Source organism: Aulonocara sp. 'chitande type north' Nkhata Bay, linkage group LG8 (assembly GCF_057382095.1).
Source record: "Aulonocara sp. 'chitande type north' Nkhata Bay isolate Kocher_YH1m ecotype deep benthic linkage group LG8, A_spYH_male_GT1.1, whole genome shotgun sequence".
NCBI lineage: Eukaryota > Metazoa > Chordata > Actinopteri > Cichliformes > Cichlidae > Aulonocara > Aulonocara sp. 'chitande type north' Nkhata Bay.
The window spans coordinates 8,139,356-8,194,748 of record NC_141351.1 but is presented as its reverse complement, the minus strand read 5'-3'; the positions used below and the strand labels follow the sequence as shown (position 1 = coordinate 8,194,748).

Genomic DNA, 55,393 nt, shown 5'->3' with positions numbered 1-55,393 from the left:
GTTGAAACCATTGCCTGGATGTGGTTCATGTTGCACTCAAGGATTTTTTTTTGTGCAACATTGCTCCGATTAATGCCCTGCTTTGATACTTCTATGAATCTTAATGAAAGGTTATTTTGGCTGGGCCCTTGTTTCCCATGGGGCTGCAGCAGTAGATAGACAACCATGTCTGATTTTTATAACAGATGCTCTTCATGACGCAGCGCTCCTATTTATCTCTGCTTGGGACTGGTACTAGGAGTAAACTAGCCTGAAATCCCCCTGATGCTTTTTTTTGAGTCATGAACTGGAGATCTCCCATTATTCACTTCTTCTGCTTCACTCTCCATGTGTTTATACACTACTTTGCATTTAATCATTAGTTATTAATAATCCCTGGCTCTCTTCCACAGTGTGTTTTCTGTCCTATCTCCCTCCCCTCTTCCCTTCACCAATCATTGCAGATGGCTTCAGCAGAAACTCGAGCCTGATTATGCTGAAGGCTTCTTCCTGTTAAAAGGGAGTTTTACCTCCCCGCTGTTGCCAAGTGCTCGCTGATAGTGAGTTGTTTGATAGTTGGGGTTCTCTCTGTATTATTGTGGGGTCTTTACCTTACAATAAAACATAATTACTGTTGATTACTGTTGTTTTGATTTGGTGCTATAGAAATAAAATGTAATTGAATGCGTTAACCACTACATCACTGTGAAAATTTGCTGACCATTAAAAAAAAAAAGAGAGTTCCTTTTAATGCCAGGATTACACCTACCAAGTTTGGATCAACTGTCTTTGAGACAGATGAAAGAATAACAGACGTATAGAGATTCCTTTATTTATCAATAAGAATAAGTCAGACAAATGTTGATTCATCTGGAATAATAATAATAATACAGATGCCTAAATATAGTTTAGGTTGTTGTAATTGTAAGTGAAGAAACTCCATCCTTGTTTGGCTTAATGTCATCCTATACGCTGCCATACCTGCCTGCATACACTGATACACACATACAGCCCAGCAGCTGACATTTCCAACATATAGCTGCAGGGCCGGCCCGTGGCATAGGCCGTATAGGCAAATGCTAAGGGCGCCGTCCATCAGGGGGCGCCACGCCAGTGCCATAAATGTTGAAAAAAAAAAAGTTGGTACTATTATTTCTAAATACAAAAAATAATCCCACGTTAATTAAAATGCAAAGTAAAGCTTATTTAATAGAAACATTATTTGTTACAACATTACGCTAGAAACATTATTTGTTACAACATTATGCCCCCCCTCCCCGCACGGTGCGCCCCCTCCCTTCCCGTATCATGGTTCCTTTTGGACGTCACCACATCAAAAAATCAACACAAGATGTCAAAAAGGCCAAAACTGTCAGGTGCCCAGGGAAGAAAAAAGAGAGAAGAAGAGGAGGAGGAGAAACGAGAAAAAGACAGAGGTAGGTAACGTTAGCCTACATGAAATTCTTTGTCTGAATGTGATAGTAACCTAAATTTTTAGGGTTAAGCTAATGTTACATGATTCGCTAATTGCTAATCAATAAATAGCTAGTTAACTGTTTTAACGTCAGTTAATATTGTGGAGGGGGCTAAATTGTTATGGAAAATAATAATGTAACGTTAGGTAATTACAGTATTCCCACCTTTCCCACCATTCCTCATTTGTATTCATCTTTTAAGCAGGTGTTTTTTGTTTACATTGTTATTGCCTTCTGGTTAGCTAACGTTTACCCTGCAGGTAATAGTCACTTTTCCACCCCTGTATATATTATAGTTGTAAGCCTAGTTGTTAAAGTGCACATCATTAATGTTAATTAAGCAATATCACATGAGAGGGAATGCTGTTTTTTAATATGAGCACTGCTGTGATTCGGTCAAAGATAATCATAACATAACATTCTCATATGATTTTATACTTTTACTTTGCATTCTGCTATTCAGCATTTCACTGTAATGATGACAATAAATTGAATCTAATCTAATTTGCATAAGAGTTAACATCATACATATATCTCTTTGGTTTTTCATTTATATTATATCATTTCATTTTATTCCTGGAATCATATGTTTTTATTATTAGACTTTAATACTCAGTGGTGTCACATACTCCTCTCTTCAGATGCACTGTTGAAGTTTCTAAATCCCACCCCTGGGCCATCTACCACATCTACCGCTGCTGCCTCCACTTCAGCAGCACAACCCACCAGTGATGCAGCATCAGCAGCACAACCCAGCCATGATGCAGCAGCATCAAGCGGTCTTCCTGTTGCCTTATTTATATTGTATTTTTAATTTATTTTATCCAACTTGTTGACACGTTTTATTGTGTTTATGTATGTAAAATTTATTGTATTTCATATATTCATTTTTTATTTTTTGTATTCATTTATTTATTCATATCTTTTTTTATCTTGTTAATTATTCTGATTGTGAATTTGCTTTCTTTAAGTAAAAAAAAAAAGGTCAAAGACAAAGCTATTCGGTTTCTTGTGAGTACATACACTACACTGCCGATGTAGGGGGGCGCCACCTAAAATCTTGCCTAGGGCGCCAGATTGGTTAGGGCCGGGCCTGTATAGCTGTATGTGAAGATTGGATATTCTGGGCTATCACAGTTTCTCCACACTTCACAGACTTCCATTAAACGAAAAGCCAAATTTAATTATAGTTCTAGGGAGTGCAGGAAGATTGCATTAAAGGGACACATATCACACAGAGACACACACAAAAAAGGCAGCAGCTAACACTCTTTCATTGTCTCTCTGGGTACGCGCAACTGACAACTCAATTCCAGTTAGTCTTCAGGCACCTGCTGCCCTAGTCTTAAACAGTTTTTAGCCTATGAGCCACTGGCTTACAAAAACTCACAACTTTGCGTTTGATGAATTTCTTTTCTTATCACAGCTGTGTCATTATTTCAGGATACAATAGCTTTCTTTACACTTTATATAGATTGTGGTTTTCTTAAGTACAGTCAGTGTCACAACAAGATGCTATCAGAAACACGTGTGAGGACATGAAAAGTCTCTCACCGTCATACCTGATTAGATTTCCATCAGCTCAGCTAGGAAGTGTTCAGTAAATAAGTGTTCAGGGTCGTTGCACGTGCTCAGCATATGGCGCACGTTTTCAAAGAGGTCAGCAAGTCCAAGCACAGGAACATTAAAAGCTCTTTCAAGATATCAGCTATGTGGTGTGGTAGATATCTATGACTTCTAGTTGCCTTAGTGAGATCGATGGAGATTCACATGCAGGACAGTACAACCTAAACTGCTGTCACACAGTTGCCCACTTAGCTCCAAAGACAGAATGGCTCTGATTTAACAGTCGGTTCGGCTTTAATTTTCTGTTACAGGGATCATCACTGCGGTTGTCATTTCAATGTTAATTACCTTCACTGGCTAAAGTGACCCGATCATAATAAGCTAGCCAACGTGTTATAGCTCACACAAAGTGCTCAAGAGTTCATTTACCTCGTAAATAAAATGTCAGCATCAACTCAATTACAGCTGTTATCTGCTTCAGAGGGAAGATGTTATCAGCAGGAGTGCAATAATTTCCACCAGCAAAGCCATCTGGCGAGACATTAATTTTATATCCCCCCCCCAATCCTCCAACCCCCTTAACATAAAAGGATTAGACATTTTAAAACCCTAATCTATTAATTTACTGTAGTCATGTTAAAATCAAGGTTAATGACTTTGCTAACTGTCTTTAACAGCTGTTATAAATCAAAGTACATGATGCCGTAGGTTAGTATGAAGAAGTATAAGCTGCAAGCATAAATGACTCTTAAACAAGCAACTGATGCCTTGACCTATAGAAAAATATGATTGATCGAGGTGCCTTATTTAAAACAAAACAGTAAACTAGTGTCTTAAGAAAATGTTGTTCTTCACTCGATCCCTTCCATCTGCAATACAAGATCAGGCGGTTTAGATCAGATGTTTCATGGCCCCATTTAGTCACTGCACTCACTACCTGTGCTACCCAAGTGGCTTAAAGACATAATCCCTCATTTTGTCACAGGACTCTAGAGTGCATATGATAAAACAAGAACATCAACAATAACAAATCAAAAACAAAACAAGCAAACAAAAAAAAAAAAATCTGATTTCCTTCCTTAAATGTCAGGTTTTCAAACTTAACGCACATTCACATGTGGGCTCAACATCAGCAGCAGCGATGCTTACATCTTAGCTTAAGAAACGCTTTGAAAAGACATCAGATCTTATTGGATATCTATATTGATATGAACTGGATCTCTTCCCAGCTCCTGGACAGTCTGAGGTGCAACCTGGTGGCCATCATTTACCCAGAACGATAATGTTAAAGGCAGCATGTTCTCCACAGCTTCTCCAGAGCCTTTTACATCTGTCATATGTCCTCAAGGTGAACCCGCTCTCATCTGTGAAAATCACAGGGTGACAGTGGTGGACCTGCCAGTTCTGTTTCCTATGACAAATGCCAATAGCGGTGAGCACAGGTCCCTCAGACCACGTTAAAATCTGTTTCTGATTGTTTGGTCAGAGACACTCACATCAGTGGCCTGCTGGAAGCTATTTTTAAGGGCTCTGTCTGTGTCATACAAAATCCCTGTTATTTATGTTCCTCTTTGCACAAAGAAGCAGATACGCATCCTGCTGATGAGTTGAGGACCTTCTTCAGGCCTGTCCAGCTATCCTAGAATCTCCTCCATGCTCTTGAGGCAGTGCTGGGAGACGTAACAAACCTTTTAGCAATGGAACATACTGATGTGCCATCCTGGAGGGGCTGGACTACCTGTGCAACCTCTGTGGGTTCCAGGTATCACCTCATGCTACCAGTAGTAATGCTGACCCATTGCTGTTTTGGGGTTTTTCTCATAGTTATCACTCTGTTGTTAATTTTTATTTACACCAAAGCAACTGAAACAGTTTAAAACCCCCTTGCTGCTTAACTGACCAGATCAATAACCCACAAGTTGAACTGACTTGATACTATACTCTGATTAAAACCGTCCCATTCATTTTTCCCCCCCGTAGCCAACACATATGATAGAAAAGTAAGAAGCAGCAACATGCCCTTTTTAACACTATGATTAATTTTTTTCCAAGATCTCATTTAAAGTGTAACTAAAGTCCGGTGAATGATCTGCTGCTTGGTAGCAATAAAGCCAGCTGACATATTTCAGTACTGTCTCAATGTAGCTTCATGTCACATAAAAGTGTGAATATAACAGCAACATAATTGACCTTTTAAGGGGACTGTTTTGTTTGTGCATACCTGGTGACACAATGAATGCACCTGCTGGTGCAATACGGTGAGTCACATAGCTACAAGCCTGTAACTCTGCGCAGTATAGGAGGGTGACTGCAGTATGCTTGAAACCATGTTGGAGAGCAGTGAATGCAAACATTTATACAAAGCTAAAATGATTCAGTTAGAACAGTTTATTACTTTTGTTTGTTTAAAATTTGAGGTCAGTTTAAAGCTAAAACTGGTGACAATAAATGAAACCGCAAACCAGTGCTTGGAGAAAGTTAAAGAATATGGTGAACAAAGTGGAACATTGGACTCCTGAAGAGACAGCTATCCAAAGCTCTATGAGGTTTTAATCATGAGGTGATGGAAAACATGACTGTTAATGAGTGTCGGCTTATGTTCGTGCAGCTGTTAACTGTTAACATACCTGATTCATACCCCCATCCTCTCCACACCCTCTCACCCAGCATTACCTCTTTGGCTTCTTCAGCCTTGTGTCATGATCCTGTGTTTTGTCATTGTAGTTTTCAGTTTGGATTTTACATTTGCTTAAATTATGTTTTCATTTTGATCTTGTTAGTTATTAAGTTTTTCCTGCCCATCTGTTTCCCCCCCATGCCTAATCTGCATTTCTATGTTATCTCCCGTGTTTAGTCAGTTTTGTCTTTGTAGTTGCTTTTTTCTGTCAAGTTCATGTGTCTTTGTTTCAGTCTCAGTGTGCTGGTCACTTCCTGTTTTATTTTGATAGTCACGTGTGTGCAGTTAGATTATGTTCAGCTGTGTTCCCCAGGTGTTTCCTCTTTGCCGCGATTCCCTTTTGTATATAGATAGTCTGTATCAATCTCTTTCTAGTGTCATAATCTCCTTCATCCCTCTACTGTGTGTTCTGTCAGTTTGTATTCCTGAGTTCCTGTTTTTGTCAGTCTCCTGCATGTTGGATCCTACCCCGTCTTCTTCACACAGCATTAAATGACACTTTGAAGGTCTAATAAAGGCAGTGAAAATACATGTATGTATGTATTGGGCTGTAAACAGGGTTAAGAATGCCAAACATAGTTTTTGTCTTGTTTCTTAGGTATTTATAAGCTGTAGATGATTTCACATTACTCTGCTCATTGAATGCTGTGTGTACTGTAATTTTATTCAAATGGCTTTGTCAGGGAATTACTGGGAAGTGAAATACTGTAGCAGCTTGGCTTGGGATGAAGAAAAACTCAGTGAATTTGGTTTGTCTACTCAATTATGGCAGGAACACGTGCACATGGTTCTTATTTTAGAGAAAAGAAATGTCTCAGAATATTTCCCCTTTACTGAATAAGCTTCCACTATTATGGTTTTGCACAAATTGCTCTGACAGTTGCTGTGCAACAGCCAGTGAAATAAGGCTTGTTACATGCTACATTATAGTGGGACTGTACACTTAACTGCAGTTGTGTCGCATAGCCTGAGTGGTGTAAACATCCTCATTCTAGGTAATCTAAACAGTGGCGTTATGAATGTGTGGGAACCAAGAACATAATGATCATGATGCACACTGACCACAATATTCAACTGAAGTTGCTCACCATTTATTTGTTACTTGCTTCCTTTTTCTGCTGATCTCTCAGTCCTTTTCTCCAGAGTCCTGCCATCCCCCCACCCCCCAGCTTCATTCCCTTATCCCCTCTTTCATTTGCCCTGTCTTTATAACTCTCCCTCCTGACTGAGCTAAAGGAGGAAACTGAGAGCAAAGTATGTGGAGTCCCTCCCAGACACTCCACTGCTGGTTAGTGAGGAGCCACTGCCAAGCAGGCAGGCACACTGCACCAGTGTGTCATAGTCTGTATCTCATCTTGCTCTGTTACCGAAACTTCTGATCAGCCAGCCATCCAAATCCTCTCAGGCTGGTGAACAGAAACGGAAACAAGGGAAGGGAGAAAATTACAGAGGAAGGGGGTGTATGGGGTACTTTGTTCAGTGGTGTAAAGTAGTAAGAGGGAAGGCTGCAGGGAAATGTGGGCTGGGTTACACTGGCACTTAAAAAGAAGCTTGCGTTGACTCCTGTGCATTTCACCAGCAGCCAGGCTGGGAGGCAAAGAAGGGACGAGTGAAGGAGTGGATGAGACAACAGCTTCAGGGGGAAGGTGTACTCTCACTTCATTGAAGCAAGTGTATTTTTAGCCCTTCCACTCAACTACTTCACTTCTCAGCTTTTTCTTCCACTGTGTCTTGGTGGTGGCTAGCCATGGGTACTGGTTTGGACAGGTTTCTGTGGTCAGTACTGCTGCTGCTGCCAGTCTTTGGGCAATCTGAGGCTCTGCCAGAAAGCTGGCTGCCTGGGGAATATTCAGACACCATCAGTGATGCACAAAGGTTCCTCAGTGACTACAACAGCACCGCCGAGGAGGTGTTTTTCCACAGTGTCTCTGCCAGCTGGAACTACAACACCAACATAACAGACCACAACTCAAAGCTTCAGGTAAGACATCTGCAGTCTCGAGCTCACAAGACAACTCGGTGGCCAACTCTTGCTCTCATGCTGATGTTTCATTGTCCACTGTACATCACTCTTGTCAGTACTAGCATCTTGTCACCAGAAATGCAGAGTTTTCTGGGGAACTCAGCTCTGCTTGACTTGGAGATTACTACTATTCATCTCTCTCCAGCATTGCATGCTCAGTTTCCTCCCAACGCAGCCAACTCTGCTTGCGCTTTACTGGAAAATAAATGAGATCTGAATGCCTGTGGTGTGAATGTCTTTAAAATATAATTCTAATGGGTCTCGCCTGCTCTTATGTTGGCCTTTTTTCTCGAGTAACTGTTTGCTTTATGATTCTTCTGCTTGAAGTATTTTGTCCTTATGGTAGCACTCTCTACTAAATGTAGTTTTGCACACACCAGTAGTCTTTATAGCCCGTTGTGGCAATATTTGCAGCCAGTAAAATGCCTTTTTAAAGCAATTTCAAAATGTGTTTCTTAGAAGGGAGCTGCGACACGTTAATATCAGATTGCAATTGTTCTAAAACTGCATGTTACCACAGGTTTGAGAGACAGTTGCATTAAAAGCTTAGGGACACGATAAAGCCAGTAAGGCAGCAGAAAAGTACAGTGAGACTGGAGTCAGAAACCAACAAAGCTGCTGCGGTGTGGAAAAATCACACCCATGAAATAGTCAAACATCCAAGTCCTGTTGGACAGCTGTTGAAACAGGAATTTGGTAAACTATCTAGGCTTTGAACACTACTTCCCTGACAAACACACACACAACAGGTGTCCCACACTGAACTCCTTGAACAGGGTCAATCTACAGAATGTGTTTTGTTCCGCAGCCTGCTTTTGTGATGGAAGGTGAAAGACAAGCAGCCTCGCACATGCTGCGCGTGAGCATATTTTCCTCCTCTGAGTTTTTTTTAAAGAAGGATCAAAGTGAATCTGAGCATAGAACTCCGTCTAATCTGGTAACCAGTCAGCTTGACAGAGACATTTTGCGATATGGGCTGCTCAGCGAATCTTGTGCAGTTAAATATTTTGAAAAGTTATATTTGCACACTGCTCGTTCACAAAAAGCAAATATGTGCATAAACACACTTTACTTGTTGCTTCAATGGATGCAAAGGTGATTGTCATTGCAAGTTAAACTTTTGTACGTGGAGAGGATCAAATAGGAAAAAAAGTTAGATATCAGCAGATGTCAAAATCAGAGGCTTTGGCATCCATTTCATTACAAACATACAGAGCTTCTTTTTTTCAATGCTACTTGTATGTGTTCATATTATAGAAAATGTTGCATAACTTAGTGCACATTTTTCTTTGACATTAGTGTTTTTTGAGATGCAGATGTTTTAAAAATATCTTTAAAAAATTGAAATGTAAAGTCTGTATTTCTGTAATCAGTTTAAATGCTAATAATAGGTGAGACAGCTCATTCCAAAAGGTAAAATTGAATTTAAATTTGTAAACTAATTTATTACTAGTAGAAAATATATAAATGTAGCAGAAATTGAGTGCAAGCTTACAGACAGAAAATGATTGCGAAAAATAGAGATTGAGAGGTAGAGCACAAAGATCAGAGTTAATGCTTCTCAGCCACACCATTTCTTTGTTTTTTTTCCTTCTCCTGCAGCCTGTTATTTTAGGGAAGGCTGCTAAAGAAGCAGATAAGAAAGGCTTACAGTGGAAACATTACTTGTGAGAAGCTACTGTTCTGTCAGCATGTGTGAGGCGCAAATAATGGTTGCATCAATATGCGTGTGCAATTATTTTGTAATCTTTTTCATACTTATAGAAGCTAGTCTGATTTTCTCTACACCTACTACAAATAATAAAAAGCTGCAACACCATTAAAGGAATTCTTTACCAAAAAAATCAGAGGTGCATATAAGATGCACAGTTTATAGAGGAGCAAATGAGTGTTGAATGGCACAGCGGCCTTGAGTGCATCCATTCTTCTGAGGCTTATTGTTCATGACCTATGTCTCCATGATTGCTATAAAAAGAAGCTCTTGACACTTACTGGAGCAGCAGATAAGCATGTGGACTTGAGTAGCTATAGCATTTTTTTCTTTTTAGAGATGTTATCCTTGAACAAGGGTTATTTCACTTAGCACTTGCTCAGTAGATAGGTAGAGCTCTTTATTGCCACCACGGGGAAGATGTATTGTTACAGCTATCAATAAACCAGCAACTTGAAGACATATTCTAGTTACACAGTTACGGGACAAAGACAGAAGGCTGGTAAAACAAATGGTTAAAGAACTGGAAAAATGATGACATTAGATGAAAAAGTAGAAATGATAAAGATTAGCTTAAATCCTTGCATCAAACTCAATGTTCAGCCATCCATCAAATTTCAAGAAATCTGCATGATTCTTTAAGGGAGACTAAATGTAGGCTATTGCTCTTATTTTTACATTTAATTATTTATTTCTAATAGATTGTAAACATAAATATTTATTTATTTTATGTGGGAGTCACTTTTTAGTTCAGGCTCAGTAGTTTGACTGCGTATTTCAGTATGCCACTGTAGTTGTGCTGCTTGGGCAATACATTTTTTTCCGAGGACCCACACGAGAAACTGGGACTGTTATGGAGGGCCACACCGATAAGCCAGACTCAGTCCTACTGAGTTGGTGCAGCCCTCCACAACAGTCCCAGTTTCTCGTGTGGGTCCACGGAAAAATGAATTGCAGACTCATGATGCAAGATGAAGAAAGACACCCGCGTTGCATAAGATATGTTTTACACGGATGCTGGCAGTTACATTGCTTTGAAAGTGCACTCTGGTCTATAATAGGAGCTTGTAAAACTGATCCGTCCTTTCATTTTCTGGAGGATGACAGTCTTCACAAAAAACTGGCATGTGTTATAACAAGCTGATAATAAGAGTCCAACCCCGTATGACTTTGTGCCAACAGCTAGTTCCTACAGTACAGCTCAACAGAGACTTTCACCAAGTCTGAGTTTTCTCAAGTGTTCACTTATGCTCTTGACAGATATCAATAATTCAAATATTTACAAAAAAAAAGAAAGGAAAAAAAAGAATGATCCTGCACCTTTGGCTTTTTCATGGTTTAAAAAAACACATGCCATAAACATTATTGATAATTATTATTTATTGCTACCTCTTGAGAGACCTATCAATGCACTGTTTAAAATATTTAGTAGCCGTATCATTTACGTCTACCTTGTTTTGTCTTTAGGTAAGTGCATCTCTTGAAGAACAGGCATTCGTGGAGGCATGGGGGATCAAGGCTAAGCAGGTCTTCTCTTCTGGAGTTCTCGACACCCTTCCTGACCCTAAAGACAAAAAATTGATGGAAAAGATCATGCTACTCGGTGCTGCCAACCTTCTCCCGAAAGAAAGAGAGGAGGTTTGTCTGTCAGATATTTAACAAGTCGGTAACCATGTTTGTGACACTGCTAAACTCTTTTGTATCTTTTTAAAAAAAATTCTCTACAGTATAACACCATTCTGAGCACCATGGACAATATTTATTCGACATCTAAGGTGCACCCACAGCCAAACATCAGCTGGAGTCTGGAACCTGGTGAGTTCACTATAATAAATGCTCAGTTTTGAAGATCAAACAAGACAAGCAAATGATATGATGCAAGAATTTTTAAGATGTTCAAGGCGAAACAAGGCAGTGTTAAAGAATATGAACAAGTCAACGATGCCCGGGGAAGAAAACACTTTTAAGCGATTAAGATCTTATCAGCTTTTAAAAGTAGCAGGATGGGGATATTCACTTCAGGGAGGTCTCCGGGGGAAGTGCTGTGGTTATGTTGAGTGAAAATCTAGAGAAAAAACACATGGGTAGCTTTTAACTTCAGCAGTGTTAATTGTGAACAATAGTCCTTTGTGCTTTGCTGGCAAAAACTTCATAAAGTAACAGTGAGGCAAGAGTGCAAAACCAATCAGTTCTGCTACAATTTTTTTGTTTGTATAAGTAAATGCGTTCATTAAGGTGCAGTCCCTGTTATTGGTTTCTTATTCTTGGAAATCATCCATCTTGGGTTACTCCATGATGCATTCCACTCACAAAAACACTACTGTCTCTATCATAACAAAAACTTCCAGGTGTCGCTTTTCCCTGCCATTTTCTGTGCAGCTCACCTCACCTTTTCCTAACCTTCATTTCCTCTCTCTGGGATTTTGAAGAAAATTGTTGGTTTAAGTAATTGTCAAAATAACACTGAGTTATCACAAGTCTTCCTGCTGTGATAACGCGAGCAGACAGTAATCTAACCACCAGCACATCACCATGTGTTCAGGAAAACCTGAAGCTTTTGAGTGTAATGCACCGGATTAGCATCTTCCTGATTGTAACACTTTTCCCACATCTTTTTGCATTTCTATTTTAAAGAGCTCACAAAGATCATGGCTAACTCCAGGAGCTACAAGACGCTGCTGTATGCCTGGGAGGGCTGGCACAATGCGTCAGGCGTGCCACTCAAACAGTACTATCCAAGCTTTGTGGGGCTCAGCAACAAAGCCTCGCGAGCTGATGGTAAGTACTCCTTTCTAGCTGTTGATATCGAGCAGGAGATTCCTAATGGAGGGAAGAAGAAGCAAAGCAGAGTGAGGACACAGAAGTAGAAATGACCACATTAACATTTTTGCCCTGTTCAGGATTTCAGGACACTGGAGATGACTGGCGCTCTTGGTATGAGACTGAAACTTTTAGGCAGGACTTGGAAGAAATCTACAAGACCATTGAGCCGCTCTACCTGAATCTGCACGCCTTTGTGCGCCGCCAGCTCTACAACCAGTATGGCCCCAAATACATCAACCTTAAAGGACCTATCCCTGCTCACTTGCTAGGTAAAATGCATGCAGTATCCATCCAATATGAGCTACATGTACATGCATGCATTACTTAGGAGTTGGTTGGCCAAAAAAATATAGCAAAAAATGAGAAAGGGCAGGGTGGTCTTTAATTTGTAATTTATTACGATGTATTTATTTTTAACATTAATGTCTTTAACATAAACAGTAATTTTTAATCATCTGTAGTAAACACATATGCCATGGCCAATATAAGATCAGAGAATTAGGATGCAGGCACACCATGGGAGTAGTATAATGCTCTTATCTCACTGCTGTGCATAAACATGCTGCAGCAGGCATTTCCTACAGTGCTTGTGAGTGGTCCACAACACAGTAAGTCAGAACTGTTGCTTAAGTGTGTTTTCCTCCTCACCCCCAGGAAATATGTGGGCCCAGACCTGGAACAACATTTATGATATGATGATCCCATTTCCTGACAAACCTAACATTGATGTGACTGATGAAATGGTCAGACAAGTAAGTAGGACGGGAAGCTTTTATGGAACTAGATTAGGTTAAAGGAGGAGGGGAAAGAACGTTCTCTGGTTCTTCCAGACCATCAAGCTTTCACTGCAATTCAAATAATTTTGTCAAACAGCATTAATTGCGACTAGCCTGATTGTTTCCACTTCGCAGGGCTATAACGCCACACACATGTTTCGTGTGGCCGAGGAGTTCTTCACCTCTCTGGGTTTGGAGAGGATGCCTGAGGAGTTCTGGGAGGGATCCATGCTGGTTAAGCCTCAGGGTCGAGAGGTGGTGTGCCACGCGTCTGCCTGGGACTTTTACAATCGCAAGGACTTCAGGTAAAATGAATTTTAGTTGTGCTTCACATATTTTTCATTGCTAATAAAACATAAAATTCTATTCACATTGCATTCCCTATTTAAGAATTAAGCAGTGCACCACAGTCACGATGGAACAGCTCTTCACTGTACACCATGAGATGGGACATATTCAGTATTACCTGCAGTACAAGGACAAGCCTATGGGCTTCCGCAGTGGAGCCAACCCTGGTTTTCACGAGGCTATCGGTGATGTTTTGTCCCTTTCGGTTTCTACGCCCAAGCATCTGGAAACCATTAATCTTCTGGAATCTGTGACATCTGACATCGGTAATAGCATGAACACAGAAATAAAACCTTTCCATACCACCAACATCCCTTCTGGTGGGCTTCAGTACCATAACTAAGAAGGCTTCCGTATAAGGGCATCTTTTAGAAGCAACACTGCAACACTGTGTAATTTATCCCCAAGACTCTAATACCAGAAGTGTAATAAAATCCCGATTTTTATACACTCAGACAACTGAGATGAATTCTTATATCAATATCTTTCTTATCCTATTTGTTTGTTTGTTTGTCTGGTTTTACTAAATGACGCTTTGTGTTTCTCTAGAAACTGACACCAACTACCTGCTAAAAATGGCTCTGGAGAAGATAGCCTTCCTTCCCTTTGGCTACCTTATTGACCTCTGGAGATGGGATGTCTTTAGTGGAAAGACCCCTCCGGAGCGTTACAATGCTGACTGGTGGTATCTCAGGTAGGAGGTTATGCATAGAAACTGTTGTACAAGTTAAAAGAATTGCTTGTGAAATATGTTTGGACAGAATGGTTTTCTTGATAAGCCTATAGTCGAGTAACAAAAGGCATCTTTGGGTGCTAGGCAACCAGCATAGACTCAAGAAAGTTAGTGCTTTATTCATCTTGGAGGGAAACGATTGCCAATTACAATGACTGACATGTGACAAACTGGTAATTATTAGAGCAGGGGTCTTGCTGGATTAACCTGTCTCTTATTTCTTTTAACAGAACAAAATATCAAGGCATCTGCCCACCCACCAGGCGTACAGAGGAGCACTTTGATGCTGGGGCAAAATACCACATCCCTGGGAACACGCCGTACATCAGGTAAGCATCCTGTGATGGAGACGATTGATTGGATTATTGATATTTTCAGGACAGCCATCTGTAAAGCACGATAGAGGCTCTGTCATGGTTTGGGGCTGGATTTCAGCCAGTCTGACAAGGAGATCTTGTCAGTATTATTGGAATTATGAAATCTTTAATCCACCGTGTAATATTATGTTATAGATTTGCAATGACTTACATTTTCAGCATGACAGTGATCCCAAACACACTGCCAGTACATTAAAAGTGTACCGGGATAGAAAAAAACCACAACATGGAACAAGATCAGTCATGGATCGGCCTCCCCAGAGTCCGGACATGAACATTATTGAAGCAGAGTAGGATCATCTATACAGAGAACAGAACAAAAGGCGGCCAACATCCAAAAAGGAGCTTTGAATGTCTCTCAAGAAGAAGTTTGGAGAACTATTCCTGAAGACTTCTGTGTTCAGGCTGTGTTGAAGAATAAAGACGATCATATTAAATATTGACTTTCATTGTTCGAATCACACAAACTATGTTTTTGCCTTGTGTGCTGCATTTCCATGTGTGCAGACTTTGCACAGTACTGTATTAGTGCCTTAATAATAGGTATTGTGTGAAGGGCAACTCTGTGGCTGAAGTAAAGGCAGTGAACATGCAACAATGCCTGACAAGCTGAAAGTATGGTATTGTGTGCGGCACTTTCTTGCGGTTTTAAAACAATACTACGGGCCTACAATAGCAGGAAATGTAGCAGAAGCTGGGGTGGTATGAGAAAATCCTCTGACTCCATCTGGTTTCATTTAGGAGATGGAAATAAAAATCACAGACACAGTTACTTTAACAGAAAAAGATTGCAGAGCTTTCATATGTGTGGCCTCAAACACATAATTTACATAATTCGTATCCTCTAAATAGTCATTATTTTCTGTCATTTAATTTTTTTTTCTTTTACCTTGTTTGGTATACGACCTTCATTTGCAAAAGTTAAAGCTTTTCTTTTCCCCCCTGCAGATATTTTGTCAGTTTCATCCTTCAGTTCCAGTTTCATGAAAAACTTTGCGAAGCAGCCAAGCACACAGGTCCCTTGCACACATGTGACATCTACCGGTCTGCGGAGGCGGGAGCCATTTTAAAGTGAGCTGATTATACCTTCAAGTTAAATACCAGGATTATAATTAATGGCTTATGAAGGAAAAATTAAAGATGCAATGCAATTTCACTCTTATCCCTCCAGGAAAGTCCTTCAGGCCGGCTCATCTGAAAGCTGGCCAGTTGTGCTCCAGGATGCTATAGGCACTAATAAATTAAATGCCAGCTCACTCATGAAGTACTTTGAGCCAATTATTGAGTGGTTGAACAAGCAAAATGTGAATGAGACGTTGGGATGGCCAGACTTCAACTGGGTCCCACCTATGCCTGAAGGCTACCCAGAAGATATCGGTAAGTTACCGGATTGAGCACAACAAAGATTATTTACATCTTATAAATGTCATCACAAGTGGCAGCATTAGAAACATATGAAACATTAGTTCGGTGACTTATTTTTAACTGACTTTCTTTTTTCCTGTTTACACAGACAAGAACACAGATGAGCTTGATGCGCAGAAGCTTCTGGAAGAGTACAACAGTACAGCTGAGGTGGTATGGAATGCATACACTGAGGCCTCCTGGAAGTACAACACCGACATCAATGAAGCCAATAAGCAGGCAATGGTGAGGCCCACTGACCAACCAGCTCAAAGGAGATTACCTTAACCATGCTCAAGCACCAGCTCTGCTCATAGTTTTGCTGAATCAATAAAATGAATTTTCTTGATCAAACTGTGTCAATGAATCAATAACTGATTGAGTTAATGTGTCACTAATAAATGCATGTGTGCATGATTCTAATTACCTACACACTGGTCCATCCATCCATCTGTCCATCCATTTGTTGATCTGTCCGTCCATCCATCCATCCATCCATCCATCCATCCATCCATCCTGCTTTCATTGGCATATAATGAAAATTGTTTAATATAAAATAAATGCTATTCATTATTCTTCCTTAGCTTGAAAAGAACCTGGAGATGTCAGCACACACCTTGAAGTATGGACTGCAGGCCCGTCAATACGACACCACTGACTTCCAAGATGGCTCGGTCAAACGCATCATTAAAAAACTCAGTGACATCGAGAGGGCTGCGCTCCCCTCTGCAGAACTGGAAGAGGTGTGAAGGAAATTCCTGTGTGAGAGTATTCAGAGCTGCTTGCTTGATGTTTAAAACACCTCTAAGTGTTCCTCAACAACGATGGACATGCAAAAGGGAGGGAGAATATAAGCTACCGCAATCAGAGACTATACATGAAATATATTTAAAGGAATGTCTCTTTGTTTTGACCCCACTTGCACCAATGTGAATATGTTGGCATTGTTTTAGGAAGGTGCAAATAACCCTACTCTATTCTAAAAGAAATGCATTTATCTGATGAGGTCTTGGCTCCAGAGCAGCTGTAGAAATCTGTCAGATACATTTAATAAATGTCACAACCTGCTAATAATTTCACTTGGATCAAAAGTAGTTTTTTTTTTTTTTTACCTTTTTAGTACAATACGCTCCTGTCCAACATGGAGACCAAGTACAGCGTGGCTGAGGTCTGCAGAGAGAATAATGAATGCCTCCCTCTGGATCCAGGTATGACTATGGAAAAAATGCTGCAGATTGACTTCCAGATAAATAATGGCTTTTGGTAGCTGATACACGTGATAAGGCTAAATAGTACAATTATTATCACACTGCCTTAGAGAGTATACAGTGAGCAAAGTTTGCATGATGAAATATTTTAAAATCTGTTTCAGATCTCCAGAAGATCATGGCAGAGTCCAGGGATTACGATGAGCTGCTATTTGCCTGGAAAGGATGGCGAGATGCTGCTGGCAAAGTACTCCGTCAGGATTATAAGAGATATGTTGAACTGGCCAACAAAGCTGCCACACTAAATGGTATGACATTTAAATGTAATTTTACTCCTACTGTGAGATTCTTCATTAATCTGTCCTGCTGGAAAACTTTCAAAAGTTTGGCCTTGATGGAGACAGCAGTTATAGAACAGATTTTTTTTCAGATGCATGGCAGTCAAAGTGTGGTTAATATAAATAAGTGGAGTCAAGGAACTGCTTTAGTCAGTCCATCATATTTATACTCACCAGATACTTTGTTAGGTTCCGAGTTCAACCCCCTTTTGCATTCAGAGCTGCCTCCTCGGCAGAGATTCAACAAAGTGCTAGAAACATTCCTCAGAGAGGCATTTCACCCAGAGAACTGCTGCTTTTATTCTCTATAAAACTCAGAGATGGTTGTGTGGGAAATATCCAGTAGGTCAGCAGTTTCATAAATACTACAACATTGAAAACTCACTCATATCACCTCTCTTCTTCATTTAGATGCTCAGTTTAAACTTAAACAGGCCGTCTTGATCATGTCTTTATGAACTGCTGCCATATTTCCCAGAGGAACCCACCCGAGGGATTAATAAAGTTCTATCTAATCTAATCTAATCTAATATGACTGGCTGATGTGATTAAGCGCTTGCATTAATGAGCAGCTGAACAAGTGTGTCTAACAAAGTGTGTGTGTACATATACAGTATCTCCAAAGTGACAGAGCTGTGTGTACACACAGGGTATTTGGCTGATGGTATATCTAAACAATGAGGACATATAAGGATTTGCAGTAAACTGTCGCACACAGATTCACATTTTATCAAGACCAGGAGTTAAATCATTTGCTCCACAGCACTTATCCTCAGCCAGAGTCCTAAGCTTCATCACACCCAAGGTTTTTCTTTTTCTTTACCTAAAAGTTTTAAAATTTTAAACAATTTGTCTTTTAAAATATTGTCCTGTCAGGTATTTTATCAAAGAGATTTTTCCATTTTGCAGTGACACAGCAGAATGTATTATCACACCAGGCGGCTGACGTTATATAGTAATAAAAACACACTTTATCTTATATAGAGTTTAAGATTACACATTACTTGTCAGTGTTTAGGAAATGAAGACCTAATAAAAAGATATCTGCTATACAGTCAGCAGATTTGAACTATATATACTGTTAATTATTTACTAAAAATTGTTGGATTATGCAACATGCTAGGTGAATGTTTTACTCTCAAATAAACAGCAGCCTTTTTCTGACACCCCAGTAATATGAAATAAATCACTTCTCCAAATCAAAACACTTTACATGATGATGTTTAAAGTATTCCTCTGATTAGTATTAAGGTGTTTCTCTCTGGCATTCTCTGTAGGTCACTCTGATAATGGAGCTTTCTGGCGTTCCCTGTATGAAACGCCTACCTTTGAAGAAGATCTGGAGACTCTGTGGAAGGAGCTGGAGCCACTCTATCTAAACTTGCATGCTTATGTTCGAAGGGGTCTATACAATAAGTATGGCTCCAACTATATCAACCTAAAGGGGCCTATTCCTGCTCATTTACTTGGTAAGTAATGCGATTTGACTGCACTCGAGGCTCTATGTGGACTTCAGATATTTAGTTTTTTTGATGATAGCAAGGTCACAGGACAGAACCACTTTTCAGCCAGCGTTTCACTTTGGAATCCCAAGTATTCTAACACTATAGACACAACTCTCCTTTTATGTCTGAGAGTAGCCCCTTCATATTCTGTCGTTGACTGTAGAAGCGTTTGGATTTAGCCAAGATTTAATTTGCTTTCAGGGGCATCAAGCGTGAGATTGTGTGTGACAGTTCCACATGGTCAGGGATTGGAGCGACTCACAGTCCTAAATCCCACTTGGTTAAACACTGGCACAGCCGATGACCTTCTACCTGACTTCTTAAGACTAAAAATATGGAACATGAGTACTGTTTTTTCTCTTTTTCAGGCAACATGTGGGCACAGACGTGGTCTGGCATAATGGATTTGGTCATACCCTACCCAGACGCTACACAGGTTGACGCCACCCCAGCCATGGTGCAGCAGGTGAATCGATGCATGAACCAGCCGTTGCTTTAAAGCCATTACTGCACACTTCCAAATCCAAGGAAGCATGCAGAAAACATATGCAAGCATCTTTTCTTACAGTCTTTCTCATTTCTCTCACTCAGGGATGGGATGCCATCAGAATGTTTCAGGAATCTGACAAATTTTTCACCTCACTTGGTTTGGAGCCAATGCCGCCGGAATTCTGGAACAAATCTATGCTGGAGAAGCCGTCTGATGGACGCCAGGTGGTGTGCCACGCCTCTGCGTGGGACTTCTATAACCGAAAAGACTTCAGGTTGAGCCTAACCTTTTTCCCCTTCAAGCTAGAATCAAGAGACACGTAGCAGCCTGGAAGCCTTACCAAAATCTTACAGAATATCAGTAAAATCTCAGAATCTTTATATGATACTTAACAAAGGCACTCCCTAAAGAAGCCTGATAATGAAATGGGATGGCATGTACGAAAAACTTTTATAGTCTTCTTCTTTTCACGCATGTTCAGCTAATGTAAGAGCCTCATTTGCTTTCTGTTCACTAATATGGTTGGTTTAGAATCAGCAACTGCCCTAACATGCTGCTCCACTGTGGCATCCACCTCAAATCTTCTCCAACCCTTGATCATTTCTAATATAATTTCCAAACTGTTGGAGATTATATTATATGTCTCCTTCCTGTTGGGCTGCCACAGTTTGTCCTCAAAGAAAAACTATTGGCTCTGAGAAGGCAAAGATAGGCATGGCTAAGTAAAAGGGTATTTTTGTATTACTTTGGATATTGTTTTAGCAGAACATATAAACTATATATGTTTACTATGTCTATTATTAGTATTATTTGTGTGAGGTGGAGTCATGAGTTTGTCTTTGAAACATTTTCATAATTTGCTCTAATGATTTCTTTGGTTGCTTCTCCAGGATCAAGCAGTGCACTGTTGTCACAATGGATGACCTGATCACCGTGCACCACGAGATGGGCCACATTCAGTATTTCCTGCAGTACAAAAACCAGCCCGTGTCCTTCCGTGACGGAGCCAACCCCGGCTTTCATGAGGCCATTGGAGATGTACTTGCCTTGTCTGTGTCGACACCCAAACATCTGCAGAGCATCGGCCTCCTGGACAAGGTTGAGAACAACTATGGTGAGTGATGTTTGCAACAAAAGCAAAATCTTTGAATGCATGTTGCTGTATTACAGCATATGATTTTGGCATTGATAAACACCTCATTTAGAGAGTGACATCAACTTCCTGATGAGCATTGCACTTGACAAGATTGCCTTCCTACCTTTCGGCTACCTGATGGACCAATGGAGGTGGAAGGTGTTTGATGGACGCATCCCACACACCGAGTACAATAAAGAATGGTGGAACCTCAGGTAAAGTTTATATCACAGAAATTGCATTTATTGCATTCATAGATGATGATTCACTAAGGAATTATAACAAGCATGCATGCCTCTTTTCTTTGTATTGCAGATTGAAGTACCAGGGATTGTGCCCACCTGTAACACGCACTGAGGAGGACTTTGACCCAGGTGCAAAGTTCCACATCCCAGCTAACGTTCCCTACGTCAGGTAAGGCTTTCTGATTCTCAAGAACAAACGCATGTGATATTTTATCACCGATAAGTGATAAATGATTCCATACTCATCACCTCATCATGATTGATAAGATAAATATGCTGTGGAACACAACACGATCTTACTATTGTGCAGTAGCACAACTGTACACTGAGCATAGTGCTGACCCTACTTTTTTTTTATCATCTTCAATCAGGTATTTTGTCAGCTTCGTCATCCAGTTTCAGTTCCACAAAGCTCTGTGTAATGCTGCCAAGCATAATGGACCTTTATACACTTGTGACATCTACCAATCCAAAGAAGCTGGAAAGCTCTTAGGGTTAGTACGCACACTTACACACACGCAAGTGGAGATGCTCATATGTATGCTATTTTTTTGTTTTCAGCACTGGCAGTTTAATTGTTTATCCGAGACATCCTTATTAGTTATCCTAGTCTTCTCTGACCTTCTCTCTAACCTTTCTATTGCTGTTTTCAGTGATGTAATGAAGCTGGGCTTCAGCAAGCCCTGGCCTGAGGCTATGGCTATGATCACTGGCGAGTCCAAAATGAGTGCCCAGCCACTCATGGAGTACTTCCAACCTCTCATTGAATGGCTTGAGAAGGAGAACAGCAAGAACAATGATGTTCGCGGGTGGCCAGATTACGACTGGAAGCCTTTTAGTATGTTAACAGAAACACATACATGTATTCACTCATCAAAACTTTGCTAATAAGTTTTCCATAGTCAAGGCCAAACGTTTCTGAACACCTACTCTGAAAAAAAAAGAAACACACATGGGAATTCTTTGTGTGTGTGTTTCTCCTCTGCTGCAGCTGAAATGAATCTCCTACTCATTTTGTTTTACAATGCACACACTCTGACTGAATTGATAAAAACATTACTAAGAAAGTGAAAGAAAGGCCCTGGTAGGGATAGTGGAGAAAAGTGAACGCATCTCTTATTGGAGAGATTAAATTATGAAACCAATAACTAGATGCAAAACTAAATTAATTAGTATGGAAATGATTTTTAATGCTTTTTAAAAGTATTAATTTCATTATTATTATCTGAAACTAGTACCGACACAGAAATGTTGTTACACATGTGCATTGTTACTCACAGAACAACAGCAGTTTTCTAATTAAGACATATCAACCTGCGCCACCTCTTGGTATGAAGAGGAATAGCTCTTGTAAATACCTAGCTACTGCTGGGCCTCTTGTTGAAGCAGCTTTTACTGATCTCTGTAGATGGAAACGTTTCTTCCCCATTGCTTTCCAAAATAAGCACAAGAAGAAGCCATTTGAAAATAACTGCACACGTACCCTTTATGTTTTAATTGCTGAGTGAAAAACAACCATTTAAACATGTTTGTATCCCCAACAGGTGAATCTCCAACAGGTGAAGCTAAAACAGTGGATTTCCTGGGTTTAAATGTGAACAGGTCGGCTGCCACAGTCGGCCAGTGGATCCTGTTGGCCCTCGGCATGCTGCTATTGGTGGTCACCATCCTTATGGCCTACATGTACAGGAAGGCAAGAAAGCCTGAAAAGTCCTTGTCTACTATGGAGCTGAAGCAAAAAGATTAGCCATGTTTGAAGACTGAACGACGAGAGTGAAGCCTGACTTACTGTAGCTGGCACAATACCAACCTCAATGTGAACATCAGTGTTTTTTGTGTACTGCACAACATCTGAACAAATTTGCTCCTCATGTTTTGTCTGCCTACCAAGTTTTGCATATTTATTGTATACACAAAAACACAAAATTCCTTACTTGCCTATGCAAAAGAACACATGCAATTTGTTTTTGTAATTTATTTGTAAGCTTTGATGTTAAAGAAGGAAGAGTTTTAAAATGAAAAAATGAAAATTTGTAAAGTCATTCATTGTGTAAGTGTTTCTGAATATTTGATTTTTTTCTAATAAGTTGAATCCTCAGCATTTCTACAATAAAGACATTAAATATTTATTCTGCCTCTGGAGACGTGACATGAATGAATTACAAAAGTTATTAAAAACAATTTCATTACAATAAAAAAAATGCACAGTAACATAAAAAAGGCAACACCACACGATGAAAAAAAAAGAGAGCTTGTGCACTGTTTTCAGCCCTTCCCTCTTTACTCACAGAGTCAATACAACCTCTTTAGTGGCTACAGTTGCACAACAGAACACAGTACCTGCAGGCTCTCAGGTAACACAGACTGGAGCAGTAAAGCAACACTTAGTCTCATCAGAGACTGTTTAATAACAGGCTTATAACAGCAGTCTATCATTACAGGTTTACCTTAACGGGGGCCACAGAGGCCTAGAAACAATCCAAGAGAAGGCTTACTGTCTTTTAAAAATACAAAGCTCAGTGACAGTGAGAAAACAAATTCATTAAAACAGTCAATTTAACGCAACTTGTTACTATATACAATTTATACGTACCTATGTATACTGGATCGTAAAGTCTCCACAAAGACATCATCCTACTAAACTAATCCAGTGTTGTGACTCCCTGTATGACATTCTTTAGATATGTATGTTAATGTATTAGCCTAAGATGATGTAATAAATAATACTCCCTGACTAAATCAACACACAGCTATTGCTTTTCAACTTGTTACAAACCTGCTTTCGGTGTACACTGCTGTGGAATTCAATGCAGGAAATTACAGTGCATCCGCTGGGGCTGTTTATGCATTTGAGGCTAGCGCCAAAACCATTCCAACGCAAAGTCAGGGTACATTTGATGTGAACATTCACTCATAAGAGAGCGGCTGCTGGTCATTATGTTCTAAGTGTAGGGGTTGAAAATGATCTGTAAATCAGCTTATCTTGAATTAAATCCCTAACAGAGTCACTGACTCCTGACCACAAAGTGATAGAAGCAGAAAGGACATTTACAATCACAGATTAGATATATACACTCAGATTAGATATGGAAATAGGCACGGTGTGAAACAGCACAACAAATGACCAGCAACATTTCTCAGAAATTTTAGGGAAAAAAAAGATATAAAAAAATACACATACAGAAAAAAAAATTCAGTACATTAGCTCCTACAACACAATCAAAACCAGTTACTTTTGTATGCGACACAGCTTCTAATGTACAAAGTACATGCACATTCACAAGCGCTTAACAAGTTACAATCTCTGGAACAAAATGTTCAGTGTATTGCACAAAAAAAGAGTCTATAAAAAATAAAACCATTAAAAAAAATGAATGCACTATCCACAGTTGGTCCATGTTGGTCCACGTGGCTCAGTCTAGCCCAGGGTTTTTTGGCCTCTTGACACTGAGCAGTTCAGGGTTTAAAACAAAGGCCTCAGTAGTAGTAATGCTGCATCTCTGTCCAACTTGTGATCCAATACTTTTTCTGTGGCTCCTCGGGCTGAAACCCCAGATTGAACTGATAACGCTCAGCCCTGCGAATTTTCACTCCCTGGTGTTTTGGCATTATTCTGTAGTAGATGGCTCGCTTGAAGAAGCCAAGCTAGCAGGAAAAAAAAAGAAAGGAAGAAGGTGACATTAAAAAGTTTGAGAGCTGAGTTTTTTAATGGCTTAAGAAGAAGATTTAGGATTTAGAAGCTGAGTAGATTCACGCTGACAGAGACAGAAATACGCACTACCCTGCTGATTAAGGGAGGATTCACATATGTGTGTTCCTTTAAGGTATATCCTCTTATACAGATACCTCGGAAGTCAGATGCCAATCCTTGGGAGTGATGTCACTTCCAAGGTGACTGCATTCCAGTTGTAAAGTTGGAAAAGCACGTAAAAAATGTTTTTGTTCTGCTTCTTAGCAGTAGAGCCATTCATTCATTTATTTAACCAGTCATAAATACACAACGGTGGCAGCAGAGATCAAATGTTTTACATTTTTGCTACTGTTTTTCTTCACTGCCACCATCTTGTCAAGTTAGGGTTGGCTACTTTGGTGTGTGTTCCAGATGAAAATTCTAACTGGGAACTCTGAAATTCCGTCTTCCAACTTAATCTGGAATGCACTAAGAGTTGCTGGTGCAATCATCGATGTGGCATCAACCAATCAGTCCCAAGGCGAGCTAACAGAGCTTGAATGAGCATTTAAACAAGCTAGCTGTCTGTTAGCTCTCTTTGTTCATATGCTACATGGTGATTATTTATAGCAAGCATAAATGTCACCAGTTTCAAGCCAAACAAAAAGCTGTGCAAGCAACTTCCATCTCTCTTAATAACATTATTATTTTTATTATTATAACATTATTTTTCTCAAGTATTCAGCAAAAGCAGCGCAAGGAAAGCCAGGCAGTGTATATATGTATATGTGAATCCTCCCCAAGATGGAAAAGAAGCAGTGAAAAAAAGTTAGCCATACAGAGATCAACAGTGCAGTGTTAGCCTGCAAGGAAAGCAGTCGAAGTGGTTAGTTGAATCACATCCCAAGCTCGGTGCTGTCACTGACAGCATCTACAGAAAAATCCTTTCAAAGGGGTGTTTTTACCCAAAAGCCCCAATGGTGTATGCTGTTGGGAGACATGGGGCCTCAGTAGTCCTCAGTTAGCCTCTCTGTCTCAGAGGGCTGGATCTTCATCTCAGCCTTCTGGGCCTTGGCCTCATACATCTCCCTCCTGCTGGCTCTCTGGAAGAAGCCACACTGGAGGAAGGCGCATGAATTCTGGGGTTAGACTAAGGTGTCAAAACAGAGGTTAAAGCTCAATAAAACACAATCTCACCTTCCATAGTATAAGAATGATGATTCCTAGCAGTGCAATTCCTGCTACAGCTGCAGAGATGATGATCCACAGGGGAAGCTCATAGGGCGTCTCCACCCTTTCCTCTGGTTCTATTTGTACTTTGAACTACAAGAAAAGTGAAGAACGTAATATATTATCATATCATAAGCATCATTTTAATTCCTGCCATCATCATCACATACCAAGGCCGTCTGACTCTCCATCTTGATGTTTGATTGATTATTAATAAGCTTCAGTGTGGCTTGGCCTTTAACTTCAACTACAAATGCATCAGAATAGTCCTGTAGGCACACACAGACACAACATCAGAACATTTTCCCAAATGTCAGGGCATAAACAGTAAAATAGGATTGTTATTTCAATCTGCACTTATTTATATTTGGTCATATAGCTCTTTTCTAGAATAAACTCCTTCCACATGTGTACAAGGAAAGCATGAGTGGGTAGGAAGCACCTTCCTGCCCTTCTATTTGCACACATGGAAATCCTGAGGCACGGACATGCCAGAGAAGAACACAGACAGCAGATATCACAGTGATCAAGAGAGACACAGCATGAATAGAAGACAATGTGTTTAAGTGTGAAGAAGCTTACACAGCACCTTGCCAAGTGAGTTTTTGGCCTACCAGATCTAACAGCACACTTGATATATAATTAAAAAATCTCCATGAATCTACAATATATATTAGCTGGGGAGCTCACCTCTAACATTGTACTATTCCACAACCGGGATCGGACATAAATCGTGGCTGAATTCGAAACATTGAGCAGCGGGCAGGTAAACGTCACACACTTTGCTGTCCCCTTGGAGCAATCCTTTAACAGGCCATAAGAAAGAAACTCTATTAGAGAGTGAACAGATACTGACAGTTAAGACTAGATTTAAAAAGAAAAATCCTATTATCTACAATGGATGACTCAATTTGTATATTAAATGTTAATGCTACTGACGTTGGTATTTGCCACAGTGTGAGGTTGTCAGTCCACTTATTTTGAAAGATATTAAATTCTGTACACAAGACTCCTCACATACAAATGTCACACATATACGCATGATTATGTTAAGGGAATATAAAGCTAGGACTTACCAACTGGTACCTCTTTTTGGGAGTAGAAGACAGTGTGACTGCTGCCTGTGGCTCAATAATATTTGAATGGGTCACGTCATTCTCACCTTCAACTCTAATCTGTCGCTTAGTACGCTTAGGTCTTCTCTCTGACAACTGCAAGATGGGAGAAAAAAAAGAAGAAAGAAAAAGGAAGAAAAAAGAGGAAACAGAGGAGACAGAGACATTACATCAGAGGGTTAATTACTGGTTTGATAAAGACATTATTACATTTTTCTCAGAATAGCATTGTCATTTCAGCTGTCTATATATAGGCTGCATACACTATGGCTTTCTATTTTGGGGCTTTGTGAGGTCTGTGTGTGGCGACAGATGTTTTTTTCCAAAATGTATTTCTGAACAGTGGTTTGGCATTAAGACCATTTTCACACCACTTTTCTAAAATTGACATTTATTCACACTGCGCTGACTTGAGTTTATGCTGACATCGGCTTGAGCAACACTCGTAACAAGTTGATGACCCACCTAGCTTAATGAATTCATGCTAATGAATTTCTCAAAGGTTGATATTTGAGAAATTGTATTTAGAGGTAAGGTTCATGGGTTTAAAATATATCTCACAGTTTATGGTTCAGTACCTGATGTTTGTTTAAAAAAATGTAATGATAAGCCTTGGCTGTACTTTCTGTTTAGTGCTAATGAGTAAAAGCTAGCATGCTAATGTGCTAAATAAAGATGGTAAGTGAATTAAACATAAGCACTTTAGCTTATTTGGATGCTGATGGAATTTAACTCAGAGTATATGTCATATATTTACCTTTAAACTGCTGTTTAATTCTCTGCGTCTTTTGACACTGCCAAAGAGACTATGGAGTCCTCCTTGTTTAGATACCGCAGTCGTTGGTCAAACTATTCTTGACACTGTCACTTCTGTTCTAAACTGAAACCTAAACAATGGCTGAATGAAACTGTTCGCAGTGTCAGATGAGACCGCAGGAAAACAGAACATCAATAGCAAAAGGTAAAGTACAACTGTTTTTTGATATTCTTAAGGAAAACTTCACGTTGTTATCAAAGACCTGTAAAAGCTGAAAAAAACCAAGCAGATAATATTTTTAACAACTGTCACAGACGCTTAGTGAAATTAACTCTTTGATTAAAATCCCTCAACTTACTTAACTCATGACATGTTTCAACGAGGTACATCGTTTTTTTTTGTTTTTTTTTTCAGTTTCAGTGATTGCTATGTGGAGTTCCCCAAGGTTCGATTCTGGGGCCAGGCTTGTTTTTTTACCTTTACAATTTACCCCTAGGATCCATTTTAAAAAGACATGGCAGTTCTTTACACTTTTATATTGATGATCATCAAATTTACCTACCCTAAAAAGGTCTTTAAAAAACACAGAGTGTTTCAGGGACATCAAACCCCTTGATGGCTCTATATTTTTAAATATTCAATGACAGTAAAACTGAGGTTGTGATACTTAAACCCAGTGATGCTGGCATTGCCTCAAAATTGGGCTCTGTGGAACCTTATATTAAACCCACTGTAATCAACTTTGGAGTTCAAGTGAACTGTGATTTTAAACTGGATAAACATATATCCATAAATATACAGCTTTATCCATCGTCAGATCACTTAGTGATTTTGAGAGTTATAGAAGTGTTTATTTGTATGTAAAGCGTATATATTTTAATTATGTTCTTACTGTGTGAAATTAATATTTTTGGTCAGTTTTTTAATGTGTTTTATAAATAAGGTTGCATCAGACTGAACTGGATTGAAAGTACAGCTAGCCTCTCTGTATGGCTTCACAGAGAGGCTAGCACAGATGTTGACTCATTTTTATGTGACGCTCAAGTTTTTGAATGTCTTAAAAGTTTGATTTGTGTATTTTTTGTTGCTGTTAAGTTTTTGTTTTTGGTCTTACTCTGGGTCATCTTCACAGATATCACACGTTTCAAAAAGTGTTAAAAAGAACCTTACAGTTAGGTTAAGCATGTTGACCACATTCCCAGGAGGTTTACACTCCGTTTCAGAATCCCCCTGAACAACAAGCTTCGTCAGGTACAGCAACCACTTGCCGTTTGCTACCTCACAGGGCCACTCAAACTCCACAGCCAGGGTTGCTATGTCTTGCAGCGATTGTCCCATTGTGTTCATCTAGAGGTGGAAGCAGTCAGAAACATTAAAAATAGAAGTGAAATACATCAGATGGTATGAAATAACAACATGGTGACTGTAACTCCTAAACAGTATCCACCCCTGCTCACACTTAAACCACAAACCATGGCTGACACAACAATCCACAGCCGACGCAATATTAAACTTCTGAAGTGCTGGCTTCAAAGACAGGGTGGGGATGATGGAAATGTGGGTGAGTAACACACATTATAGATACAATGTACAATCTCTGAGTGGTGAAGATGACTCACAGTAAAGGTGAACTCCACCAGACTGCCCACGTCACTTGTGTTGACCATGGCTGACTCGCCCATCACTGTCCCACCAAACTTTACTGTTTCCACCTGTGACTTTTCACTGGATAAGCTAAAAGACAGATATGTTTCACACAGTGTAAGTAAACAAACTGTAAGGAGGGTAATATGATGCACTGACCATTTTATTTATCTACCCTTTATGTACAACAGGGGTTCTCAGATTTTTTGATGACCGAGTACCGATTTAGGGAGATGGTTGATGGAAGGAAGGAAAGAACCCTCCCCCAAAAAACCACATAAAAAAACCTAAAAGTCCTCTAGGGGCACGGGAGACATGCCTAACCTAACAGATGTATAAGAAATATAGTAAATGCAATGCATATACTTCCCATGATGCCTGTGATTACTCTCAGTAATCAGGTGGTTTATGTGCTAAATACCTGCATTACTTTGAATTTGAAATACAGTATGTCATGAAACATTTGCGATTGGGACTTACAAGCTGAAGACTGGATTAATGGTGTTTTCAATCAGCAAGGCCATAGGAACAGGCGTTAGGTCACTCTGCTCACTAAGACTGGAGAAATTACAACAGTGTGCATTATCTTAAAACAGCTTAAGAATTTAAACTTCATTAAAAAAATGCAAAAAGCAGAAAATGAACTTAATTATTATACACAACAGTATTATATTGACTTGTTTTCCCTGTTTAGTATTAAGCAGGAACAAAATACAATGTGCAACCAACATTATAAAGTCCTTACGTTGACAACAGCAGCTGACACTCAATCTTTCGTGTGTGTAGGGTGATTCCTGAGGTCTCAAACTTGAGCAGGAAAGACACCTATTAATAAAGCAATGCAAGCACATGAGAACTGTTGCAAACCCAACTGTCCAGTAGAAAAAGATAAAAATAATTGTCACCTGTTCAAACCTACCTTTTCGTTTCTGCTAATTGGATTCCCCACCTCACAAATGACTGTATCAAGAAGAGTGCACTCAACTTTGTTATTCTAAACACAGAAGAAATAAACAGAATTAGTTTTAATTTTTAAGGAACTGACATGACCAGCGATGTGGCTAAACATGACCAAACCAAACCAATACAGTGTGCATCTTGTAAGAAGAGTAGCATTAAAAAACAAAGGAGATTTAAATAAAAATGGGCATCTTCTGCCCTCCAGTGGACCTACCAAAGAACTGACACTGGCATATTTCAGCACATCAGGGATAGTGACATTGAGCACGACTCTGTGGGCGTCTTCAGCTAGCTTCCCTTCAGATTGATAGTTGGTAACGTTTACCGAGAGCCCTATTTTCTTTATGGAGCTGTTGAACTGGAGCACTTGAACTTTGCCCTGACTGTAGAGGGACAACATGTATTAGCTTTGTTATTTAATGATTATTTTGCTTGACTAACACATTCATGACATAGCAATAACAAAAACAAACAACAAATATGGCTAACAATGGCTAAAGTGCTAAAATGGACCTTTCCAATGGGAGTCCATAAGCAAGGGGGAACCCTCACAATTTCACACATTTCACATTTCACTTTGTTTTCTTTGTGCTAAGCTAATGGTAAGCTGGTACTGGTGGTAGCTTCATATGCATTATATATATACATGAGCACTGCAACAATCTTCTAACCTAACTGAGCAAGCTAACTAGTGTATTTTAACCTTTAAAAGTCAGCTTTGTGTCTATACATGAATGACTCAAAGGATGCTTGGTTGCTCACTATATAAATTTACCTGGGATAAGGCTTTTCTTCATTTTCTTCAACAAACTTTGCTGTTAGTTGCAGGTTACTGGTACATTTGTTGTCTGAGCCACACGCCTTTTGAAAGTGAATCTGCAGGAAATAGAATAAGCAACATCATATCAAATCTTACAAGGGGACACTGGACCGTACCATTTCTTTACCATCTCCAAGTTACTGAAAAGGAAACCTGTAAATGAAGTGCATGCAAGACTCCATACCTCAGTCCTTCGGCTGGATTTCTGCTCTGGGCTCAAAATTGGGAAGAAGTCCAGGTTCTGTGGGGCTCGTCTGGCTCTAGGTATTGGTTCGTATAGTGAGAAGTTGAGGAAAAAGACCACTGGTTCCAGTTTGTCCCTCACAGGTTCCTGTGAATTAATTAAAGAGTTTCTTTTTGCTTGTCTCAATAAGCACAGGACTATCAGGTAGCCGCAGTTTATTTGTTCTCTCCAGTCACTCAGCAAGATGATCATTTGCAAATAACACAAACACAGTCAATACAACATCTGCAATAGTTGCGTTGCGCACTTACAACTACAAACAGCTTGAGAGTTTCACACGCAGTTTTGGAAGATGTCATGGTCAGGTTGCCAGTGTAAGTGTTGATGTCATTCTGAAAACGAACACGAGAGCTTCCTCTTCTCTCCCTGTCGGCCTCTACTATATACGTCACCACTTTACAGAGTGAAAACAAACAGAAAAGATTAAAGCAAGCTCATGCAGTAAATATATATATATATTTTTTTTTTCCTTACAATACAAAGAATTTCCATGGTGATGCACTTGTTTGTAAGTTGGAAACACTGTTCATTTGAAAAAGAAAATTGAACACGGAAAAACTTACTGACAGGTTTCTTGAAATTTGTATTTCCGGTGCTTAGAGTGAAAGACATGCACAGAGTAGCTGTAATGCTGTGAAGCACAAAGAGAAAGAGAAGAAGAACTGAGACCTGATAAAACACTCAATAAGCCAGTTTCAGAATGACATAAATTTAGGAGACATCTCACCATGGTTTATCTCCAGAGCACATTTTATCGTCCACAATCTTAGGCTCGACAGTGAAGTCTTGGGTTAAGTGCACAACCGGTCGAGCTCTTATTTAAAAAGCAAAACAGAACAAAACAAATTAATTAATCATTATAATAATAATAATAATAATATGAGAAATAACTCCATGAATACTGAAAAATAATAGATGTCATAAAAATAGTTTGTCGTAACTTATGAGACAAATGTCACTGTAGAAAATTGCTATATATTATATATACACTCACTGGCCACTTTGTTAGGTACATTTGTTCAACTTCTTGTTAATACAAATAATACACAGTCACATGGTAGTGATCAGCCCACAACCTTCCAGCAGAATAACGTACTATGACACTACGTCAGAAAGCTCAACAAAGACTTCGCTGCACTCAAATGATACCGAGATCACAATAAAATTGCCCAAAGAGCACCTCTGTGTTGTGGTGGAACAGCAGGTGAGGATTTACATCATGAATGTGCAGCCGATACATCAGCAGTGTGTGTTATGCTATGATGTCAATAAGGGGGTCCAACTAACATGGAAATATCTTGTTTAACTTTGTTTTTGATTGTGTCTACCTGAGGAGGGCAATGTGATCATCCAGAGAGCCAACTAAGATATCAGGGTAACTGTTATCATCTACGTCCATCCCTCCGCTGATGGAGTAGCCGAAGGTCTGGAATTTTTCACCAAACGTCCTACCCATAATGGTCTGCAGAGGGAGTCATTGACACAGGTTTTCAGAAGAGTACTTTGAATAAAGTTTTTAAATGACCACAGAATGTCATACATTACCTGACTAGGCTCCCTTGATATTCCCTTTTTGCTTCCCATCCATATGTAGACCATTCCTGTCTGGTGGAATGGCGCTCCAACAGCAAAGTCTGGAGACATTAGCATTACAGTTAAACAAGTGCTGGAAGCATGACAAGAAAAGATGCTAGAAAAGAAAACTAGGCACTCTTTGTGTATAGGAAATATTTGTCCTCTAGGTGGCAGCAGAGAATGTTTTCAGGACTCATTTGAAACACGACAAGTTAAATACCTCTTGTTTGCAGCTGAAATGATTTCAAATTACAGAAATATTCCTTTAGCGTGCTTTATGCTCACACCACAGATTGATTTCACTTTTTTAAACTAGAATATTATCAGATGTAGGTCCAAAAGAGATGCTGGGTTCATGGTCACACCTTGGAATCCGTCTTGGTTGATGTCGCCAATGGCGGCCAGGGCAAGGCCAAAGGCAGAATCAGATGGGCCCTTCAAAACCATTGAGGCGGTCTTCTGGAAAAATCCATTCTCGTTCATGAAAATGTACACTGCTCCCCCCACTTCATTCTTACGGTCAAAGTAAAAGGGGGCACCCACAATCAGGTCATTCCAACTAGAATATGCAAGACAAAAATCCACATATGCATGTAAATACAAAAATACATAATTATAAGCATATAAACATACATAATACTAAGTATAGCTAACCATTCAACACAAGTCACCAAAGGTATATTAACTGCATCTCAAAAGAATGTACTACCTAGAATCTTAATGACCAACTAGATTTCTAGATAGAGAAACACCTGATTTCTTCATAATTTCAAAGTGAATCCCTCATCCCTGCCACAGAAAGTCACTATTATCATCTGTGTTCAGACACACACTGCTTCACTGTTATGCACCATATGCATAAAAAAGGCAAATCACGTCCTCATCTATGTAAAAAAAAAAAAATCATTGTTCATTTCCCCACAGTTACACTCTCCGGTGTAGAAACGCACCTGTCATTGTTCAGATCTGTCACTGCCAGGCTGTTTCCAAAGTAGGAACCCACTTGTTCCCCAAGGATGATCTGGTCCAACAAAAGCTTTGGTTGAGTTTTATTTGAAAAAATCACAGCACCCTTAGACTCATATCTGGGAGCCCCTGTCACAACTGTCGAGTCATCATAGCTCAGGAGCTTCTTTTCTTCGAGAACTGAATAACCTGTGAATGAAAATGCTTGAGAATCAGAGCTGCTGTTTTTGACAATTGGATGGTTATCTGACGGTAGGGAGATTGAGTGTGAATCTTACTAAGGTTCCCAATGATTTGCCATTTGAAATGTTGTAAAGACACACCAACACTTACCTATATAACTATATGCTTTCTCTAGACTTTCAAAGCGTTTGTCAGCATAGTTCCAGGGGTTTTGTAGATCTATCCGTATCACATGAGCATCTCCTTTAAAACAAAGCAGAATCACACAACAATGTTAAAATCAGCTTAATACACATTTCAAGAGTATCCAAGACATAACACAATCCAATCAAATCCAACTGACTTGCACAGCGTGCAAATAATGAGTAACCCCATTATTTCAGCAGTAGGCAAAACAGGTTAGCTTGACAGTTCCCACCTTGCCAATTGTAGCTGCCCGGAGAGCCTAAATAGACATCAGTTTCCGATATACCGCCTGAGATGCCCATGTTGCACATGCCGTCCAAGTTGTGGTCGTTGTTGGGATTGCAGACGTCATAATTTTCATCCTGCCACTGATCGTCTTGGTCAAAGGTCAGGTCATTACTCCTTACATAACATTTTCCTAACATCCGCCACTGATTCTCTGACATTACCTTCACATATCGATGTCCACATGCCTGGAGACCAGAGAAAGTATTGAAGAAGTGCAGTGTGTCATATCAGAAATTGACAGTGCTCAATTCAGTGACTAGGAAAAACAGCTTCAAGTAAACTGAAGAATCTCAAACATCAATATAATGAAACCAGTGTCGCTGCTTTTTAATTTACACAATGGAAACGGTCCTCCCTTTGAGCGGTTACACAAAATAATCATTTTCTATGGGCCAGATATCAATTTTAGCCTTCTAAAAGAAGTTTAAACAGTCAAAGATGTTTGAAACATGCTAAAATTAATTTCTTCCTGATAAAAGGGAGTTTTTCCGTCCCACGGTCACCAAGTGCCCACTCATAGGGGGGTGTCTGATTGTTGAAGTTTTCTCTGCAGGGTCTTTTCCTCTTACAATATAAAATGACTGCTGTTGTGATCTGGTGTTATTTAAAAATAAATATAAAAAATATATTTAAAAAAATGCATTAATATGTAAGATAGAAAAATAAAAACATGGAGATTACACCAATTAGTGCTTGAACAAAAACTGAAACATATTGACAAAGACAGACTAGGAACAACATGCTGTTAGTTTCCCCTCACTGTAAGTAAAATGTGTTCTCCAGTATATTGTAATTGTCTAAAATGTAAAAGTAATAAAAAAAATCACTTGATCAAAATATAATTTCTCCCTAAACATGAGACATTATTGCATTTTCTCCCTGTGTGTATCATCCTGTCTCAGGTGTGTGTGTGTGTCTACAGTAATTAAACATCGCAACAAGTCAAATGTGTCATCTCTTAGACTAAATAATAAAAGAAAACATCCTGTGTGTCAGCTCACCCTGCCTTGTACATAATATCACCGGTAGTAGTGACTCATAGAAAGAAAACAGGAAGTCATCTTACCAACACGCGTCCATCTGGCTGGCCCTTCTGACTGGACACTGTCACACCCAACCACATGCCCTCCACAATCTCAGAGGTAGTTGCTGTGGATGCGTCATAAAGAGGTAGGTCAATTATTAAAGCAACTGTTTTAATTTGTCATCAGGCTGGTGCTGACAGGAAGGTCATTACATACAGAGTAATTACCTTTTTTTCTGCTTTATAATGTTCCCTGTTTTACTTCTTGTTCTTTTATTTCAATAGACCGTTTACAACCAGATTTCTATTTGCCATCATACACTAATCAAATCAAACCAGCATGCAGTACAAAATCAACCATTCCAGACTATTTATTACATTAAAAGAAACATTCAGCATGGCTATGGTGATCACAGTCATCAGAACACCTACTCAAACTGTAAATGCAAACCTTCATGCAGCCTGGATCATGCCCTGACAAATATTAACCACAAAAATGTGCTGAGACTGCAGCAGCACTCATTCTAACCTCAACATGAAAAGTGATTCAGAATCCTCTTATTATACCATTTGCCCCTAGGTTTGGATGGGAGGGGGGTGGGGTCTAACATTTAATAACAGTCTGTTCATGTAAAGGTGGACAAAATAATTCCAAATGCTCCAAAGGATGCTTGATGATTTTACTGAAATGATCTGACACAGTTCTTTAGTCTTTACTGTAAAATGAGGAAGCTAGCTAGTGTTCATTTAAAGGTTATTATTTTTTGTTCCTCACATTAGTTACATCCTTTTGAGGCCCTGTGCAGGGGAAAACCAGTTTTAACACGTGAAGTTCACTGAGGGAGTACAATCCTAAATAGAGCTGAGCTGTGAGTCTCCTATGGCTGTGTGAAGTAAGCGTTGTTGAACAATCATATGAGCGATTCCTAAATTTTAGTTTAAACCCAAACTGGTTCTGAACAGTGTGCTAAGTCAGGAAGGAGGGTTTTAAAAAATGTACGTACAACATGCAGTCTGGGTTTTTTTTAAATTTGCTTCTGTTGGAGATCTCTGCGTTTGCTGTTTCATTTTGCACCACCATCTGTTATGTTTGCATCAAATCTATGGAAGTGCTATACAAACTCAGTTGAGGTGCTTTTAAAGTATTGTGAAAGACGGCTCCTCGCTGGTGCACTGAATATGAAAATCTTCAGAAATGTTCAAAAGCGCTCTCACTCACCATCGATCATCAGAATACCAAATAAGTGAACATCTTTAAGAAGAATGGTGTTCAATCTCATCATTATTTTCCTTACATATATAGAAGTATTTTAAAGGAAACCCCCCTCGAGCTGGCTAAAATCTCTTAATGGAACAGTTCAGAAACAGCTACAACACTGCAACCATGCATTCCCTTCATCACATCAGTGCTTCGCAGTGATCTTACTCGAGGTAACCAGGTCCATTCTGGAGCAGTCAGTGGTGTCGGTGGTAATGGGACAGAAGTAGACGGCGCCTGTTTCATTGACTTTCGGTAGAGATTGTGCTTTTTCTTTGGGCGCACCTATAAGAAGCCTACAAAGGCACAGAGGAACACAGAAAGAACAAAAACACAGAAAAAACAAAGAGAGAAAAACAGAAAGAAAGAGACAAACAATGTATGAAATCACAATGGAAGTGTGGCACAGTGTTAGACAAAGCTATGACACTATCAGCAACGGTTTATCAGATAACCTTCGAGACACAAAAAAAGCACACCATGCAGCTTAACAAGTCAATCATTTATATTTCACCTCTTGAAATTGAGCTATTTGTATATATTACAGCTATTTATTATTTTTCTAAATGTTCTAACATATTGTATTATTTAACTAGTTCAGTCTGTTACTGTTGTTGTCTTGGAGGAACTGTAACTCACATTATTTCCTTAAGGATTATGAAAGTATTCTGATTGTGATTAAAGGCACAACTTTTATGCACAGCATTTACCCACTTAGAGTGTGTGACGTGACCTGAGATGTTAAGATTCAGGGTCTAAACACACACAAAAAAGCAGACTCATTTCACAAGAAAAGAAAGAGTGAAGCAGTCGGACCATGACCTGTGACAAGCTTGGGCAGCGTACACACACACACGCACACACCCCCATGCACGCACACACACATATATAAAGAGAAATTTGCTTCTTGGCTCTTTTTGTCCACTCATCGAGACACTCCCTGCATCTGCACCTCTTACCACACCACAGAGCTTTGAAGTAAAGAGATTACTGCTCTCTGAGGCTCTGTGCAGGAACACACCATTTACCGACAGCAGAAGATTTATTAGCTCCACTTTGTGGGCGAAAGGTGTGGACAAGCTAGTTTGCAATATGTGAGCGAGTGACATACGCATGAAATGAAAGCACTCAGTGCTTTGGTCAAAGTGGGTAACACAAGCATGTCATTCTTCTCATTTTAGCGTCCTGAAAATGATTTCAGTGCTGTCAGTGCTGACAATGAGTTATCAGTATTGTGGGAAAGAGTAGAAATAGAAAAATAAGTAAGTCAAGATGTTCACGATTGTTGACCTAACTGCGAGTATAGTGGGAATCCAGCTTTCTCTCTTATTCACACTGACAAGTTAGAATAAATAAAGGTCCCAAATGTAAAGTTAAAAATAAGTCTTCACAGTAAAATCACTGTACTTTCAAATCCCACTTTCTCCCACGAGTCAGCCTGGGATTACTCCAACTTGGGGAGAGATCATTTCTCCTGAAAGATGAATCACAGCAAAAGGCTGTGCTATGCTAAAAACTGGAGGTCTGAAGACAAAGCGGGAAATCACTGAACAGGGTCTGTTAGCACTTGCTCTTGGTTAGTCATACCTGATTAAACACTGCTCACAGGTTTCGTGGTTTTTCAATCTGTTTAAACACAGCGAGCCCATGTACCAGGCTCCACCACTCCACCACAGTCGTCTACATATATACACACATTCACAGTGATATCGACATTAACATGCCCCTATAAACATTTACAATCTTAATCTGACTGCAGGCCTAAGAGCATAGACAAAATTATTGTCTCTTTGATGTCTCACCTGAGCCTGCAGAGAGTCAGACATGTAAATTAGTCACATGGCCCGACTTCCACTGATTTTAGATCAAATTACTCTAAAAAGTATATGAATTGTGGCACATAAGCTGACAAAACACTGAACTCAGATCAGACGCTGTGGCACACATAGCTAATTCCTTGACATTAATCATATATGTTTATAGGTAAGTTGAGACATCATCCCTTTCGTTTTATGAATGCAGTATAACAGCACCGGCACCAGCACAACCACTTCTCAGTATGACGACAACCACAAAGAGACAAGACGGCTGCTGAGGGCCAACAGTTTCCAGGTTAAACTGTCAGAGGAGACCTTGGGTGTGGTAATTATTCAGTAATGTGGACAGTAAATAAGATACAAGATACCACAGAGGTTTGTAGTGGTGGATGGACCTAACAGAAACATGGAAAGGAGTCCTATTCAGTGTGGCGTTGACATTCTTTTGTTTATCGGTGTAGATATCTCTGTGTGTGTGTGTGTGTGTGTGTGTGTGTGGTCTTACACTACAGATTAACTAAGCCGATGAGAAGCGGGCGTGTAAAACTGTTGTGTTTTTGAGCCGCAGGACACAGTGTCCCAAAACACTAACTCAGATATTATTGTAAAGCCACACAAGGCCTCATGGGAGCTTTATCCAAAGCACTCATAAAGGGAATGGCGTCAAGCCGGAGACTGGGCAAACTTGACACACAGATAGCAGTTTGAACTTTTCTCACTCTAAATAGAAATCATGAGGAAGTGGGGTAGGGTACAAAGTCCAGTATTAATCATGCATGCTTTAGGGCATTTGAAGATCTTGGCTAGCAGGGTGCTGATTGCAGAAAACTAGAAAAAAAAAATTACTGTCATCATCTTACTATCTCAGTGGTGCCATGTGGGTCATCAGTGTTTGTTGTTGAAATTTAACAAAGCTGTGTGATACCATCACATCTAACAAAAGACGGGTTATCAGCTACCTTAGGTCCATGTACGTGCTACATGAACATTTAAGAACAGGTTGACAATTCGGCTAACTGACAAGTGTTAGATGAGAATTCCACGTGTCAGGCAAATATGAACAATCAATAAATATTTTTTTAAATATCATTTATTGTCAATACTGGAGGATAATATATATCATATATTAGGCTATTTGTCATTAGAGAAAAGTGTTGCAGATTGCAAAATACAAAAGGTTTACCAAAAGGCCTTTCTCCATAGCTTCCAGTGTATGCTAGGATGTGTATAGGACTACATAAACAAAAAATTGTACCAGACACACGACATAATGAACCTACCCCTGTTTTTAAAAATAAATGAGACGCAGGGTTAGCTCAAAGGTTCAAAGGGCTATCTTTATAGTCAACCAGTCTAAAACGCTGCACAAGTCACTGTAATAAATAATATCTATGTTTTAGCTTTAGTTTGACTGCTAGAAGATTTTTGAGATGATAGCAATACATGCTCATAATTTTGATATATTGACTAATATATCATGTCCCTGCTTTCATGTCCCTGAAAGCAGGTACATGACACATAAACGGATTTCCCTAGCAACATTTATGCGTAGTTATATACTACAGATGAATTAGACAGGCTCTAGTTTTAGCATCTTTTAGCAACTTTTCTTTTTAGTCTTTTTTTATAATTTTTTGATCGAGTTAAATCCTGCGGTAGAGAATCAGGGAGATGAATGTCCTTCCAAGAGAAGCTTGACGCGTGCATTTATGTTCATATTTGGCCCCTACATGTCAACTCCTGCTTGTTAATGTATCACTGGGCATGTTTGATTGTTTCTGACAGGCCATAATGACCCTAATCCCACTGAGAAATGTCCCAGTGCTCCCAACAATCAGACTGCCACTGTTAATTTTTAATGTAAACACATAAGAGTAGCTACTTTTGGCAAAAAAAAGAAAAAGAAAAAAAAGAACGAGCTTAATTTCCAAAATTCCAAAGTTTCGCTTGAAAAATGACCTTGATATCCTCATGATCATGGATGCATGGAGGACAATAATAACTGAAGGTTTTCACTTTTTCAAGTAATGCAGCACAGAACCATAGACTAAACATCATTACTAGCCCGTCCTTCACATTCCTGATCTTGAGTGAACAACTTGCAAGAAAATGTCAACTTTTTCATTAAAAGCAGATCTTTTTTTTTTTTTTTTGATGAACCCACATTTCTCTGTTGCATATGTAACCCTCATAAACTTGGCGTACAACTGATTAACAACGAGGTGACTCGCACGTCATATCCCGTCCTGTCCTAGCTGTGTGCTCTCCTTCTTATCGCCTTTCATGCTCATCACCTCCTCATAAACAGGCTGTCAAAGGCTCGGCTAAATGGAAAGGGAGAAGCAGGCAGCTGCATTCCAACTCCAGGACATGTTGCAATTTGCCCCTTCTGTCTAAGAAGTCATCCAAAAGGCTGGCTAAACCAAACATTTACTGTTTGCACCCAGCTAGGGGTGGGCGATAGTGATGTGTCGGTCGCGAACGAAATGGCTCTTAGAGCCGGGTCTTTGACGTGAACGACGCGAGCCGGCTCCTTATCGCGAGCCGTGTTTTTTTTTTCTTCTGTGTCTCTCACCCTTTCTCGCACTTTTATTCCGCTTCACTCCGCATGCGAGCCATGTGCTTTGCGCTGGGCAGAGGGGGGAGGGGCAGTAGTTACACTCGCAGTAGCACAGGAACAGAGCGGGAGGGAGAGACGGCGAAAGAGAGCCAAGGACAACAACGCCACATTAGAAAGGTATAGTAATGGTCCACAACTATTTTCAGTTGCGGATGATAAAGGATTCAGAAAGTTTATTCATGCAGGCCCATATGACAGAGAATATGCATCTTCTTTTTGTTTTCATATTTTAATTTATATTTAATTGTGTTGCGGTTTGCAGTGTTTTGTGTTGTTTCACTTTAAATTTGTTTAAATTTAAAGTGAAACAACACAAAAATGTAAATAGTTAAAAGTTGAAATGTAAATGGTTGGTTTTTGTATTATATGATTTCTTTATTACATTTTATGTGGAGTGAATAAACAAAAGTATATTTATGGTGGCTCCTAGAGACAAGGCACATACAAACTTCAAAACACGTAAAAACTACAAAACACGTACAAAACACAACAGAAGTGCTCCAGGATGTGCCCCCCCCACAGTGTTGAGCTTTTGTTACCTAGTGGCTACACAAGCCGGGAAGTACCAACGACCGGATTTGGTGTGTGGTAGTAACATGTAAGTGAACTTTTTTTTTATTATTATTATTTGAATATATATGAGTGCTTCTGTATAAATACACAAACAATACACATATGCTTTCAATTGTGTAATTTAACTGATATAGGTAGCTCTGTTTTGGAAGTTCAGTTAACGCTAGAAATGTGTTTTGGAGTTTGTACGTGCTTTGTCTCTAGGGGCCACCCTATATATTTATATATGTATATATTTATATATATACATATATAAATAGGACCAATTTTTTTTACATTAGTAATTCCTTTTGTGCATAATTTTATATTGTTGTTAATAATAAATTAATTAAAGCAACAAAACAACCTGAAGAGCCGGTTTGGAGCCGAAAGAGCCGGGTCTTTTTAGTGAGCAGAGCCAAAAGAGCCGGTTCTCTAAAAAGAGCCGGAATTCCCATCACTAGTGGGCGATATAAACGATATACGATAGAAACTATATAAATTTGGCCAACGATAGAGATTTTGACTATATCGCTCTATCGCGATAGCGCATGTTGATGATGTCATTAAGCTGCGCCTGTTTTGGTCGAAAGCATCGCAGCGGCTAAAACCATTATCATCTGCAAATTATGGCGGGTGACAGTCATAGCAAAGAGATGAAGCACTTTTGAAATATGGGGAAAGACAAAAACTGCGCTTCCTCCACTTCCGTAACATTGATTCATTAATGTTGAATTCTCTCGCAGCTGCTCTATTCCCATGTTGTTGCAGTATATTAATAACTAACCTCGTATTGTGGATGAATAATCTCAGTTGTTCTCCTGACTGAAGTTTGGCCCGTGTATAGCATCCCGCTATGCGATTGCATTTGTCTCTAACCACCAGAATCCGTCACGTTAACTTTTAATGAGTGGAAAAAAAGTTGGCGTTCATCCTCCAGCTTCACTGTGCTAATGTTATGCTAACATAGCTGTGTCGCTAGCAATCACGTAGCACAACATTATATACCAGGTAGTCCAACTTCAGTAACCCTGCAAACACCACTGCTGTTTAGTTTTCTGTCTTCATTTATGTTGGAAGTGGTAGCAGAGCTGTACGTTTTAATTAGTTTCAAAAATCTCTCAGTCAGAAAATGGTATGAAATGTTTAGGTGTAAACTACCGAGCTAACTTCCTGTTAACTTCTAACTCCGTTAAATTTAATAAATTCTGTTTTCATGGATGCCTGGATGTTAAACTTAATTGTTACACCCGATAAAGCAGCAACGCTGATGATTTAATTAAAGATGAAAGAATTTAGATCATTTTTAACTCTTAGTGTTCGTTTGACTTTGGGACCTGAAGCGGACGGAGTTTTGGACCCAGATTACTCTGCGAAGCTCCTCACTATGGCAGCCGTAATGCTCTGACAATCCATCAAGCAGTGCGGCTTACCAAAGTTGTACTAAAACATTTTTTAACAGATTTCTGCACGCCAAAATCGGTTCGAGGTCAGTAAGCACAACCAGAATTCATATATAAGGCACACACTCGATTTTTGAGAAAATTAAAGGATTTTAAGTGTGCCTTATAGTGTGGAAAATACGTTATACAGAAGAAAAGAATATATCGTGATATATATCGTTACCGCACATGCTTCAAATTATATCGCGATATGAATTTTAGGCCATATCACCCAGCCCTACACCCAGCTAAGGTGAGACTTAGTTAGGCTGCATTCTTGACAACAGGACTAAAAATCTTAGAAGAAGACAGTTTGATGGACTACTGTATATTTGTGTCAGCCATTAAGTTAAACAAACAGTGGTTCATTTATCTAGTCATGTTAGCCGGCACTGCCTCAGAAAAGCCTCTGACTTGAGCAAGAACAGATAGTGGGAAAAGTCTCTCAACAAATGAGGGGAGCTGCAAGGGAAAGGGCTGATTGTAAGCAAATGTCAGAGTCAACACAAACAACTTCTCTTGCAGTTAATTAAAATTAAGCCACGCTCACCTATAATCTTTACCCCCCACATGTCTATTTGCTGCTAAGATAACACCAACAACAGTGAAACCAGGAAATCCAACTTAATTAAACCCTTTTTGGGATGACATTTCCTTTCCAACTCACAGGATTTTGAGAGATTATCAAGACGAGACAAAGCGCGAGTTAGTCACGTTTACAGTCAAACAGGCGTCTCATTAAGAATACACACATCTGCACGTCGATCAAGTCGGAGCCGTTATGAGACATGGGATACAGGTGTTTAACGGGCAAATTTGTATTTGTTTCCCCTTAAAGGCCTTTATCTTATATGTGAAGAACAGGAAACATTTAAAAGTGGGTGAGGGAGAGAAACTGTCACAAAGAGATTCAGATGGCGGAAGGAAAGGTGAGCGACACGAAGCAAAGTGGGAAACTTTCTGCCTCAAGCCTGCTGTTTAATAAATTGTGCCTGCAGAGTGTATGCTGTGGTGTTACAGCTGCCTGTAACATGCGTGATTGATTGCCCTCCGGATATAGCTTAAGGCAACCTGTCTGTCACAGGATTTGAATGCAGCCCTTTTAATAATATTAAAAGTAAACCATGTGCCACTGATGACATGTCAAGTTTGCATAAGTGATACTGATTTTGCACAGCAAACTGAAATTAGCTAAAAAAAAGAGAAGCTATGGGGTGATTGTAGCTCAGTCACCAGTCTGCTTGCCAAAAATCCTCGGGCAAGATACTAACCCCAAGTTGAATGTGTGTAAATGTAAGAGTAGAAGCACTTCCAAAGAAAAGAAAGAACTGCTTTTGTGAATGGGTGTGAGTGAGTGCTCAGAGTAGAAAAGCACTATATAAGAACCAGTCCATTTCAATTGTCATGACACCAGGTAAAGATTATACTATTTCATAATATTATTGTACGTAAAATTATACAGTAGCCACAGCAAAACAGTAGTTTTATGAAATATGTTACTGTTGACCTGGACCAGCACAGCCATTTTTCACACCAGTGCTGTCTGTGGATCGGGGTACAGTATGGTGACACCACACTGTCTCACTCTAACTGCAACACAAGGTGGGTCACTAAATTACCCAAAATGCACAAGCAAAGAAAAATGCAATAAAATATTATTAATCCTCACCCTTTATCTTAAAAACACAACATCAGACACACATATATACAAAAAAACCTGCATGGTCTCATCTACTGCATCCTCATTGTTTTTCAAGGAAACACTGCCACTTCTACTAAAGAAGAAAATAAATACAGATCATGCTAAATAGTGACTCAGTTTGCAGACTGAATTAAGCCTAACAATGAGAAGAGACTAGACGTGAGATCTTTTTATGATTTTCTAATGACATAATGACTTCAGTAGACGATGAGAATCTCTGATCCACCTCTCCCACCAGTCATGAACAAAAACCCTGAAAACTTCCTCCCCAACAGAGAGTGGGCACTCCACCCTTTTCTGGCTGATGACTTGGAGGTGCTAATTCTTATCCCAGCTACTGCACACTTGACTTGTAGAAGCACATCATCTGTGATACATACAGCACGTCATAACCTGTTTGTGACTGACAAAGATGACAAGGGATGAATCATGGCAGCTTTCAAGAAAATGAAGGTGAATGCTGAATGCCGCATATTCCAGGAAAAATGAACAAATTCTTTTTTCTTTTTTGTGAAAGGCAAGCCAGTGTGCTTCCTTTGTGGTGAGGTGCTGGCAATAATGAAAAGGGCAAAGGTTGAGCGCTGCTACAGTTTTGAAACATGCTAAACTTGATGAGTAGAGAGGAGAAATGCACTCGTAACTCAAAATGAATCTTCATCTTTTTGAGTTTGAGTGCTCAAAAAGCATCTTTCACACAACAACAGACTGACAGCGAGAATATTACGTGTGCAGGTTTTGTGGTGAGTGCAATTTATAGCCAAGAAGTTGAAATCTAATGGGGCTAAGTAACACAGTAGCTATAGACCTTTTTGTTGGTCTTTCGTTTTTGCATCCCTCGGTATGTGTTCATAATAGTGTGGCCCTCAGACAACTATATAAAAATTTAAATGGCCCTTCACATGAAAAAACAAAACCCAACAATCAAACACATGGAGAGTGAAGTAGAAAACACACAGTGCAACATAAGAAGCCCATCAGCCCATTGGGAACGTTACTTTAAAGTGCAGACTTCACAAAGGCCTGAAATAATTATCCACTGCCAAAAACACACAGCACTTGCAAATTCAGCATTCTAACACAAAGGTAGAGAAGAAACCCAGAGTCAGAGGGAAGTGGAATGTGAGCGGCTCCTGCCACAGCCAATCAGCGTGCAGCCTTTATTCCTACCTGTACCTGTGTCTACTGAGCTGTGCCAGTATATGCACATAATTTAGCCTATACTTTATAGTCAGTGCTAATTATAAAACAAAGCATTTCAGTCTTTTCAACATTCATGCTGAAAGACTTTCTTCATCGAGTAATTTAATGCCTTAGGAAACGAATAAATGTGTAATAAATTACTTCTTTGAGTAATTACTCAAACAATGAGTAGCTGTGATGAATCCAGGTCACTGTACTTTCAGGAAACAAAGAAACTACATGAGGCGGTGAGCACACACTTCGCTTTCATATCATTCACAGTAAGCACGCCTAGTTCTTAACACACTTAAAGAACATTTGCCTGCATTTACAGAACAAAGTCGATGACTCATCTCTGGTCAAACAGTGATGAAAGAGTGTGCATGAAGTAGAAAACATGGCTCACACAGACTCACCTTCACTTTGCATCTCAGGATTTTCATATATTTATGTCAGGGCAATTTGGATATATATATATATATATATGTTAATGCCAGCATGAACAATAACAGCAAACTACAAAAGCCTAAGCCTTACAACTATCATAATGTCAAATTATCTACTTTAAAGATTTACATTCTTGCAATATGGACTAGACTAAGATTAAATGTCTCTCTATAATGACAAGCATCACTGTTAGTGCATTTAAATGTTTATACAAAAGGGAGAAATGTAGGAATACACTGCAAACCACTTTCACACATAGCAGACTGCTGATAAACTTTGTTCTCTTTTTTTCACCAGGATACTTTTTTAGTGGAAATTAAGTGCAGACGAAAGAGGAGATGACAACAATGTCATACAGTTGAATAAAGAAAAAAGAAAGGACTCCGCACCTGTAGACAGGCACCCACACTAACAGGGTATCTCAGCTGGACAAACATCCTGTTTGAAAACCACCATCTGTCTTTGGTGAAACAGTAACAGGAGACCAAACTAATTTAGAGGCAGCTCAACAAATTAAACATGGCAGGACATCCCCTTGATGATAAAGAAACTCACTTTTTATTGGCAACAAGTGAAACCTAGTCTGAAGCGGGCAAAGAAAGTTCAGCTTGTGGTTGCAGGTTTGTCTCCTGTCACTGGATGAATAATATCGTCAAGTACTGCTGCAGGGTGTAGCCCCCCCTTACACACACACACACACACACACACACACACACACACACACACACACACACACACACACACGTGTATTTATATCCTTGTGGGGACATCTCGTTGACATAATGCTTTCCCTAGCTACTTACCCTAACCCTAACCATCAAAAATGAATGCCCAACCGTGACCCTTACCCTAAACCTAACCATAACCTAATTGTAACCCTGACACTAAAACCACATTTTGAGTCTCAAAAATGCTTTCAAACTGTTTGTCCTATACTTGTGTTTGTCCCCACAAGTATAGTAAACTACCAATTTTTGGTCCCCATGAAGATGTTAATACCCGTCCACACACACACACATAACTGACAGAGAAATATACCGATCAGGCAAAACATTGTGACCACCGACAGTTAAAGGTAAATAACTGATCTTCTCTTCATCATAGTATCCGTCAGTAGGTAAGATATATTAGGGATTAACTGAACATTTTGTCCTTAAATAGAAATGTGTTAAAAGCAGGAAAAATGGACAAACGTGCGGATTTGAGTGAGTTTGACAAGTGCCAAATTTTGAAGAGCCTGGCCTGTGTTGTCTGATCCAACAGATGAGCTACAGTAGCTCAGATTGATTCAAAAAGTGCATCACGGTTTGTTGTGTATAGGGCTGCATAGTCACAGACCAGTCAGGGTGCCTATGCTGACTCCTGTCCACCACCTAAAGCACCAACAATGGGCACGCAAGCAAGAGAACTGCAACACACAGTAATGGTCCAGTGACCTGGTCTTATGCATCACATTTTCTTTTACATCAATTGGATGACCGGGTTTGTGCGCATCGCTTAACTGTATAACACCTGGCACCAGGTTGCACTATGGGAAGAAACAAGCTAACAGAGCAGGCTTGCCCAAAGCAGTTTGATGCTTTGGGCAATGTAACATCCTTGGCATGTACCATCTAAATGGACTGGTTCTTATATAGTGCTGTTCCATCCTATCAGAGCACTCAAAGTGCTTCACACAACTTACCTCATTCACCCAGCCCTTTTTTCTATGCTCTAAGTGCTTTCTATTTAACATTCACACACATTCACACTCCAATGTCCAAAAGCCACCCCATGGTCTACAATAATACCTAAGCATTGTTGTAGACCATGTACAACCTTTCATGGAAACTGAATGCTGTGAAGGCTGTGGCCTCTTCAGCAGGCCTCAAAGCAAAAATGGTTCAGAAATGGTTTGAGTAGCACAACAATGAGTTTAAAGTGTTGACTTGGCCTCCAAATTCCCCAGATATCAATCCAATCACCCATCTGTGGGATGTGCTGGACACCTTGCAAAACTGCTGCTAACATCTTGGTGCCAGATACCACACTACACCTTGAAGGGTCAAGTGGAGTCCACAACTTGATAGGTCAGGGCTGTTTTGGCACCAACACAATATGAAGCAGGGGTCATAACGTTATGCCTGAACGGTGTACATACAAATGTATACATGTAAACAGGAATACACATACCGCTGGACTAAACCTGACCACATGCTTCTCAGTGACGCCATACCTCAGTAGTGAACCATGAAGCCAGAAATCACAAGAGGCTCACAGTATTAGTAACAGTATTACTATTAAAATGTTGTCCATTGCTGTATGTAAAAGAAGAGAAGTAGCTGTGGGAGACACAGATGGACAGTCAGCCACACAGCTGTAACAGAGCTGACAGCAACCCATGTTGGCGTGCATGTTCAGTGCCAAGTTTCTCTCAGATATTACTCAGCTTATATAAAAGAAGTGCAGGTGTGCATGAAACATCTGCCTTTACCTGCTAATGCCTGGAAATTTTCCAATGCCAGATTTTTTTTATCTCTCTTTGTTTACATATTCATTTCATACATCTATTTATTTATAAATATTTATTTAGCCTTTTATCAGTAATAAGCGTTGGAACATCCTATATTTATACCAGCACTTATTTGTATTTTACGGACGCACAACAAGTTGCAGCACACGCACACTTCCTAAAAAAAATACCAAGTGTAATCCAATACTTGTGGATCATTTCTCTCTTCAAAGGTGAAAAATGGCATGAAGACAGAGAGGTACTGGAGCATATGGGTTTTTCAAGCTACAGGTAGCTCCCAGTAGCCTGGAGGCTAGCTTCTTTTCTGTGCAGCTGAGGGCATTTATGCAACCGGGGGAGGAAAGAGGGAGGGGATCTCTTACACTTTTGTTAAGATAAAAACAGTCCTCACTGCAGGTATTTCTAATGAAAGCGCCACCATAACCAATCTGCTCTGTGGAGATTAGCAGGAACCCCGAGCCGTGCTGGGATCCATTTCAACATGTTTTTAGAAGCCGTTTTTGTGCTGCTACACAGAATGCAACTCATGTCATTACCAGCTGATTGGATACAGCGAATAACTGCGTTAAGATCAGGGCCCGTAACCATGGTAAAGGGATTTTATACCAACAGCCGTCGCTCAGCATAAAATCACTTTAACCCCATTTTAACCTACTTTTTACTCCAAATTTCTATTTGATCTTCTATTTGAAAAAGATTCTGTGTCAGTGTAAAACCTACTGGCTTGCATGGGATAGACATGAAAGTGTTGCATCGAGGCATGACACTAGCCCTTTGATAGACCTCGTTCAATGACAAAGACCACTATCACATATGTATTAGCAGGAATGTTGGATTACAGTCACGTTTACGGCCCACAGACTTCTATCACTGATCAGTCCAGTGAACAGTTCTATTGACTGTATAAGGCCCTTACAGAGCTTACAACCCATTGCACAATACTGTACTGGAGCACGTAAACGACACAAAAAGCTGTGATAAAAGATTGAAAAAGTAAAATCACCGGGGTGCTTTGAGAAACAGGGTTTGCCAGAAAAGTTTACTTCTATCGAAACATATGACGAAAGGTGACGTATGTTCCTGTGCATGTTCTAACTGAACATCAGATGTGTGTACAGTGGGTGGACCAGTTTAATTTTCACCTCGCAGCAGAAAGGGGAAGGCCCCGTCAAATTAAATCGTTGACTTTCATAGCCTCTGGCTGCTGCAGTCAGACAGGGATGATCCTCGATCCCAGCCACGTCAACTCTGGCGTATTCATCAGTCAAAAGAATGTGTTATTTTTTCAGCTTTCATCTGTAAAATGAAGCAGTTTTTGGATCAGTTTGAGTCAAATATTTGGAGTTTTTATGTGTATTCTCTCTTGGATAATCATTCGCCCTCCTGTCTTGTCTCAACCTGAAACCTGGCAGGTTGTAACTGTGCAGAGAAGAGTAATACATTCCTAAAATACCATAAGGTCAGGGGACTGGAAGAGCCAATAGGTGGCCAGCTGACTGCCCTGTTTCCCCCCCTTCCCTGAAACAACAGAGAAAAAAAAAAAGACCTTCTCGGGGAAAAAAATCTCTCTGAGACCTTAAATGGGTGATCCAAACAGATAGGGGGAGTGGGGAGGTGAATAGTTGGTACAAATTGGCCTCAGGTAGTTCTTGGATTATTTGGGTAAAGCCCATCCCCAACAAGAAGCAATGCTGATCTACTAATTGGATGTGCAACCCATATTCAAAATATATTGTTGAAATTCAGCTCAGCAACCATTTAGTGTAACTGGATAATAACCTGCATCTTAGAAGGTTTCAATTAAAAACAACAACAACAAACAAACTCTTTATTCCAGAAATGGGAGTGGAAGCCATTTGACTCGACTGGTATCCTGAACTCTGACTCACAAGGACAACAAAGAACAGTGTTCTTCTCTGTACATGTCATGACTGGTGCATACGTCTTGGCGTTTTTCAGATATTCACACTGCAGTTCCAGCCAGAGAAAATATGTCGCTAAAAGCTGTGGGGTTCATTGAGACAGATATGCAACCACAAAAGAAACTTATTTTAAAATCCCTTCCTCTAAGACATTGCAGACACCAGCACACTGTTATGTCTTTACAGAGTCATGCACTCTTATCGCCTATTGACTCGGCCAACTATTGTTTTGTGAGCGCCACTATCTCCAAACCACATATCAAAGCGGGTTTCACTTATGTCTCGTAAGATGAAATAGGTGACATCAACAGCATTGTGTTTTTCCCTGCAGATGTGTGCTACACTGCATGCCCACAACATGACATGCCCTGCTGTGTGATGTGAATCTTTAAGCAGAAGACGTATTTTCAGTGGGAGATTTAGGCTACAATTATATTAATATTGCAGTAACGTTAGTTTTTATGGGTTAAACAGAGCTAGCAGCATAGCTAACACTGGCCAATAACCAGCACATATGGACTTAAGCTTGGCAGTACAGGAGTATGTTATTCAGGTAATTCATGCAGACATATATTTCTTCCCCTTTCCAGTTTTATGCAGAACCATCTAGGTTTATACTTACAGCTCAGACATGAGAGTGAGTTTGGTCTTCTAATCTAATCTGTCATTGCATGACTTGCAATGAGAAATAAACCTTATATCTAACTTCACTGATGAGAGCACAGAGGAAGTGGGCTCTGATCTGAAACGTTTCTTCATGCTTTACTCTTCAAAGCAGAACGACACTGATAACAGCACATTACAAACATGCTGTGTGATCATGGAAGCGGATGGATGAAGGGGCTGCTCTAATTGACCGAGTGAAATCCTATACTGCACAGTAACACAGTTTGAGGAGCTCTCATTAGAAATGCCACGAAGACAGCAAAGACGCGACATCCCTGAACATCAACAGATACAAAAGCAGTCACTTCCTATGTAAATCCTTGCAAGTGCTCCACACTGGTGTTAAGCTGTGAAGTGTTACAGGCCAGTAAAAGCTTTAACAGGAAACAACCCCAAGTTCTCTCTAGCCGATAGCGGCAACAATAGTTCCACCCAAATTCCAAATACAGAGTGAGTAGATGTGCAAATGTTTACTTTACAAATATTTAATAACTGAATATAATACAGCCACCCACATCATGACTGAAAGTTCAATCACAATGCACTGAAATGCACATCAGGATAAAAATGCTCTTATTGTACCAGGACTGGCTTCCAAACTAGAAGCATACACGTGGTTTACAAACCAGGATTTATCTGTGTTCAGAGAACTGTGAATGCTGGTTAAAAACAAGTGTGTTTGTGAGTGTTTCCACCAACAGCTGGACCAGCAGCAGAAACTATTAAAAATAAATCTCATCTATTCACTTTAAACAATGCGATTTTCAGTTTCGTTCATTATTGTTGCAATAATGAATAAAAAAAGACAAACCGAGCAAGTAAGAAAAAAAACTGACAGTGAGATAAAACAAATTTGTGTAAAAGTCATGTAATATGGTGATCGTGTAAAAAAAAACAAAAAAACAACAGTTTTGCTTTCAAAACAGGTCACATCAGGCCGAACGTGTTATGAGACACGTTTTCTACACGTTGACAGTGCACGGCAAAGATTTACAACGCCGCCGGGTACGAACTTCGTCGAATTACTTCCAAAGAGCGTAGAGCACCTGTCCTATATTCTCACTGTACTAGAACAAATGTCTGGTTTGGTCTAACTAAATCTGCAGACGTGGTCTCCAGCAAGTTGTTTCTCTCACAGGTAGTATGTAAGTGGAGCAAAGAAACGCTCGACAGGTGACAATAAAGCGTCGTATCCTACTTTTGCGCAGTTAACCGTGCACAGTACGAGGTGAACAGAAAGTGCTGCTTTACCACGACTGTTTGCCTGCCGACATATTACCTCTAAATTAAAAAAAAGAAAATATAAAGCAATTTCTGAAAAATGCATTATCCAACTATACTTACAGATACTGTCTGGAGCCCACCGTCTGCTCATGCAAAGCTACAGAGAACCCAAACAAGCTCCCCCTGGTTTTCCCCTCTTTGATCACAGGAAACCGTTCATCTATATTAAATCCAGTGCAAGTTTGCGTCCAGTGGCACACGGCCAAAACAGCGCAGAGTAAAAGTCTTTCAGACATGTTTCCGTTGTTTTCTCCCTTGTTAGGTGCACTCAGCTCTCGCAGGTCCACGATCAGCGAACGAGCATGGGGTCCGAGTGGCAACTCTGCCGCAATGAGCTCCAACAGGTAGGCTGCTGCTTCGCAGAGACCTGCCCATTAACAGCCCCTCTGTGCAAAGTCACTGCCTAGGTGTCGGCGCCTCATGCTCGCTCCGCTGCCCTGCCCCTAGCGGTGTCCCTCCCTTCCTGTCAGATCTCGACATCCTTCAGAAGCAAGTGCATTAACTACAGGGAGCTGCAGACTCTAGTGGTGTGCGATACAGCGAATTTTAATATCAATCCGAAACCAAGTAAATACATGGACCGTTTTGTTGATACCAATACCGATACTTGTAAAGGCAGCTTATACAGGGAGAAGCAGTGTGCTATGATTTATGAAATGTATCATCAATTTGGAAATCCTCTACACATTTTAATGACCGCGTGATCGGTGCGATTTTCATTTTCCACAATAATTAGTTGATACAACAAAACACACCTTTCAGCTTTTCGTCTCTTTTAATGTAATTTGAAGCTAATTTTTTTAGGAGACCTGAAATGTAGACGTGCCTATCTCTAAAGCACTTTATGTCAACTTCTGTTGTTTAAATGTGCTATAGGCTGTATAGGATTTTTTCATTGTGCACGTTTGAGGTATATTTTTTCATTGCCAAGAAAATTATTTAAATAAATCAGTGCAGTGGGGTGAATACTGAACTTGGGGAAGAGAAATAAAGTATCCTATCCTATCACACTAGTATTGATCCGATACCAGTACCAGCTTTGGTATCAATATATATTTGGACCTCTAGCAGACATTCTGTAACTGTGGTTAATGGTGTGAAAACCTCGTCTGTCACTATAACTACTTGTCACTCTTATAAACCTCCTGTTCCTGCTCTCTATCGCTCTGCTGGCTGACAGAATCAGCAAGTCACTCTACAGAGGAAGACTTGTGAACACTAAACAAAAGCTACGAACGTAAGTAGCTTTTGATTTAAGGACTGCATCTTAAATGGCACCGTACCGAAATGTCTGCTATTTTTGTTACCACACACACACACACACACACACACACACACACACACACACACACACACACACACACACACACACACACACACACACACACACACACTGCTGCAGTGGCGAATGGTTTGCTTTAAAAGAAAAGGAAACAAAACTCAATATGAAAGGATTTCCGCTCGTAGCAGACAGCTAATTTGAATCAGGCATTTCACACATCAGGATTACTCTTGAATGCTCTGACTCTAAAAAAAAAGATATTTAACTTTTCCATATGCTTATCAACATCATGAAACCATCAGAGGAGTTTCTTCCAGCTAAATGATCTCTGTTTTAGTATTTTCAGTTTATATTTTGAGTATTTTTAATCTAAGAGTTGCATGATATACATGGCCCGCCCCTCACATGAGCACTCTTGTGACAGCCACCGTTTGCCTCACTCCACTGCCTATTGCTCAAACTTCTGGTGTCCAATGGGAAGTTTATTAAACCCTTAATCTCCTTAGTGAGTTCATGGAACAGGCCAGAGTTTTTAAAGCAGCCTTTCCTTCTCTCAAATCTCCCTCCACCCCAGTTCCTCTCAGGTTTTTTTTGTACTTGCTTCCTTTCTTTATCAAGAAACTGCAGCTCCATCTCCTCCCTATTTTCCTGTACTCCACAGCAATGTGCTATCTTTCATCACGTCTACTTTATTGGCTGACCACTGGCTAAAACCTGGCCTAGCTGACCTTCTCTAATTGATGGAGTAAGCTCCCACTCTCCCCCTTCATCCTTTAGGAGTTGCTCTCTCCCAGAAGTACTCTCTCCTTCATCCCCAGTGAAATAATGCCCCTTGGGGGGTTGTAGTTCACTGTGCACTTTTCACAGGCAAATTGCAAACACTTCATCTACTATTTTTAAAGAAAAAAGTGTGTCTCAGGTATTTAGTGCAGGTTTTTTAGTCATTGCAACTGCTCATAGGTCTTCAACATCACTGTTTGGATATACACAAGAAAAAGTGTGTTGGAAAACAAAGAGAACAACTGCAATGAGCAGGTTAAGTTGCACTCCACAGATTTTAGTGTAGCATGAAGTCTGCCCTGGAAATTGGTTGGAGGTCATGTGTCTGACACCCTATACTTTTCAATCAGTTGTAGTATAGCAGCATTGGTACATTTGGGGCACTATCTTGCAAATGAATGTTCTTCTTTTACACAGGTGAGTGCACAAAATGTCTGTGTCTACAGTGTCAACAT

At 39.8% G+C, this 55,393-nt stretch overlaps 2 protein-coding genes across 3 annotated transcripts; one reads left to right on the top strand and one right to left on the bottom strand.

Annotated features, from left to right (window-relative positions):
* The first annotated feature begins 7,066 nt into the window (after positions 1–7,066).
* On the top strand, positions 7,067–23,014 carry ace (angiotensin I converting enzyme (peptidyl-dipeptidase A) 1). Its single transcript, XM_086303167.1, has 25 exons — positions 7,067–7,678; positions 10,899–11,069; positions 11,159–11,246; positions 12,066–12,209; positions 12,332–12,523; positions 12,909–13,006; positions 13,166–13,335; positions 13,421–13,644; positions 13,928–14,072; positions 14,342–14,440; positions 15,437–15,559; positions 15,660–15,865; positions 16,002–16,138; positions 16,477–16,635; positions 17,013–17,100; positions 17,265–17,408; positions 18,716–18,907; positions 19,312–19,409; positions 19,535–19,707; positions 20,324–20,547; positions 20,639–20,783; positions 20,884–20,982; positions 21,185–21,307; positions 21,467–21,651; positions 22,358–23,014. The coding sequence occupies exons 1-25, from the start codon at positions 7,445–7,447 to the stop codon at positions 22,558–22,560; spliced, it is 3,864 nt and encodes a 1,287-aa protein (XP_086159293.1). The 5' UTR covers positions 7,067–7,444; the 3' UTR covers positions 22,561–23,014.
* On the bottom strand, positions 22,774–53,273 carry itga3b (integrin, alpha 3b). Of its 2 annotated transcripts, XM_086303168.1 has the most exons (26): positions 52,937–53,273; positions 36,902–37,029; positions 35,518–35,600; positions 34,396–34,636; positions 34,128–34,220; positions 33,779–33,983; positions 33,194–33,387; positions 32,799–32,887; positions 32,582–32,715; positions 31,981–32,067; positions 31,817–31,884; positions 31,505–31,647; positions 31,194–31,340; positions 30,965–31,065; positions 30,404–30,572; positions 30,149–30,223; positions 29,975–30,054; positions 29,710–29,787; positions 29,205–29,319; positions 28,756–28,932; positions 26,790–26,924; positions 26,404–26,517; positions 25,884–25,982; positions 25,681–25,806; positions 25,449–25,601; positions 24,319–24,458 (listed from the first exon to the last, which is right to left on the bottom strand). In XM_086303168.1, exons 1-25 carry the CDS (start codon positions 53,110–53,112, stop codon positions 25,491–25,493), a joined length of 3,168 nt encoding a protein of 1,055 aa, XP_086159294.1. In that variant the 5' UTR covers positions 53,113–53,273; the 3' UTR covers positions 24,319–24,458; positions 25,449–25,490. The 2 variants fall into 2 exon arrangements, with proteins under 2 accessions (XP_086159295.1, XP_086159294.1); XM_086303169.1 differs by lacking the exon at positions 25,449–25,601 and having other exon boundaries at positions 22,774–24,458; positions 52,937–53,249.
* Between the last annotated feature and the right edge of the window lie 2,120 nt (positions 53,274–55,393).

Coding starts and splice junctions, on each gene's coding strand:
- itga3b (XM_086303169.1), bottom strand. CDS start 53,112: ATGTCTGAAAGACTTTTACTCTGCGCTGTTTTGGCCGTGTGCCACTGG. Junction 32,888..33,193: donor CAACCAAGACGGATTCCAAG/GTGTGACCATGA, acceptor TAATGTCTCCAG/ACTTTGCTGTTGGAGCGCCA. Junction 25,983..26,403: donor GGAATAGTACAATGTTAGAG/GTGAGCTCCCCA, acceptor GTGTGCCTACAG/GACTATTCTGATGCATTTGT.
- ace (XM_086303167.1), top strand. CDS start 7,445: ATGGGTACTGGTTTGGACAGGTTTCTGTGGTCAGTACTGCTGCTGCTG. Junction 11,070..11,158: donor TCCCGAAAGAAAGAGAGGAG/GTTTGTCTGTCA, acceptor AATTCTCTACAG/TATAACACCATTCTGAGCAC. Junction 12,210..12,331: donor CAAAGCCTCGCGAGCTGATG/GTAAGTACTCCT, acceptor TGCCCTGTTCAG/GATTTCAGGACACTGGAGAT.